General features: G+C 41.3%; 1 protein-coding gene across 2 annotated transcripts; it reads left to right on the forward strand.

Annotated features, from left to right (window-relative positions):
• Nucleotides 1-381: 381 nt before the first annotated feature.
• TBX18 (T-box transcription factor 18) lies at nt 382-25,005 on the forward strand. Of its 2 annotated transcripts, none has more exons than XM_055714904.1 (8): nt 382-823; nt 1,533-1,788; nt 3,350-3,451; nt 6,361-6,532; nt 13,042-13,209; nt 14,399-14,463; nt 18,138-18,232; nt 20,698-25,005. In XM_055714904.1, the coding sequence occupies exons 1-8, from the start codon at nt 550-552 to the stop codon at nt 21,420-21,422; spliced, it is 1,857 nt and encodes a 618-aa protein (XP_055570879.1). In that variant the 5' UTR covers nt 382-549; the 3' UTR covers nt 21,423-25,005. The 2 variants fall into 2 exon arrangements, with proteins under 2 accessions (XP_055570879.1, XP_055570878.1); XM_055714903.1 differs by having other exon boundaries at nt 382-817; nt 1,605-1,788; nt 20,698-25,003.
• The last annotated feature ends 47,084 nt before the right edge of the window (nt 25,006-72,089 follow it).

Consider the following 72,089-nt stretch of genomic DNA (forward strand, 5'->3'; position numbering starts at 1 on the left):
GGCCGGGGCGGCGGGGCCGGAGCGGCTCTGATTGGGCTGCGGGCGGCCGGGCCGTGGCAGCCCCCGCCCCGCGGCTCCGCCCTGCCCCCGCCGCCGCAGTGACACTAATGAGCGAGTTCTTCCCACCGGTCTCCTGCCTGGAAGTGCTGACAGATCAAGGCAACAAATTTCAATTACAAGCCCTAATTTGTGTCCGCAGAGCGTTTGTTACCCATGTCAGTCCTGCCTGGCCCATCAGACGGGGCAGAACGTGGAGGAGGAGGAGGAGGAGGAGGAGGAGGAGGGGGAGAGAAGGAGCGCATCTGCAAAAAGGAATAGATTTTTTTTCTCTTAAAAAAAAAAAAAACAAAACCAACCCCCCCCCCAAAAAAAAAAAAACAACCAAACTTGGCTGATAACTCGGATTTAAAAAGAAAGGGGAGGAAAAGCCCCAGCCCCTTGCCTGCGCGGTCGGGAGGACGGGAGGGCGGCCGGCGCGGCGGGCCGGGCGCGGGTGCCGGTGCCGGCGGCCGCGGCGCGCCTGGATGCGCGGGCTGTAGTGGGGCGGGCATGGCCGACAAGCGGCGGTCCTCGCCCGGCACGACCATGAGTCTCAAGGCTCACGCCTTCTCCGTGGAGGCGCTCATCGGGGCCGAGAAGCAGCAGCAGCAGCAGCCGCCGCCGCGGCAGCTCAAGCGACGGAAGCTGGGCGGCGAGGACGAGGCGGCGGAGGACGAGGGGGGCAGCGGCTGCTGCGCCAAGAGCTCCCCGGTGGCCGGCGCCGCCGGCAGGACCTGCGGCGACATGGAGCTGGGCTGCGCCGCCCGCGCCCCCGCCGGTGAGTGCCGCTCCGCTCCGCGCTCCGCCGCTGCCCGCGGCCGCCTCTCGCCACGACTGCCGGCCGGGAGGCCCGCTCCGCCGGCCGGGCCCCGGCGCCCCGCTCCCCCAGCCGCAGCCGGCGCTCTCTCTGCACGTTGTTCCTTCTGCCTTTCGGCACGGCCCGGGCACCCCGGTGCCTGCTCCTGCCGGCGCTGCCGGTTGGAATCCGCGGCGCGCCCCGGGGCACGGCCGGCGGCCCGGCAGGGAGCGGGGCGCCTGTAGCGGGGCTGGCGGTGCCGCAGCGCGGTGGAGCAACAGCCGGGGGCTGCGAGGAGGGGGAACAGCGCTTGTACAGTGCATGTATGAGTGTAACTGCTACGAGTGTGTGGGCAGCTGTGTGCGCGTAGATAGAGACACACGCAGCAGACGTGTATGCGTGCCCGTAGCGGACCGCACACGGACGGGACCGCGTTTTCACGCCGCGGGGGCAGGAGGCCGCGGCCGGCAGCGGTCACGCTAAACGCGCCCAAACGAAACGCGGCGCCGGCCTCGCACCGCGGACCCGCCGCTCGCTGCTTCGACCCGGCCCGGCGCGGCGCAGCACCGGCGAGGGCTCGCCCCGAGCTCGGCGTCGGGGAGCCGCTCTCGCCGCTCGGGTCGTCCCCCGTCCCGGTGCGCAAGGCCGCGGCCCAGGCCCGGGCCCGGCGCAGTGGCGGGGCCCGGCTGGGGCTGAGGGAGCCCCCCCGCCCGGCAGGTCCACGCTCCCCGGCCCCCCTCGCTTCCCCCGCTCTCCGCTCTCTCCGCAGGCGGCTGCGAGGAGGGCTTCCTGGCGGCCTCCCCGCCCGCCTCCCCCGGCGGCTCCGCCAAGGGCTCGAGGCCCGGCTCGCCGCTGCCCACGCCGCAGGCGCCGCGGGTGGACCTGCAGGGCGCCGAGCTCTGGAAGCGCTTCCACGAAATCGGCACCGAGATGATCATCACCAAGGCGGGCAGGTAACGGGCGCCCGCGGGGCCGCCGCCCGGGAGGTGCGGGGCGGGCGGGCACATCAAAGCGGGCGGCGCGGGGACGCCGGGGTTACGAGGCAGGTGGCGGCGGCGGGCGGGCACGGGGGCGCGCGGCGGGGCGGGCGTCCTGCTCCTCGGGGCGCGCCGCGTCCTCCGAGGGGAAGCGCGTCCCCCTTTCCAGGGGAATGCGGGTGGTAACAACCTGGGGTAGCACCAAAGTATCTGAACTTATTAGAAATCACAAAAACATATTTTATTCGATCCATATGCTACCGTCCGCGTTTTCAGAGGGGCTTTATTAATGATTGAAATGCAGCCCCAGACGGCACAAAGCAACGTTTGTCTGGAGAGGGTCCGGCCGGGGAATTTCTGCTTTATCTCACAGGTGCACTGAAATTACAGCGAAAACTAGTTAACCGCGGCCAGGCTTGCCCTCCTGCTTGTGCAGGAATAACGGAGATGGGGATTTTCTTTCCAGTAGCGACTTTTAATTGATTTATACGTATATACGCACACATACATGTATTCTAGAACGGCAGCAAATGCTGAATAAACTGGAATGGCTTTCAGGTTTATAAAATACAGAAAAGGACCTTTCAGTAGCTTGCAGTCAGCTTGTCCCTCGGACGTTTCTTCCCCGCCCCCCCCCCCCTTTTTTTTTCCTTCAACAATGAAGTTTCTTGATCAAAGGCATGCCGAACGTGAGCTAAAAAGTGCATTTATATGCTAAAACCAGCGCATCGCTTAATTACTCCGATTTCTCCTCAGAAAGATCTAAATCTTGAATGTTTTGTCGGTTTTGGTTTTGGTTTTTTTTGTGTGTGTGCGTGTGTGTTTTTGTTGCTTTTTTTTTTTAAAAAAAAATTACCTCGTAGATTCGTTTCTGCTTTCAATAAAGAAGTTTTACTATACCTTTCAAAGACAGAGTAGCTCTTGCACTTCACCTTTAGTAAGTTGCAGACAGGAAGTCCCGTCTCAATAAAGACCATATTGTTGGGTTACAGCGTGGCACGTTGGCTTGTATAACTGCTTCTTTGCGGTGTTACAATTGTATCACCGTGGATTTAGCTTTCCAAGTTTGCTGCTACACAAATGATAGCACCGTTGGCTGCTGTCAGGTTGAAAGTTCAGTGGCAGTTTGCGTTTCTGTAAGTATTTGGCTTCCTGGGTGGAGGAGGTGTTTGCACATCTCCAGAAATAGATTTCCAGCTAATATCTCAAACGGGCTTTAAATGCGTGTACTGCGAAAGTCGGCTCTCAAACCCGAATGATTTACTGTCTAACAATAAAGTTGAAATGATGTGGTAATAGCTGTACTCCCAAAGCGTATCCCAAAACATACGAAGCATTGTTCGAGTAAATGCACTTTAGAAATCTGTTTTGACATATCGAATGGGCCATTTCATGGCTATGTAACTATAATCGTCCGAAAGGACTCTGTAGGCTAAAAGGAAGAACGAGAAAAATCCCACGAACTGGTTGCCTTTCCTAAACAACCGTCCCCGAGTCTGTTTCATATTAAAAATGACCTCTCTCTTTCCATGTTCAGGCGGATGTTTCCCGCAATGAGAGTGAAGATCTCAGGTTTAGACCCACATCAGCAGTATTATATTGCTATGGATATTGTGCCAGTGGATAACAAAAGATACAGGTATGGTGACTTTAAGGCAATAAATATACGATGCAAGCTTGGCAGTTGGAAAAAAACCATTAACACTATATAAATTAGCAGAAGTTCCTGTTTAACTCTCCTGAAGATTCCTATTTTCGTCCCAGTGTATTTAAAAAAAATAAAATTGTGCTAGGTATGCAAAACCAACTACAATTTCTGTTCAGGCTCTTTTTGCATTTGCTTTATATTGCATATGCACTGTGGGCAGATGCTCAGGTTTTGGCTCTCAGTTCTAAGTGCGGTCAGGAAATATTACCATATTTTATTCCTTATCATGTCATTGGCAATTATTTCAGATCAACAAATAAATATGAAAATGCAGATTTTCTTAGTGATAAACGACATTAACATTAACTAATAACATTAATAGCATGGATGTCTGATTCAATGGCATGTAAGCTTTCTTGATCAAACTTCAAACTGATCATATAAAGTAATTTAAAAGCTGTTTATCACTTAGATATTTGTTCACTTAGATTCACAAAAGGGTAATGTTTCTAATTACTGTTTTCTAAAGAATTAATGTCATTATTGTCTGAAGAATAATGTGAGGAACAAAAGTAGTTGCTCTTCTAACACTTCAAAGTAAGGATTATGTGCTGACACTTAGTGTTTTGAGGGCAGTCGTGTTTTGAGGGAGCTAGTTGAACTCTGCTGAAACCACTGGTTTTGTAGAAATGTTTGCAGGATTGGGCCCGCAGCAGTTATTGTCAGTTGTAGGCGTTTTGTAGGTCTTACTTTACAGATGCGATCCCATGCTCCGTAGTAGCCAGGAGGAGCCTGGCCAAGTAGTATAGTGGAGGCAGGATCAGGTCCTTACCAATTGCTGGTTTGATTGTTTCAACCCTATACTTAGTATAATGTAGGGAAAACCACTGCAGATTTAACTGTAGAACCAGGAATATTTCAGACTAAGACTAAAAGGTTGGTTCTGCAGGAATGCTGCCTGGTTTCCTAAGCAAACACTGCCCTGTGGCTTTTGCATGTCCTTACCTCATTGACTGCAATTTTGTCCTTTTCTCGTGTGGTGTAGAAGACATTTCTTAGGACCATTTTAGATTTTGTGGTTTTCAACCAGGTGCAGGTACCAGTGCTGAGGATGTCCAGTACGTGCAGTTATGAGAGGCTTTTCTGACTGTACCATAGGGAAGAAATGTTTTTTCCTTTGGACCAGTACAGTGCAGCTCAAATGAAAGCCCTTTTTTCTTGCTTTCTGTTGCACGTGTGCATTTACTTCGCGGTCTAAACATACAGTTCCTAGAAGGTCTGAGCAATTCCTTAACTCTTATAAAGTGAGGTAATTATTCCAAATTGAATAAAAACGTTAATACTCACAGTAAAAAACAGTTCTATTGGATATGAGTTCATTAAACATAATTTCATTAAAAAAAAATACGGTCATACTGAGCTGCACTGTCTGCCCAGTGCGATACGTGATGCCCAGATAACTGAAGTCACTTGCAGAAGTTGTACGAAGGGCAGTATTTTCTTCGTTGGCAAATTTAAATTTCTGTAATTCGTGGTTGTAGTACCACGCCTCTTCCTTTCCCATATTAATGTTTTGCATGTTTTACTTGATGCCGCTTTTCATTCTTCACTGTGCAATCCATTTTTTTTTTATTGCTGGCTGTTATTTTAACTTTAGTTGCTCATGTGGCTTCACAGACTGCCTCGAGATCTTTACATTTGAAAGATACAATAGCAGCCACATGGAGCCTAGTCTTTAGCTGTCCTAGAAGATAGCAAAACTAGATGGAAATGAAGAAAACTACGTCTAGGTCTAGGTTTCTAACAAAATTGGACCTTGTTGTAAATACTTGGAAGCTTAAGCTGTTGCTCAATATATTGTTATGTGTATTTGTGACTTTATTTACTTTTGTAGGGAAAGCATGTATTTAGTATAAACCAAGAAATATAACATAAATGAAAAATGGTACAACAGTTGACTGTGGGATCTGGGGTTGATAATTTGTTTCCAGGAGAGAGTTTCACCACTATGCTAGATCTTAGTTGTACAGCTTGATATGAATTGTACAGAGTGATGCATGTATTGGATCATTTTGTTTTAATGTCCCATTTTGTCTTTTGGCTTTTTCTAATAAGGAACTGAATTGTGCAAACATATGATTTGATAAAGTCTGCCTTGTTTTTAGTAAAAAATACAGCTGGATTACCTGAATTTTACTGTACTTGAAAAAAGTACCTTGAAGGTGTTAATTAGTGTGCTTTAAATTGCCCTGTGAAGTGTCTGCTTTCAAAATAAGTTTTCTACCAAAGCAGGCACTATTTTTATTAGAAAATTACATTGTCAGCATTGGCCTATCAAAAGAAATATGGGCTGTGTTTTTTCATTTTTAAGCCTTTCTGCAATGCTATCCAAGACAATTAATATGGTCTTGCAGAAATAGCAAGAGCATAGTTTGACATAGTTTCATTATTTTTCCCAATCATAATGTTCTTTCCCTTCAATAGCTTTATTTATAGACTCTTGTATTAGACTCAACATGTTAAATCTTCCAAATATGGAATCACTACTCGACTTGATAAATGAAGGACCAGATTCTTCCCTGTTTGCTGATGCTTATTCAGAGCAGAGCTGTAGCAATCAATGAACTGACACCAGCTTAAAGCTCAGTGTGGAAGCGTAGTGTTAAGACTGTTCCTGATTTTAAGATGACTAAGGTTAGACCAGAGCATGGTTTTAAACCTTAATTTTGCAGATACCACAGCTATGTTTTCAAACTAAACCCCCCCACGTTTATTGCCCTTTCATGTTTTGTTAATTGGTGGGTTCTTGCTGTATGTATGGGCCCGAATTTATTAATACTGAATGGGTCTGATAAATTATTTCAGGTTTTGTGGTTATGGTATTTGTTTTCTTTTTATAGGTATGTTTATCATAGCTCCAAGTGGATGGTGGCTGGTAATGCTGACTCCCCAGTACCACCTCGTGTTTACATTCACCCTGATTCACCCGCCTCTGGGGAGACGTGGATGAGACAAGTGATCAGCTTTGACAAACTGAAGCTTACCAATAATGAGCTGGATGATCAAGGGCATGTGAGTACTTGCTCTTCTGCAGTATTATATGTAGGCACATTGCTCAGCCTTGAGGGACTGACGTACAGCTTCAGGGTGCCAGAAATAGGCTTGACTTTTCAAAGCTGTTTTGGAACTTTAAGTGTCCAGATCTAAAATCTGCTTACTTTCTACTCCAATAATTAACTGCTTATTAGAGCCTGCTGTTTTACTCCCCCCTCAAAAACAGAACTCCTTCTGCAAAGTAAGAATTTACAAGGCTAAATTGCCTAATACGAAGGGGCAGAATTGCTCTCGTGTTTTCCCACTGAGTGTGTTGCTTGCAACTTCTGCTCCGATCAAAAAGGACGCTGAAATTCACAAGCGGCTAGAAGAAACATTAATAGTGTGTAATAACTTCATGTGAATAAAAATACACTTAACTATTTTCTTAACCTAAACATTTGTGTGAAATCCCATGAGGTGTTAAGAATTGCAGTCAAAAACGAACAACATGGGAGCTGGGTTCGCTCCGATAATGATTTATTACATACCTTATGAAGCAAGACCCTTTCACAGCTGAGGCTCATTACTTCTGAAAAAACTGGCGAAGACGTATGCAGTATGAGTGTTCTGTTTGCAAGTTCTAAATTGTTTAGTTATGACATTATCTAATGTGACAAAATGTGTTATGTTAATATTTCCTTTTCTCTTCAAAACTGTTGAAACATGACAGATGTAAGCCAGTATCTCTCCACCAATGCCTAAAATAGTTTTGCTTGACACCTTAGGAAATAATTAAAAATGAGAATTGTTTTTAGTCAGGGTGAAGTCTTTAATTTTGAAAAATCCTGTAATAAATGGCAAATGTTGGCTTCCTTTCAGAAGGAGCATCGAGTTCCAAGTGGCAGAGTTTTAAGATGTTGGAGGCGAGTTTTGAGACAGGATGTGGATTCCATTGTCCTTAGTGTAGCCCGATGTATTAACCAGGATACTTTCTCCTTCATGGAAGGGAGTGAAAGGAAACGTACCTGGCACAGAGTACAAAGATACTACATGCATCTTTCGGTGTGGTTGTAACTCTGTGACATTAAGTCATATATTTTGTCAATACATACTCCAAGTTTAGGTATGAGATTTTTTTTCCCCCCCATTTGTGTTTGCAAGGGAGATTAACGTGTGCAGGAGCTACAACTGTTTATGTTACGGAGGCAGGAATACGGGAGACTGGCTAGACTGAGCTACCGAATGTGAGAACAAGGGTAAAAAGCCTCTCTTTCATATAATACTGTTCATAATTTAATTGCACTCGTCCTTAAAAAGAACGTGAGGGTATTCACATCTCTTAAGTTAGCAGTGCTTTTCTTTAGGCTTGTAAGGAGGACATTTTTTATCACTTCTTTCCAGAATTAGTTATGGGGTCTCATTCAGCAGCGTCCATTTGAGTGAAGGTTAACACAAGTAGTTCCCTTAGTTTCCCCAACATTTGTGTATTTGTGACTCTTCTTGAGTGGGAGTTGCTTTCTCTGAGTCCTGAGTCTATTGTAAGGGCTTTAAAAAGTTGAAGTGGATGCAAATGGGTAAAATGTCGCTTTTTCAACAGAGAGCAGGCCAGCTGGTTTTTCTACTCCCTCGTTTCAGAGGGGCGATACGTGGGTACTGTGGTCCACCCAAGCACTTGCAGTCGAAAACTGCCCTGTGATAAAATCTCGGCTATGCAGAGAATTATATTACTGTACTTTTCCATCCCAGATCTTAGCTTTGTTTCTATTCTGCACTGAAACCTGTGTAGTGTACACTGCACACCATTATTCATAATGTGGGGGGATATAAATTTTCTGGTCTTTAGTTAAGTGTTTGGATTTGGAAACTAGTGAAGCAAAGCCCTAGTACAGTGATCTGAGACACATTGAACCGATTCAGAGCTACGGCAGCACCCCTCCTCCCCAAAATGGAAATTTAAGTATTAAAATAAAAGGACAAAAGAAGGATGACTGTAAAATAATTTCATATTTCTCAAATCTGGGAAATTGCAAACATGTCATTCATAATTACCAGAAAAGGCAAAAGCAGAAAGCAGAAAAGTGTCTCTTCCAATGGGTACATTTTTTCTTTTAAAGCTATGGTAGTGTGGAATGCTGTATTGAAAAAGCTATGTAGCCTCTGAATGCCTCCAGCAATAATGGAAAACGAATAATCATATTTTTGATGAATATAAAAACCAATTGTTTCTCATAAGCAGGAAGGAACCATTTTTCTCAAGAGGGTACCGGGTGAGGGATGGGGGATTAGGAGATCTAGGGGTCAAGGCTGCACTGTCCCTCAAATATTTGTTTTTACATCAGGTGTTCTGACCCTCCCACCCCTGTATGGGAGATGAGGTGTATTTTAGATTATTAGAAAGTTGTTTTTTTTCTCCTCCTGCTTAGGCAGAGCGGCTCAGAGGAGCCTTAGTGGGGTCTCTACACTCTGCCGTTGTTCCCCCAAGAAGTTCAAGCAGTGTTGGGCTTTGCTGTTGTACTTTGGGTGTGCTTTTCATGCTGTCTAATTGCGGGGCTTTAATCGTTGTTGAAATTGTTCCTTTATTCTGGCCGTGCTCCTCAGAGGTGTAAGCATTTGCAGAGTTTTTGTATTAAAATCCCAGGGCTAGGTTTTGATCTTGCAGGCTTTGAGGTAGGGAGTTTTCATGAGATCAGCCCAGAGCCCATTATCCTATTCCAGGGTATTAACTCTCAGAATCAGTGAGAGAAGTGGCCCATGTCCGTGGAAATGGGGGTGGTATTTGTAAACAGATGCTAAGGTAGTATTCCTGTGCAGTATTTATATTGCGGTAATAGTTCATGGCAGCCAGCTCCCCTTGCGTTGCGTTGGGCTGGAATTAGCTTCTTGTGAAAGGAGATCAGCCATCTCTAAGACAACTTGCTTTGCTGCTCGAACGCTTTCCGGGCGCCTTGCTGCCTGCTGCTATTTTCATCAGTATTTTGAGTGGGAGTTTGTGACAACGTAATTTTATAGCGCTGTTCCGTAGAGAGATTTTGAAGTACATCTGCACGTAGGACACTCTCTGATACATGAGTTCCACTTGCAGGCTGAGGAGATCAAGCAAAATTTGTAAGGAAATGTTTCCCTTGTGCGTTTTTAATCTCAAAAGGGAGTCCCACGGTGAATTCGCTTTGGAAAGATGGTGTGCTTACAGAGGTGTTAAGGTCTGATGGCATCGTGAAGACACATACTGCGGCATTTGTGTCTTTCATCAGAGTTTCGATGCTAAGAAAAAGTAAACCTGCATTTTGCAGTTGACAGAAGCGGGTGGTCTCGGTGCTCTTTTTTAACGGCTCTCATGCATCTCTCATCTGTGTAGTGAGTGCTGCATTGTAAAAGCAGTCTCTCCCTCTAGCTGGTTAGAGCTGGCTGATTTTTCTATTTTGATGCAGTTATTAATCTGAATTTGGGGGGGGGAGGGGAGAGTATTTTTGATGCTATTTTCCATGCTTTTCAACTGAGTATTTTTTGATGCAGAGGAACATCTTTTAACTTTTAGTGAAAATGAGGCTGTTAGCGTGCTAATTGTTCCTTGGTGGCTGATTATTTTTTTTTTTTTTCCTATTTGAAAGTGGGGTGAGGCTGGAAGCAGAGGCGCACTGTTACTCTGCCCAGACTTGGCTCTAAGTAGTGAGCTCTGCTTACAGTCAATGGGTAGTTATATGTTCTTGTCACAACGAAAAGCTGGGAAACATCAGCGTTTGCACTTGCAGTTTTTGTCTTTGTGAAGAGGGAGTCCATGCTCCTCGGCCCCACATACTTCCCTGACTGCAGAAAGCCTGAACGCATGGGCTTTGCGAGGAGGATGAAAGGAGGATTTTTGGCAAACACAGCAGCAAGATGAGGACCATGCCAGTGGTGGGGAGGTGACTGTGCAGTCTGTGCACTGCTGAGCTACTGGAGGATTGGTATCTCCCCTGCGAAAAAGTATTGGCCTCTCGCTTGTTCTGGCTGTGATGGTTGTGCCATGTTGGTGCCCAAGCTCATGGTCAGCTCTGAGACCTCATCACAGCAGCATTTCTCAAAAGCCACATTGCAAAGGTAAACCCAGCTTTGTGTGTCTGCACAGGTGCTTTGGTCACCTTTGCTTTGCCGGGCTGTTGCCTTGCTCTGCTGCCTACCTGTGGTCTCCCTACTGTGGCGCTTCCAACTGATAGCGATGTCTTGACAGTTGCTGTGGTCAAAGTGTAATTTTGCTTTTGGCGGGAAACGTTTACGCCCCCATGAAGTGTTTTGGTCTTCCCCTGTGAGGGGTTTGTAGAGAGAGGCAGACTCTTCAACCGTGAGTTGAAAGTAGTGCCAGTTCATGTTTGGCATTTGGTGGGACTTGTTCTCGTTGGGTTTTTTTATTGTTGGCTTTTAAGGGTACGAAGGGAAAGTTGCTGCTTCTACACTTAAACTGTTAGATCCCATCCGTGCTGTTAAATGTGCAAGCACTGCAAATGAAAAGCTGGAATCTCCTTTTCCTCAGCTTTTTTTTCACAGTAGCTTTAGGTGATGCTTAGAGTAATAGAGCTAAGTGGTTTTTGGAGTGGGTGTTGCATCTGCCCCTCCTTTTATATCCTGTCTTCATAGTGTTGCTCTTTAATTCACCAGGGCTCTGCAGTTATGTATTATTTATTTAGAATTCAGCATCCTGATCATTAACAAAGATCCCATTGTACAAGGCATCTTATGAAATCAAGGAAAAAAATATTTCTTGCTGTGGATTTGCTAATTGTCTAACAGTGTGCCAGCACAGAAAATTTCAGTATAGCACAGAGCCAAGCCATGTTGCTCTTAAGAGACAACAAGGATCAGCTTAGCTGTAATAGCCACCTAGATAAGGAGTAGGAGGTGTTCATCTCCACGCTGGTGTGACTTTACTTGTTCTGATACGTGGGCAGAGCTGTTGGTAGCTGCCTGGCTTATCGTTGCGTATGGTCAAACCGGCCGTATCTGCAGCGGTAGTTTGCACTGCAGAGTTGGTGGGGTAAAGTAATCCAGGTGGGAGCCGAACGTGGCACACTCAGGGGCACCCAGGCAAATGCAAGGCACAGAATAACGGTGGTTTGAACAGTGGAACAGAGCTTTCCTTGAGGATTTTTCTTTTTTCTGTTGCACCAGTATCTCTCCTGGTATTGCTGGGTGTTTGCAGAAAAACAGGGTCAGGAATGTGCGATCCTCCCTGCATTTTCATTTTGTAGGTCTTTGCCCCTGGAGAACCGAAAGAAGTGTTATAAAAGAGGATATACATTTGCATGATAAAAATCTTGCTCTGTTCAAGATTTCAGAAACTGGGAAAAGGCTTCATATGAGAACATCCATAGGGCACTCCTTGAGCAAATTAATTGGAGTCCGTGATGTCATTGTCAAAACCTTACTTACAGGCTAATAAACCCCTTGATTATCCAGAAACTTGGCTTATCCAAGCCCAGGTCATGTCGTCTGGCCAGGACCAAGTGTATTAAACTAGCCAAACTCTAGTTTATCCAAACGAATGTAATGTCCTCTATGTCATTTGGATGAATGAACTTCCACGATGTCTGGCATAGGGGCCTTGTTGAGTGCCTGAGCACATGTACGTTCTGAGGCTACTCAAGGAGCAGGAAATTAAAAAGCTTCCCCTGAATGTTGATTAGTGGTTCCACAGGCCAGTAGCCATAGGGCTATTTATTTATCGGGTTACTAACGTCTTCGGCCTTCCAACAATAATAGTCGAGCTTCCAATTATTTTTTTTCTTGAAATCTTCTATTTTAGTAGTGGTTAGCTGAAATGGAGTAAAATAGAGGAAAAATTCTGTGTTTTAAATCTCCTCTCAAATTTGGGAGCAATAGCAAGAGGTATTTGTATTTAATTTTATGCACTGAGTTCATATACTTCTCGTTTTATCATTTATCCTTAATTGAGCTCTTGTATGCTGGGAGGGGTTTGTGTATTTATTACTCATTGTCTGTATTACAGATCTAGAGTTATTAACACTTCATAAAATTTGGGTTTTGGTATTATATTACTCTGTATTTCTGCTTCTTCAGAGTGTGAGAGTCTCAGCGCATGTTCCAAACAAGATATGTTTCCAGCCTTCGGGATATCAGGAAAAATATTGCTTTGAGCATATCCCGAAGGTTCCAAAAACAAAAGGCAACTGCTGCTGCTGTTAATCCTGTTAGATCAAATCGAGGGTCCAGAGGAAAAAAGTGACAAAACTTGCCGAATTCCAGTGGGCAGTGGGACCAGGACTTCACTCGTGCCTTTTTTTTTTTTGGTTTTTTTTTTTTTGTTTTTGTTTGAGCTAGTCTCTGAATTTGGTGCTCTTGAGTTGTAATTTTTAAATGTTTAGGGTTGGCAATAACATAAATGCACAGGGATTAGACTACTGTAATAAGAACCTTCAGAGGTTAAAGAAAACATTTGATTTCCAGTAAGTGGCACGGTAAACACATACCATAATCTGTTCCAAAAAGCTATTAGTCCTGAAACAGCAGGGTGCCCTTTCTAATGTTATCTTTTTCCTTTCGTGACTGTATAGATTATTCTTCACTCTATGCATAAATATCAGCCTCGTGTCCATGTCATCCGAAAAGATTGTGGAGATGATCTGTCCCCTGTCAAGCCTATCCCTTCAGGAGAAGGGGTGAAAGCCTTCTCCTTTCCAGAGACAGTTTTCACTACTGTCACAGCATACCAAAATCAACAGGTAACTTCGGCTTTCTGCTTAGCACTTTACAGGCTTTTCAGAGTAGACCAGGGAAGTACGAGACAGAAGAAAAGAGGATGCATGCTTTTATTATATCACTTGTTAAAAAGCACTGTGTAAACTTTGTTTATATTTCAAGTAGCTTTCAGTAGTAGTATTGCAGCAGTGCCTGGAGGCTAAAGCTGAGACATCAGGCTACGTGGGCTAGATGCTGCATGTAAAAAGTCATTCTTATTATGGAGATCACACACTCTAATTAGCATAGTTAATAGTGTCTTAATTATAAATACAGCAGTGAAGCATAAGGCAAAGAGCAATCTAATTTCTAAAGGTGTTTTTGTACCTTTAGGTGTAGACACATGTCTGGATAGAATTTTTACAGCACTTTTATTCCTGACTCCAGTGATTTCAAAACTGTCAGGACCTTAACAGAGAGGCTGAGGTCTGAAGAAAGTTGCAGTCATTTCATCAACTACATTCAGCACGTATTAGTAACTGCAATTTATCTGGATCCACACAGATTCGAAGTCAAAAGTAAACAGCATGACTCCAGTGTTTGGCTCTTACTACCATTGGTTAAAGTATTAACATACATAGTGACACTGTAGTTAGTGTTGTGACAATTTTTCTCATTTCCACGTAAGTTATTTGAGCTACATTTGGGGAAATTATGTGTGTCTTGCTGTCTTTACAGAAGAGTAGGAGAGCCGTGTAAATACTGAAACATAATTATTTGGTGCTTATCCCATTTATTTAAATAAATTACAAGTATTGGGGGGTGGAGGTGGGAATGGTTGGGGTTTTTTTGAGGAGGATAATAACCTAGAGATAATCTCTTTTTTTCACATTTACTTCTTAACCTGTACAGAAATAAAATTTAATATACATTTTATTGCAATTAAGCAGTATACTCACTGAGGTGAAGAATGACATTTGCCAGAAGATTTTTCTCAAGAATTCTAACCTGCCATTTGGTAGCATTAAATACCTGCTAGCTTCTCTGGGGATTTGCAAAAATACCGATCAGAAGGCTGGCCCTGATTTTGCTGTGTTTCAGGACAGCCATTTTTAAACCATGCAAATGTGAAGATGTTTCTACTCCACTGTAGGCTTAATTCTGTCAGGAGAGTCATTTTGTGTGTTACTTAGCTGAATTTGCAGGTAATAATTTCTGTAATCATACTCACAGATTACTCGTCTGAAGATTGATAGGAATCCATTCGCCAAAGGGTTTAGAGATTCAGGACGGAACAGGTAGGTGTTGGGGAAGGAGGGGGGTTTGTTACTGCTAACAGAAGTGGTTTGTGAAGGCTGATTGAGGGGAATACCTGTAAATACAGACAGGTTAGCCTGAGGACTCGGACGCCTTGAGGGACCACTTAGGTTTCCCAGTAATATTCTCTGTCGTGGGCTCCCATTCCTACTCTTCTGACCATCTAGGTCAAGAACAGGTTAGCACTTGGCCTGACTCATGTACTCAAGCTTTCTTTTGGTGGAAGCAGCAGCATACCATCAAGGGTGCAAATGGAATTAGTGCATACTCAGGTCTGTGATTTCAGGTTGCTCCTGAAATCTCCTCTTTCTTCTGTCTGGAGACACAAATTGCAGATAGCAGTGTCAAACTGTAAGTCCAGGTTCTCTTGCATGTAAGTGGCATTTAGTATGGATGATTGGGTTGTTGTTTTCTCTTAAAGGGGGAGAAACTAAGTTGTTTCGTGCAGTAACCTAGTGTTTAGTACTCTCACCTAGGAGGTGGGAGACCTGTCTTCAAGTGGCTCTTTAGCCTAAGGAGTTTTAAATCCACTTCCTAGGTGAATGCCTTTCCTACTAGGCTATAGGTGACCTTGAAATGAGCCTGGTTTCCACCTCTTCCATTGCGGTCGGATTGATTAATTGCTTGTTCCCTCTTGATCCATGAATCTTTCAAAATAGCAATAGGGAATCTGAGTAGTGCAAAGTGGAGACTTGAGTCTAGTCCCTGCTGCCAGTAATGATGAGGTATTTTATCCAAAGACTGTCTAATGCAAAATACTTAAGCCTGTTACGAATTGTATGTTAAACCGTTTCAGCTAAAAAAAGCAGCATTTCATTGTGGTGCATATTATACACCAGTTCCAGTGACCACATTGTGTTTGGTGTCTACAGCTGCTATATTTATGATCTAGCCTTGCAGAGAGGGGAGCAGACTGTGTGCTGGTAGGAATGCTCAGAGAGTATTTTTTTGGTAGCTGCTTTATTGAGCTTCTCTTTTAGCGGAGGCTACAGCATTAAAGCCTGTTTTGTGCTTCCACCGGAGTTATTTAAATGCTGAGACTGGGCAGTAGATGAGAGTAGTTTTTAGAAGATGAACAGTTATAGAAGGGGTAGGGTACTTGTAAAAATTTACAGGAATTCACTGTAAGTATCTTCAGTTTGCACTGTGCATTTGCTGCTCTCTAAGATTTTTGTCTTCTAGCAAGAAACAATTGGCCATGCTCTGTCCTGGGGCCTGGAAGAGAAGATCCAGGCACTGGCATAAATAAAGTTTTGTCCTCCTTTGTAGCCTTCTAGTTTGAAAGTAAGTGAGCAGTAACTTCCAGATACATGCAGTGACTGAAAAAGCAAAACATGCTGTGTGTACTTGGCAGAGAAGTGTGACAGCTCTCCGTAGGCAGTGTCTCTGCTATGCATGCTTTTTGGAGAGCTATAAAATAAGTACTAAGGAGCCTCCTAAGAAGGGTGAAACGCTGACTCCTCTGAAACTTCTGAGTTTAAGCGGAGTTAGAATTTCTTCCATAGCGTTATATGAAACAAGAGAAGATGCCCTTGAAAACAGAGAGGAAAGAATCATACAGAAACCAGTTCTGAACTGCGTTTAACATGGTGGGGCAGCCCTGGTATTACCTGAGGACGGTGTGCGGTAAGAGTACTGCATCTGCAGCCATGCAAACCCAGTCGCAGGACTGGGGGTATCCAGAGGGGTATTTTCGTTCGGCTCTAGGAGTGTTTGATTCAGGCATTAGAAAAAATGCAGGGTATTTTAATGGAAAGAAAGTTACAGTTTATGGAAATGGATTAGGAGGTCAGTCCTGTAGGAAGTGCCAGCCTCTGTGAGTTTTGGAACGGGCTTGGGATGAAGTCTAAATGCTTTTACTGTGACAAACACACTTGTTGCAGATGTGACTGCCAACTCTTGTCCATTGCAAATTGATGTTGGGTTACTGAAGTCAGTATTGCTGTTTTCTTTGATAGACTGTGTGGTACCGAATAAGTGTGTTTGGGAATGCAGCTCAGCTTTTTAATTGTCAAGGAAAATTTCTTTTTTAATTTAAATTACTGGTTTACGCAGTTGATTATTAATTTGCTCTGTTGCTGAATATTGAAATGAAATGTTAAGTTTCTGTTATCATCATTGTTCTAGCTGGTGTATTTATCACCAAGGCATTTTAGTCTGCAAGAAAAATGTAAAATAAAAATACTGTGATACCATTATATCCAACTTTTCAATATTGCTTTAATTATTGCAGCTATCTCATTCTGCTGTGCTGCATGCAAAAATTCTGTTTAATTAAAAATATTCCCTTTCAGGTCATTCTCCTTCAGTCCCACAGGCTCTTTTACAGAAATCAGTAGCTTCACCTTTTAAAAGCATTCCCTGTGCATTTGCAAAGTGCAACAGAATTTATGTGCTGAGAATAGTTTCGTTCTTCAGTTAGGCCTTAAGTTTGACCCTATAAAAACTTTTACTCAGGAAAGGACCAGAATTTCTCCCTTTAAATACTTCAGGAAAAAAATAACTGTTTTGTTAAATAAACTTGGCCATTTGATAGCATAAATTAGGGTGGTGATAAAATGTGGAAGTTGTTCAAAGGCATCTTGTATAAATTATCGCCTTGGCTACACTCCTCCAGGAGGTGGCTTTTATCTCTGCTTTAACTAGAAATGAAAATTCACCATAACAGCAGAAAATGAAGCCTATCTTTTTAGGCCAGGTTCAGCTAATAAAATACTTTCTAAATGTTTCCTCACACGCATTTGTGATCGTGTTGGAAATGCAGTGGGGAAGAACAGTATCAGCAGAACATGCTGGTAGCTTCAAATTGGGCTGTTTGCATAATTTGAGTTCACGGAGTGCTGCTGCTCAAAGGCAAGCACTCGTGTGTGCCTGATGCTGACACTTAACAGGCCTTTGGGGCCCAGCAGCCAAAAATAACCGCAAAATTGTACCTCTGAGGTACATTATTCATAAAATTATATCAGAAAGCAAACAAGCCTATACCTTCAGGAAACAGAGATTCTTCCAAATACTGTCTGCCACAATTGTCTATCCAATTATTTTTATTTTGTCACAATAGTGTTGAAAGAAAATGACAAAATTTTTAGTTTCTAAAGGCATTTTGCTCAGCACTTAATAACCAAGGCACAACATTGCTTTATACATTTTAGTAGCAACAGAGAAGTACACCCATGCTTTGCTCATGCTATAATCATGTGATCATCATGTGATTTTCCAACTTGTCAATAATGACTGGTAATCCTATTTTAACAGAAGCTGTTAGTGGATCACCTTTGTTCTAGGCAGAAATAGGAGATCATCCCTCTGGCCGTTAGAGCTGTTGCTCTTAAAGAAATATCATACTAGGAAAACATTCAGTGTCATTTTAGCCAGGTCTCTCCCCTCAAACAACCTTCCCCAAAAGGCCAAAACCATTGAAACAGAGAGCCAGCCTTCTGGAATTCAGAAACTCTTTGTGTGCTTCCAGCCCAGTGGCTGCGTATCACAGTGATCTTATGGATAGGGATGTAAGACTCTTCTAAAAAGCAAAATGAACTTCAGAGTAATCCTGAAATGTTATTAATTTTTATACGTTTCTGAGGTAAAGTACCCAGAGACATGTGACAAGGTACAGCCTTCTTTCATGACATGGTGATGTTTTGGTTCTAAGTAGAATGGGACTGGAAGCTCTGGTAGAGTCTTACGCCTTCTGGAGACCTTCACTGAGGACACTTACATTTGAAGATATACCTGGGATACCCAAACAAGGTAATGGTCTTCTTTGTGTTCTTTCAAAACAAAAATGCATGAAGATAAAGCTTCACCCATCATGCTTTACAAAAGCCTAGGTAAGTGTATCACTTGCAGAGAAAAAGCAACCAGCCAGCCCCAGTGTAGGCCATCACCTCTCATCAGAGTTATTCTGTTAGAAAACTAATGCTAACTTAACCACTGTGTCAATAAAACTGGTAGGTTGTAAAGATAAATCAGATCACATGTGGAGAAGAATGTCAGTTATTTAAGGATGGAACAACCTATTCCTTAGCATTATGTTCTGACTGGATACACAAGGTAGAGATCATTTATAGATTACTTCCTTTGCACACATCCAAACTCCAGTATAGGAGTTACTTGTGTGTTTGAGTGAAAAAAAGAAAATGAGAGAAGAAATGTCCTCTTCAGTAATGAATAAGTAGTAGCAATCTTAATTGGGTATCTTCCTTGGAAAGCCTTCTTAATTCTTAAAGACCTAAAGATTTTCAGTAAAAGTCCCAACAAACTTTATCTGCATCCTAGAGCTTGAAAAAATGGACTTCCTCTCCACTTTGCTTTTTCCTACTCCCCAGTCTGTAACCTCTTGGTTTCCACTTCCCCCATTGTATAGGTAGTGCTGTGAGGGAGCGAGATACTTAACTGGCCTGTTTGGGCAGAGAGGGGTGTCTCTTTACTCTTTTCTGAGTTCCTTTATTTCCACAGTATGCCAATGCATATAGAAAACCTCTCAGCCTTTTCCCAACTAAACCTGATATAATGCTTCTGATTATTCACATTTTCTGCTACAAAAATTTACCAACATCCTACCTGTTTTCTTGATAATGCATTGCAAACTCATTAATTGCCTTTGGACTAAAAATCCAGAAAATATGGAAATACGCAAAAATCACTTTTGTCAACTTCTTAGCCCAATCATGGTTAAAAAGGAGGTTTTGTGCCAAGTCATAGATATGTTTTATGAGGGTTGGCAGAGCGTTGAGTGGAGTATGGGCCTGGGGGACAGTCCTCATAAGAAAGACCTGTAATGAGAAGTCAGCATCAGACCTGAAATACCTTGTGAGACTGTGTAAGACTCAAGGGCAACTCACTGCGGAGTTCATCCATCTAGGAGACAGACCAGCCGTGTTGCCCTGTTTATATGTAGCCGCACTGAGAGCAGGGGAACTGCTGCCATGAACTTTCCGTTTCCTTTTCTACTGCTGCCTGAGGTTAAGGAGCTTGTTGAAGTTACTGTTGATGTTCAGAGGATGGGAGCTGGGATCCTGGCAAAATCTTTAGTCTATACCTTGGACAGTAAGGTGGTTTAGAGGTTTGTTGAAGGTTCCCATTAGAAATTTGTCCTGGTTGTTAATGCTGGAAGTTCCTGTCTTCAGGTAGCAGAGGTGTTGATGCAGACTGGAAGAAAAATAAGTATGCCTTACACCAGGATTTCTGGAATGTGGCATTGTCTCATTGTGCTTTGATCTTGTGGTGTCCTGTCAACAGAGCAAGAAGCAGCAGGCAGAGTTCACTAATAATGTATTTTTCCTTGTACTAGCTCACCTATCGTGAAAACCTGTTAGTTTGACAGTGTGTGTCTCTTTGCAGCATCAAACTGTTTGATTGTTAACGTGATTCATAAACAGGAGAGTCTTCCTTGTTAAGTGCCTTCCACCTGGGAGACTGTGAAAGGCCCAAATTAGTTTTTCTACACTCATTTTTTGGGGAGATAACAATCCCTTAAGAAAAGAAAATGTTTCTTGCAGCTGGGAAACTTTCAGTCCTGAGGAAAGGCCTCACCTGTAGCAAGTAGTGCGTTTTCAGGAGCATTCAGCACTGGTATTTGTCATGTAAAATGTCCTGGTATTGGTAAATGATAGTTTGCAGTCAGTTTGTTGCAAACCTAAACCTCCACTTACCTGTTCAAGAAAGGAAGCAGCTGTGCACAGTACTCAGCCTGTACTCTTTCTGAAGTTGTTTTGTAGTTTTGTTCTCAATTTTTTTTTTTTTTTTGGTTTGAAGTTGGAAGAGTTTTGTTCTGAAATTTTGTTCTGAAGTTGTGAACTTTCCTGAAGCTGTTGAACTGTGGGAGCCTCTATCATCTGAGCTGAGGAGCCAATTCCTTAGCTGGTGCTCTGACAGTGACAGTCAGGCACAGAGTGCGTAAGACACTCCAGTGTGTAGCAAAAGCATAGACAATACAAAATCTGTCATTTGGAAGAAGGCTTCCTGTGATGTGGTACTCACTTGGCTGCTTCTTAGCTGCCACGCAATTTCCTTCCAGTATCAAATAAAGAGTAGTTAACCTTTTGGGCAGGAGCTGTAAGTATTGAGTGGTGGTTGCAAAAGCATTCATTTTTTGAATGAATTTGGGTTGTGTTTCATGTCAAGGGTTATTATGAAAGACGAAGGCCTTGATCTGTCACTTAGGAGGTGAACCTTTCCCAATGTGCTGCTTACACTGTAATATTCTCTTCCAGGAAATGCAGGTTCCTCTACTTTACTCCAGGGATCTGGCAGTGGAGTGCCATCTACCCATCCTCACCTTTTACCGGGTTCCCCTTGCTCATCTCCAGCCTTCCACCTCAGTCCCAACACTAGCCAGCTCTGTAGCCTTGCTCCAGCTGACTACACAGCTTGTGCCCGCTCAGGCTTGACCCTGAACAGATACAGCACTTCTTTGGCTGAAACCTACAACAGGCTCACAAACCAAACCAGTGAGACGTTTGCACCCCCGAGGACTCCCTCCTATGTTGGTGTGTCAAGTAGCACAACTGTGAATATGTCTATGGGTGGCAATGATGGGGATGCATTCAGCTGCCCGCAGACTGGCTTATCTATGCAGATTTCAGGGATGTCTCCACAGCTCCAGTACATCATGCCATCCCCATCCAGCAATGCCTTTACCACTAATCAAACCCACCAAGGCTCCTACAACACGTTTAGACTGCACAGTCCCTGTGCGCTCTATGGATATAACTTTTCCACATCCCCTAAACTGGCTGCCAGTCCTGAGAAAATTGTTTCTTCCCAAGGAAGTTTCTTGGGGTCCTCGCCAAGTGGAACCATGACGGATCGGCAGATGTTGCCCCCCGTGGAAGGAGTGCACTTACTTAGCAGTGGGGGGCAGCAGAATTTCTTTGACTCTAGGACCCTAGGAAGCTTAACACTCTCGTCTTCTCAAGTGTCTGCACATATGGTTTGATGAAGCCTTTAAGTAAAAGTACAGTATGTTTGGTGTCTACAATGTATTTCTTTTGGAATATGAAAGGACACTCGATGTAGCTTGTAAAGTGTGTGTATATATAATATGAGAGGAAGTTTCACTGAATTTTTGACTTGCTTGTGGCCAGATTATTCTTGTATTTTGAGTTACACAGAGTTTGCTGCGGCACAGACTGCTTTAGTTTTCTGGTATAATACACTTAGTTGCATAACACGTTGAGACATATGCAACAAATTAAGTAAGACTTCCTCCCCTTTCCCCCTCCTCTGTTCTAACCCCTTTAAAGAATGAAATGACACTTGGAGTATTAAACAACACAAACAAGCCCGCTTACATTTCCTATAGTACTAGTGAGTTTCTTTAAAACATTCGTAGAATGATAAGCTGATGCACCAAAGGCATTTTACAAGTTTCTTCTCTGTTACAAGGGATATGAAGGGTATTTGGACTTTTAAGTGTTAAGCATCAAGCATCCAGCCTAAAATAGAAGTTTAGCTAATGGATTATTTACAAAGTAAACGGAAAGATTAGTTTGCCTTCTCAGGATATGCTGTTTTTAGTCTATCAACAGCACAGCATTCTCACTAGGATTTTCTTCTTTTTCAGCATGAGTCTAGATTTATGATTAGGTATTTGAAGACAAATAATGCATATTCAATTTGTGGTGATAGGAGTAATTTAAACAAACGGCAGAAGCAGCGGCATTCCTTGGTACAGAATGAACTTCGGGGTGCTTCATTTTTATCAAAGGAAGGGCTTGATGCATTTTTTCCTCCATAAATATTGCCTATAAGACATTTACTGGACAGTAGGATATTCTAATGTATCTTTGTTTTTGTATTTTTACTTTTTTAAAGGAAAATGCAGGTTTGATGTAGGAAAAAAAAGTGAGCAGGATGAGAAATTCCATTGTTGGTTTTATCCATTTGTGTGTGTGTTGTTTTGGGTGTGAGTTTGTTTGTTCGTTTGTTTTTTTTATAAGGGCAAAAAGTCCTCCATCCTCACTATCTCGTAAATATATTGCCTGTATCAATTAGGCAGATGACCCAGTTTGCCCACAAGTGTTTCTGGAAGCAGAACTTTTTTGTAGCTGCCTCCCTGCTGCTCTGTTTCTCAGTCAGTTTTTGCCCTGGAATTGGAGAGGTTCCCTTCCTTCCCAGTTCTGGTTTTAAATGGCACTTGTAAGAATGCAGATCACAACGTGTTCCTGACCAGGCTTCTCCAGAGTGACAAGAACATGGGGAGACACTTGACGTGGCAAAATTTGTGCCCTCGTCTGCACCTGCACAGCCTGGGTGCACATGAGTCCTGCTGTGAAAGCTGCCTCTCAGCTGCCCGCCTGTCAGAGCTGAACCATGGAGGCTGTAGAACAGATTTTAATGCTTGAGAGAACGGGTTGTCTTCAGCAGTATGCTAAGCCTCCTTTATATTGTGCTGATGATGTAAAGGCATTATAAAGTGGGTACAAATGTAGTTGAAAATGCTTCTTCCATCAGCATTGAAGGAGAATAAGGCCTTTCAGATTTTACGTTTTTCTCTGTTAGATTTTTTTGTTGTTGTTGAAGGTGAATTGTTGTGTTTCTTAAGAGTTCCTGTGTCTTTTCTGGCAAACCTCCCACTTTAAGGAAGACTCATTGCAGCTACTATTTCTGCAGTGGGATGTAGATAATACATGCAGAAACAGCCCTTTTGCTATCTCCTCTTACTGTTCGGGAATAGAAGAGAAGCCACAGCAGTCTTCAAGTCTGTGCCTGGAGAAGACTTTATTTCTAATAGTTACATATTTTTTTATGTTAAAGAAGACACGTAGAAAGTTTTTATTGAAAGCTGGAAGGACAAGAGGATGCAGTTGAAGAGATGTGCGTTTGCTTCTTCGCTGTCTCAAACTTCCCAAGTGACCTTGGGCAATTTGCTCAGCCTTTCTATCAATTTTTTTTTTTTTCTTCTGTAAAATGTGATAGTGGCATTTCTCTGCCTCACAGGAAAGGGTGACAGTACATTGAAGATTAAGGTCATCTTTACATCTGCTGTACTGTGGACAGTACATTACAGGTGAATGGCTAGGTAGTGTTCATATATGAGGAGAACAAAGAGCATTCATGTACTTCAGGTCTGTGGCTAGTTTTGGCATTGCAGTGTCCCTTGAGGCAGACCTCCTAGCAAAGACCTGCAATGCTGAAAACACTATTCAAAAACCTAACACTAACGATTTGTGAAATGGTTCTAAGATGTATAGAAGATGGAGAAATTTTCAGTTATGTAAATTGTCCTAGGTCTATTGGTATAAATTAACAAGAAACTTGTGTATAGTAATTCCTGCTCTAGTCAAAACTTTGAAATGTTGCCGTTGGACAAATCTTTAAATGGAAAGGATGGTACAATTAATGTATACTTGAAAAAGGATAAAGATCGTTATCCATGTCATCTTAAGGGCTGTGACTAGGTAGAAATGTGGAAGAGCTAAATCATGCACGTTACTTCAAGGGGAAGAAAAAAGGGTTGTGCGTGGATGTTCGTGGAGGTGCTCCTGGCAAGAGTATGTACTTTTATCGTCTGGGAGTCTTTTAGAACTGGTTTCTTATTTTTCCTCAAATTATTCTTATCATATAACCACACAATATTGTTTGGAACATTTGTTCCTTAAAATTTGAATCATACTGTAAATACTTACTGGTGTGTCATTGTGAAAAGACTAGCTTTTTATCAATATAGTAAATGCTATATATGCATTATATCTATAATTATATATCTGTATTTTACAAAAATGCCACAGAAAATATATTAAAGTGTGTATTCAAACACTTTTTTCTACATTTGGAAAATCTGAGGAACTTGGGCCTTCTTTTTTTCTCTCTACAACTTCAGCGAGACCAAAGGAACTGACTCTAAGGTAAGCTCTGAAATTCAAAGACTTAATACGTCGAGCTGCAGTGATCCAGCTAGTCCACAATTCTTGCATGGTTCAGTTTAACCATCTGCTGTTGAACCTCTCCGGTCATTTGTATGTAAAGGTCACAACAGATGTTGGGTACAAGAAGATGCTGGGACTGACTGCAGAGCTGTGAGGTTTTTATGTGGGAAGAAGGGACCAAGCAGCTTGCTGGGCTCATTAGCTAGTGATGGAGCTTTGCTGGTTCCTCATAGCCCAGCTCATCCCAGCTGCCAAGATCAGCTGCCCCACATCAGCTGGATCTGGGAAGTTAGCCCTTCCATGTGATCAGGAGCTCGGTTCCCTGCATATTTTCTCTTTGTGCTTTTACTTTGGATATTGCATCTTTGTTCTGCTTATTCTAAATGCAAAAATCCATTGATTCCTAAGGCACAATTATACAACCTTGAATCAGCTGGACATACTGTTACCCAGCAATGAGCAAAATTTCTCCCCGCCTGAAATACTGTTATGCGTAGTGGCCTTATTTCCTATTGTGTTGCAATAAATGATTCCATGTGACATAGGGCACAGGGCCTGGAATTCTGATTACTTTAGAGACTAGAGTTTCATAGTCACTTAACACCAGCATTGTTGCAAATGACCAGAATTAGGGCAAGAGAAGTAGGCATGAAATGCTTGATCATAAGTATCAGGCCTCAAGAGAGAATGAAAGCTTCTGTTTTTAATGAAGAGCCTTTTTTGGAATAGATTGATCAGACCCATAAGAGGGCTCATTTCTGCTTCAACAGAGGACAACAGGAGAAACTTTAAAATCACGGACAGTGTTTGGCATTAATGCTAGCCAGTCTATACCATGAGCAGTTCAACAGAAGAAACTTATCAGCAGAAGTGGTTCACAGGTTCTGTGGGTATATTTTTTCTGTAAAGATAATATATCAAATTAGTCTATCAAAGTGTTTAAAAAGGCTGAAGAGTAGCTACTTTTAGAGGTTTATGTACCAGCTTCATATATGAAGCTGCTGTTTTGTTGCACTTTTCAGAATAAGCTGTCAAACTTTAATGACCATGTTTAAGTTTACTTCGAAGTCCAAGTTTTAATATCAACGACTGCAACTTATCATAATGAGGTAATGGTCTGTGGGCTGACTGTGCACTTCAGCTGACAAAGTATCTTGACATGTCAGTTGAGCTTTGCATGAATGTGATCCTCACATTCAATATTTTGCCTTGTATTTAACACCAAGTTGTTGGTATGTCAATTTAATGTATGCAAAACTACAGGGAATTTCATGTACTGCATTATGTTCCACTATATTCCTCAGCTACCCAGTTAATCCAAAGCACTGACGTGCCAAGACAACACACATTTTTAAGAGATGATGACTTGCTTTGTTACAAAATAACTTTTCTAGAGATTTCAACTTGCTTTAGATGCCTTTTGTCAGTGCTGTTATGTTTATGCTCTGAAAAAATGTTTGTTACCCAAAAAAACAGAAGACCTATGTAGCCACAGCTTACTCTTGCAAAGCAGTGTTGCATTGGCCATAAAACTATCTCAGAGAGTTTGGTGCCTGGAGCCCAGATAGCAGTGTCAGCAAATGAGAATCTGAATCTTCTGGACGTACTTGGAGAAAGATAGGGCCTGAATTAGTGATAGTTTTATCTTGTTTATATTCAGTCTGAATCCTCTTCACCTGAAAAGGCTAAAACCAAATCCTCGTACAGGAGTTTTCTAGGTCTCACCTAGCCAAACATAACCTGCTGCAGGCTGGCTGAAAGCCTGTCCCTTCTTGATGTATCATCACTGTTCCCGTTGCTCCCCTCCTTGAGCCTTTCTGTTTGCAAAGGCGCTGGTCAGGTTTGCAGGGGAAGAGGTCAGTGCTTGCTCTACTGTTAGTTATTACCCTACAGTAGGTTTCTACAGCACAGGCTCATTACCCACAGTGAAGTATGTAATCCTACTAAATATCAGCTATGATGTTTGCCTCCATTTTAGAATTCAAAGCCTATAAACTAAACTTAAGAAGCATCAGTAAATCAGGACATCAGTACTACCAGGAAGATAGAGATGCTGTGGGCAAATAGAAACTCTCTCCTGAAATTTAGTTACCTTTCACCTTCTGTTCAGAGGTTTATAACCCTTAAATAGTTAATATCTCACATCTTCCATTCTACCAGAATGAACATTAAACCTCCAGGAGCTGGATACATTACCAAATTTTTCCTTTGTGGCCTTTCTAAACATCGGAGGTAGTGCCTAGGTTTCAAGACAAGCGCTTGGCTCCAGTTCTGTGGCAGGGAGTGGCAGGAAAAGTGGAGACAGCACAAACAGACCCTGCAATCCCACCATACACTTAGGAAATGTCACAGGTGCTGTGACGGCACCCACAAAGTATAGCTCTATCCCAGTGTAGCTCAGTGCACCTCTCTCAGGAGTCTGTGGCCTAAAATAAGAACTTACATCAAAGGCTAGTCAAGAAGGATAAAAGCGTGATGTGAAAATACTTGCGTTACCCGAAAGTCTGGGCTATTGCAGTGAACGTTTGGTGTAGCCCCGGCACAGACTTAACCTACCTCAGCTCTGCAGCCACTTTGACGATACTATACCCTTATGCTGATTTGCACACCGCTGGGTTTTGTTTGGATGCTATAATATAGAGCCAAGGGTAAATTTAGAGTTTCGGAGGAAACCTGTACTCCACTGTGACCGGTGGTAATGTTGCCACTGACTCGAGTTTTATGGATACCACATTTTCAGACCCTAAGCCTTCCCTCTTTCTGTTGCTGAGTGCTTTACCCACGCAGCAGCTGTAGCCATACTGCTTTCAGGGGCGTTCTTCTGGCCCTTTGTGGTGCTTTTTCAGATGGATAACTGGCCTTTTGCGTTTCACATGCTCATACGCTGTTTTTAAATTTGTGCTTCTGCAGTTTTTGAGCCACGGTCTGTCTCACACTGAAAGATAAGGCTGGAGCTTGGTGCTCCCTCCCCCAGAAGCCTTGCCGATGGATGGTGTATTCCCTTCCACTGCAGATAATTGACTATATATTTCCCACAATGTTTTTATTGTATTTTACAGAGAAAAGTAATAAAAATAGAGGCTGTATCACAATCAAAGCAGTGTTTCCATTCCTCAGGCAATATTTTTCACTAACCCAAAGGAAAACACCTCCCCACCCTTTCCTGGTTACTATACTCAGTATATGGTTCTCAGTAAGAAGAAAACCAGATGCCATATTTAAATGTAAGATGGCAGAAACCAGAAAACCAGAAAAACGGGTCCCAATTCAGGGAAATGTTCCCAGATAGTCTTTGTATTCTTTGAAGTGCAATATGGACACTAACATTTCCATTGACATCCGCAAAGACCCTTTGATATATCACCAAGTATATCGCTGTCTGTGTACCATAATTGCCGTGCTGACACAGCGTGCACTGCAGATTACCTGCCCCATACCCAGGCAAGGCATTGTCAGTGCCACACACAGACGTGCGAGCAAATGCCATTTATGTGGTTCTAGTGATCCGACACAGAAGTGTAGCTTCACAAGTGTTAAACAGACCCCAAAGCTATGTTAAAAGACCAGTTCTCAGGGAGGACTAGTTATGTGCCAAGCCCATGCAAGCTATTTAATTACCGTCCTTGTGGTGGTAGTTAAATAGCATCTTACAATGAATATAAAAGCGATTAATCTAAGCAGGCATTTATCTCACTTTGTTATAACTGAAAAGGATTTATTAATTTCCCAAGCATTTTGGGAGGGGACTGAATATTTAGGGGCTGTAGTATTGAATGTTTCAGCCACGTAGGATTTTTTTTTTGTGGGAAGGGGAGCCTTGGAAAACAATTTAAATCAAGAGAAGGCAAATGAAGGCTGGTCTACGGGCAAGGAACCTTTAGACATCAAAATATACCATTGCAAATGTCTAAAAATGGTCTGTCTGGTGTCACATTCTTGCATTCAGCAGAGGACAGAACTGTTACATTAAGGAGTGAAGCGATCCATGATACCTTTAACTCATGAAGTGTGGGTAGAATGAAGGCCTTTGTTTGGTAAGTTAAAGGCTGAACTACTTAAAATAATCCAAGGTTGAATGTCTGCCATTTTAAGTCTTTAACAGTCTGTCCTTTTTTTTTTTTAATTTTATTTTATTTTTTGAAAGATACTGTTAGCAAAGATGAGATGATGCTTAAAAATTTCCAGCCAGATGTGTCTCCAAAGTTTCCCAGAGATGAAGGATATTTAAATGTAGTTTGGATTCAATGCGTTATATAGATAAGTTTGTTTTATAGCTGGCCGCAGCTGTGAAGTTTGGATTCAGATCTGTAACTCCCCTAAACTTTGAAGACTGTAGTCAAATCTGTGGTTTTGCATTTGAATCTCCAGTTGCTTGTTGCATCAGACTGTCATTCACATCTGTTACAACGACAGCTCAGTGCAGAACACTGATACCAGCTTCAGCCTCTGCAAAGCTGAACCTCTGAAAGGCCACTTCTCAAGCACACTGCTACATATGAGCAGCGACAGCAGCATATTGCAGGTCTGTAGGTTAAATACTCTCTATATGTCATCTAATGGCCATTGGTGACCCACCACAGAGCACTGGCTGGTGGGTCACAGGTTGTTGGCTCCCGCCCTGCGAAGTATGCCTTACATACCTCCTTCATATTATGTTTCTGTGTAAGCGAATGCTGTAGCTTCCCACAGGGATATTACATGATCCGGTGTGGAAGGAGAGGGTTGTCGTAATTGCAAATGGGGTGAAAGCTGGTCCTTGCGGTACTCTCTGAGGGCTTATCTATACAGAGTGGTCGCTGAGAAATAAACTAGGAGGTGAATTTACAACACCTCAGCTCCACAGGTGGGCACTGTTAACATGCAATAAGCAAGGGGAAGGTACTCCATGTGGATAATAATAGAGAAAGTACTCCACACAAGCAATGTTCCCTTGAGGATACAGTGCTGTGAGGCTGAGGTTCTGCAGTTTCCCTCTCTTGTTTTCTCTACAGGCAGACCTTAAGCCTTCAGCCACACTGTAAAATATAACAACCCACAAATTTCTGTCTGGGAGGGTGTCACTGGTTGTCACCATGGCATAGACGGCCTCACCAACTGCAGCGACGGAGCCACCCATGGTAAGTGCTGGACAACTCTTCTGACCTGTTAATAGTTGGCAGACTATTTGATGACAGTTGCAAGAATCTGATGCACAGCAGTATCCTTTACAGCAGTTTAATCTTTGTCATCAAATCCCCCAGCAGCCATGATTAATAGCAGCACTTGAGCTTGTTTTGAAAGTTGTATATTTGGCAGCTATGAACTTTGATCTATGGTTTTGCTTTAAAGAATCATTATGACACAAACTTTTCCTGTAATCCTTCCATCTAATTAAACCACACACAAATACTATGTGGGGAAATATGATGCTATTGATATAAGCTGTGTGTTTATTACAGTATTTTAGGCACTTTATTAAAGAGGATAGTTGTTCCCAGCAAGATAGTAGATAAGCTCCCCCAAAACAATAACATCACCCAGAAAGAATATATAAGAAAATTTCTCAAGGCCAAGTTCGATTAGAAACTAACTTTGTTGGTTAATACTTGCCCTTGAACCTGTTAAGGGCTCAGATGTTTTAACCTGAGCTAAAATTACTAGCATTTAATGAATCCAGCCTACTAATGTGTACTTTTCCACAAAAAGTTTGCCTTTGTTCCAGATGGTCAAAGGATTTAAATGTCTAACATGATAGTATCTGTCTTCCCGTAGAGGGCTCTTCAGTATTTGGGTACAGTTTAATGGGGAAGTTTTCCAAGATCCACGAAAATTTATTTTTGTATAAATATTTTAAAGCATGAAGCATCTATCTTTTTGTAGCTGAATCAACCAGGCATTTCTTGCTGGTCACTATCCTGTTGTACACTGTGTAGTGAAATGCCCATCAGGTAGATAAAGCTCATGCTTCACGACTAGAATATGAACCATGGGTCAGAATCTGAACAGCATTTTTTCCAGGGCTGGGGTGCAGGGTTGCATAGTCTTGACTGAATTGACTCGCTTGTGTATTGCACCCTCATGACCCCAGCACTTGGGCAGAAGAGGGTTCCTTCCTCTAGACCCGACTACCCAGGTTGTGGGCAGCAGTTTTATGGATCTACCTGGAATCTCTGGAGTTTCTCCTAATTGGCCCAAAGTTTGGTCTGGGTGCCACAAAACTGAGAGATAACAGAGATGTAAGTCACCATCTTGAGGTTCCTGCTGCTGTCAGGTCCACTGGCGTTTGTATTTGCTAGTCACCATCTTTTCCATATTTCTGGGTAGACTTTCACCCAGCTGGTTTTTGCCTAAAACATGACTCCAGTCAATAATTGTTAAGCCCAGTGACCATGGTTTCTGAGTCAGTTGGAAAGCAGACAAAGTACCAAGTATAATAATTTTCCCAAATTGTCTCACAAGTTTCCAGAGACTTCATATAAATGTAGAACAGCTGAAGCAACATGAGTGATCCCTTAGGGAATTCACTGAGCAACCTCAAGCAGAGGGAATAGCTGCCCATCACCACTCTCTGGACCTGATCAGAAAGGGGTGAAACAGAACTGCTCTAATGGAATTCCATCTCCTCATGCCAGGTTCTCCAGTCTTGGTATTAATCCCCTGTGATGAGCTGTGTCCAAGGCTACCGCAAGACTGAGCAGAATTAGCAGCAACATTTGTCATGTGTCTGTTGTCATGAGGGAGGCTGGATCAGTGGCCAGAAACAGCCTTGACCTATCCTGCTCCTGAATAGCTGGATGCAAGTTACTTGAGCTGTCATCCTCTCCTTAGTGGCTCTTCTCTGAAAAGCAAAACTTGTTTGGGTAACCTGGAATCACTCCTACATCTGCACGACCAGGCCTTTGAGTGACAGTGGCTGGCTGGGCAGAGTGGAGATGTCACATATTCTCAACCAGCCACAAAGTCTTGTGTGTGGAAACAGGGTCAAAATGTATTTCGTATACAACTGGAATAAAGTTTTGTATAAAGAGCTTATAAAACCTCATAAGGACTTTTTACTAGATCAAGGGCTGCCTCTTGTTCTTATTGAACTCAATGGGAATTTTGCTACTGACTTCAAAGGAAGTTGAAAGGAGCCATGAGGGGTTGATTTCTACTACTACATGTGTGCTTCTGCACACCAAATTTGCATCTGGAAGAGCTGTGTTTTAGTCGTTTTTTGTTGCTGTATTTGGGGGTTTTGCTACTCGAGAGTTTGTATAAGATCAAGATCTGCTACATGCAGATTGACTATACACATGAGTGAATAGCCTATTTCTGTTGTGCAAAACTATCCATACACTACACATTGCATACTGCAATGAAAAAAGGATGCACTCAACTACCTCATCCAAGTGGCATCATTCTCCTGGGAGATCAAAATCTCTCCTAAGCACATAATGACTGGGGAAGCAGGTTCTGCACTTATAACTGTCAACTGCATAAAACCAAATCACATATAAATGAATCCTTTGCAGTTTTTTTTTCCCAGGCTGCAAATGGAAAGCTTCAACTTCTATTCTATAAACAGGCATAGAGCAGCCTTAAGACCAGATTCAAGAATCCAAACAGTTGTCAAAATGGTTTGTAACTTATTTTAACTTAAACCCCTTCTGAATGCATACACTTCCATTCCTCCCCTGCAGTGATTTGCAGAGGATGAGACATATCAACTACATGCAACTACACCACGTTAGACAAGAGGGCTTCTTACATAGGAGTATGAGTTAAAACTTCAACGGTTCAGAAACATGCATGAAGTTGTTAGAATGGGGGGAAAATTTACAAAGCAGCAATTCAGTATGAATAGGGGAGTGACCTTGGAAATGCCCAGTAGTTCTGTACCAACCTTGTGTGCACTAGAGGTTTCTGGGGGCTTAAGCAACATCAGATTGAACTAATTTCTATGTCAGTAATAACATACTCTGCTTTACAGTTGATGGAGACCTTGTTGCTGATAGCTTTCTTTTAGGGATGATTTCATAAGCTGTGGATATTAATGTTAGGAAGCACTCCTGCATTGTGTGCTTCAATAATTACCATCCCATTCTTGATAGCTACACATTCTCTTTGAGTCTCAATAATGCTACTATTTCATAGATTTTTATATCCTTCAGACATTAGAAAGCATTATCATAGCCTTCCTCCTCAGTGATCCTGTAGTCAAGCCATATGTATTTAATTCCTTAAACCTTCCCTTCTGAGAAGATGCCAGGAAGACCAGAAGAAAAGTTGAGACAGCATCTGTATCTCTAAGTAAGGATGTAACAGAAAGCAGAGTGGCTGGGCCCTCTCGGCCTCTCAAAAGAAAACTGCTCTGCTTGCTCCTCCCCTCCTGCATGACTTTTTCTGGATTAGTCAAACCACCAGCATGGAGCAGAAGATTGCCGAAGCTTCACAGAAGATGATTCCTGCTAAATTAGAGACAGTTCAGGGACCAATGTGATGTGTGTAGGAGGAGACTGACTGTGTGGAGATGGAGAGCAGCAAAGCTTGGTGAAAGCCCACACAACTTCGGGGTAAAGAATTTGGGTAGTCCCATAAAGCATCAGCACCTGGTTGCTGATGAGAACAAATCCATTTTTCTGAGCTGACTGATGTTTCTTTCCTCTTCATGAAAAATATGTACTTCAGATCTCACACTCTGAAGCTAACCCAGTCAGCTTTTCAGAACAGGTTTAATATATTTCGTTGTATTTGAGGTCAAAGGGCTTTGCTGCAGCTGCAGCTCAGCAAAATAATCTGGACTTGTTGCAGGAGTTACTAGTCAGAGCTCTGATTTGTGTCAGGTGTAGGTTCAAACCAGATGTGACAGGGATACTTTCTGGTGCTGAAAGCTAGGGAAGGTGTCCCACACTTCCTGGGAGCTTAGCCTTGGGCAATACATACCAAAGAAAATAGATTTTAAAAGCAGACAATAAAAAAGTGACATTGGAAACTGAGTTATAATTCATCTAATAAAAAGAAACATCCTATACCATGGTTGTGGTCATTCCTAGTGTTGATTTTTTTATGCTTTTTGTAAGGCTTGCTTTATGTCCAGGATTAGCTTTTCAACATCCAGGAGTGATAAGGGCTTTTGAAGGGATGTAGGTAGCTAGTCATAAGATAAAGGCACGGAGCAGCTACTGGAGTTCTTCTCATTAAAGCAAACATAGCTACCAAACTCGAGAAAGAGTGTCCTGGACACAGGCACTGGCACAGTAACCTGATTTGGAGATCTACATCTTTTAAAAGGTGGAGTTTGGATTAAGAAGCCTTCATGCCTGGGAGGGAATGAGTAGACTGAAGGGATGTGTGTACATATAAGTCATTGATATGCTCAAATTGGAGCTCACGGTATCACAACTGTCAATTCTGGCAGCCCTCAGTGCGGAGTGAACAGGCAAGGCCATAGCGTAGATCCTTGTCACCCATTTTGACCTGATAGGCAGATGTTTCAACCAGAGCATTTCACAACATTTTGTCATAGGGTTTTATGCCCGTATGTCCCGGTAGGACCTCATAGATCCTCACTTTGTGTTGACAACAGCGTTTCAGTGTAAAATAATCAGTGACTGCGAATACTTTGATGGACAGTTTCGTTGCAACAGTTAATGAGAATTTTCTCACGTTGATATGTTAGACTTTTGTTTAAAGCTGTTCAGACCACTTGCTGTTCCTAGGAGTCCAGTACTGCACCCTGTTTCCCTAAATGTCAACAAAAAGGAGGAACTGTGTGAAATACCTTTATCTTATTGCCTGCTCTTTAGAAACCCGAAATATACTCTGCATATGTAAAAGCGTAGCACAGCTCTCTTCAATAAGCAAAACGACAACACATGTATTTAAATATCAGAGCCTGAATGGAGTCTGCTTCTTTCCCCACACCTCTGTAAAATCAAAGTTTGAAACCCTGTAGGAGCTCTTTTAAAATATCCTGGCTTCCTTGCTGCAGACCATATGTTGTTTCAAAAACCAGGACTGCAAACTCGAATAATTGCATGACTTGCATTCTATCACTGTAGACTGTGCTCCACTGGCTTCAACTGGCACGGTTTGGTAGCTGTTACAGATGCCACAATTCATTGCTTTGAAGTCTGCACATTAAAAAAAGGCGGGGGGCAGGGGGGAAGAGGAAAAAAAAAAAGCTTTCAAAAGATTTGCCTGACTTTCTGTTATGAATAAGTTGACATTTCGCAACATCTGTCATAGTCCCTGCCACTTCAGCTTCCTTCCTTTGCTCAGGCTTATGTGTTTTATGTTAATACTGGAGCAGCTGTGGATTCACGCTCCGAGTGAGGTGCAGCAGAGTGGTAAGGGCAGGTAACCACTTTCTCTGAGGATCAGGCCAGGAGGTGTTGCCTTGCTCCTGCTCACATAGGGTAGGGAGCAGAGAGAGAATGGATGTTGCAGTAATACCTGCCTGGGAACAAATCGTCATTACAATGGTCTGCAATAGCCTGTCTTTGCAGAAGGGGCTCAGACCATCCCTGAGAAGCCTATAGGTACCCCAAACCGCCTCCCAGCACCACTCAGGCATTTACTCCTTCTTCTCTACTGCTCTGAACGGGGTGTCATGGACAGCTGTGGCTTGGGTCACCGGGGTGCAGCTAATCTCCTTTTCTTGCTGTTGGGAGGCTCAGGGCACTGAAGCCATGCTCTGCTCGGTCCCCCGTCGTGACTAGTTCAAGTGTTACCATCGGAGGAAATAAGCCTTCCCTGTGCTGTTCCTGTGGTTATTGATTTTCATATTCCTAGATGCAATCTGCATAACTCCATTCAGCTGTTAAATGGCAGAACTCAGAGAGAAAAGTGTGTCCCAGGTGGACTTGCTACCAGCTTGTTTTAATTTAGTTTTTGAAAATAAATATTGCCAGCAAGAGAAAGCAGTGCCATCAGTGATAAGATTAAGCTTTGACTGTTAAAGTACTTGAACACTAAGAAAAAGCACCTTCGCTTTGGCAACATCAGCTGGCTCCCCGGAGGATTTGCTATGCAGTATCATTTTGTGTGCAGTACAATTTCCCCATTAAAAAAGTGACGCCACCCCTCCTTGGCATGTTACTAGCAGGGTTCCTCGCATAGTGCTCATGCCCAGGGAGGTGCCCCGGCTGTCTGCAGAGCCTTGGCTATGCTGAACGTTGGCTCTTTCATTCAGGCTCCACATGGAATAATTCCACCTGGGTTGTTTTCAGGTTTGAATCTGGGGACTGGAATTCATCACCTCGGAGGCTGCTTCCCCCGATTCAGTGGTGTGTTCGATCAGAAGCATCTGTAATCCCTGTAATCCATTTCACCCCGCTCGCCTTTTGCATGGAGTATGGGAAGAGAAATGGTCTGACTCCATAAAAGCACGTAACACTGCCTGTGACCCTGCTTAAAAGCCAGAGGAAGGTGTCCTTGAAGCTATTAAGAGGAACTATGTGACAGCTCTTTACACTATTATTTTAAGTATCAGCTTCAGCTTCCTTATTCATTTCCAGTATATTTTTGTTTTGTTTTGTTTTTATTTGGTAATAATATCCTGAGCACGGCACTCATCTGGTTTAGCTGAGGTGGTGCTACTGAGGTGGGTTCCCCCCACCCCCTCTATACTGTTGGTCTGTTTTATAGAACATGGGAAAAGGGTCAGGGCAAACATAATTAAAATGCCAGCACATGAGCAGATTTTGTCCACATGTTCTTAAGATCTTGTTGTTCTCGGGTTTGCTGTTTCTATGCACCAGGTGTTAAGACCAAGTTATGTTAAAGGGGTTTCATATTAAAAAACTGTATTTGATGTGGTATATTATTAGCTGGCAGTGGTGCTGTCTTATCCTAGCGAGGTAAAACGGAAAATTTTTGCATAGCACTGCACTTTGCGATCTTTTGCAATGTGAAGCATCTAGGTCTTGGGAAAGTGAATGCATTTCAGCAGATACTGCTTTGTCTTTCCCCTGTCAGCCATGATTTGGGAGGGTTTCTAAATCTTTGCCACTTGAAATCCTATTGAGCTGAAACTTGCCCAAAAAACTGTCAGCCTTGTTGCTTTTTTTTCTTTAACATGCTGTTCATTACTTCCATATACCTTCTCCCACAAATAAAAAGTTGCAAAAAAAAGGAAACAAAGGACTTTTAAAAAAAAATACTAAAAGACAGATTTCTAACTGCTGGTGATTTACAATCTTTGCAAACAATTAAGCTTCAGTGAACACAGAGATTTTTTTTATTTTGGTGATTAACATTGTTAAAGAAAAATATTTTGAAGCCCTGAGATATTAATGTTGGAAAAATTAATTAGAACCATGCTGCATTTTTCATAAGGATGTGATTGTCTACCATGATGCCAGCAAAAGTTCAGATTTAAAATTCAAAAGCATTTATCCAGGATCCCATGTTTAACTATGAACCAATATAAGAGGCAAGCATGAATGGAAAAGTAGTTTGAGGTAGAAGGGAACATTTTTCTCATGTAAAATTCTTGAGCAAAACCCACCTTTGCTCCTGCTCCTGCCCTTTTTAGTTAACAAGACGCCTAATCTGGAGATCAAAGTGACATACAAAAGTGGTTCTGTGAACAGCCAAGGTTAAGGCTCAGCTGCACCACTGTCATTATCTTTCCTGCACTTTCTAGGATACCTCCAGGGGCAAAATTCAGGGGTGGGGGGTGGGGGGCGGGGTAGGGGGGTAGGGCGGGAATGAGGATGGAAGATTGTAGAAATAGAGTGAAAGGTGAATATATCATGCATGCATGAGTATATAATGCCTGGGTCATGTAATTTTATATGATGGAAAATCTACCAAGAAGGCAGCCTGGGAACCATGAACTGAGCAGCCACCATTTATCAAAGGCTGGAGTCTGTGCCCATACACAGGCTTTACACGTATTCTTCATAGATATCTACCACACATGAACTGGTTGTCTAGTTACTACTTTATAGCCCATGGCAGAAAATTGGAACTTGTAGGTTTCCATTCCTCTTTTTTCCCCAAAGAAGACATGTAAATCAGGTCAGATAAATTACTTTCTACAAGCACTGGTAGCTATCCCAGAATTACAAAGGTCACCTAGGTAGCTGAGCTCAGACTTAGCGAGATGTATGTAATTAGGTGGGATGAATCTTACCTAAAATCACTGTGCTAATGATTCTGACTTCCCCTGTATCTCCTTGCATATGTGCCAGCATCGTGTTGGGCATGGCAGCCCTTGCACTCTGTAACTGCTTGTCATTTGTCCAAGATTTGGTCCTTCCAGCCCTGTGGTTTCTTTGGAAAAGGAAATGCTTTTCTATCAATGCTTTGGAAGGTGCTATCCATTAGGCAGAGTGACATTTATACCTGTGTCTGGAGCAACACCCTCTAAACTTGGCTGGACTGAACATGAGCCCTTTCTGTTTCTCTTCCTGAAGTGAAACTTGGGAATGTTTTTCTCTCTGTGCTGGAGGTACACAACTGTCTGTTCAGAAATCTAAACCCTTAGCATTCTGAACATCAGCTGAGGGCTAATTCTTCCAGCACTGTAAAATAATGCTGGGAACACAACTTAACTGCCTTTCTTCTTAAAACAGTCCTTGACTCCATGACTTTTTACAGATCTGAGAGCAAAGGAGATCCATAATTTCAGCAAAGTTAAAATCCCTTTCCTTTGTCAAAGACCTCGATGGACCTTAATATAACAAAGAATTAGGTGTGAGCCAGTCTCTCCTTCTCTTTCTTTTTCTTTTTTTTTAAATTAAGCTATGCCCCCTTCCATACTGACACAAAGTTGTGTTGTTATCAATGTCATGGTAGTTAACGGAGTGGATAGTTGTTATTTCATTTGGTGTAACTCATTACCATTAAAACAGGCCTGTATATTTACTTAGCTATGAAGTAGATAGTTGTACAGTTGTTGTGACTGTTTACAGTTAAGACTGAAGTGAGACTTCCATTACAGCTCCACTTCTATATCTAATTATAATGTACTTAATCTTGTACCAACTTTGGCTGAAACATTGTATTTGCACTCATTTAAGAAATGCATTCATGGTTTTATCAGTCATGAGTTATGTAGTCATTTCTATTTCATACCAATATCCACACAATCTTTCCTTCATATTATATATAATGTTTACATATATAACTTGTTCTTATTTTATATGAGTACATACACATATTTACACATACATACACAAACACATAAACTGATAAGGAAACGTATTTCAGCATTTGGCTTTCAAAGAATTATGAAGTTAGAACAGACTGAAAGGTTCACAATGAAACTTAAAACTTTACTGGCTATAAGATTTCATTGCTAACACAAAACTCAGTCCAATACTTTGCTGAGGCCAGGGTCAACTTATTTTTAGCAGGAGGGATGCTCTTGTAGTTAAAATACAAATGAGAGTAAGGTTTGATTTTCAACACAAAAACCTAACATTGTTGAGTAGCTCCTCAAAAAAAAAAAAAAAAAAAGGGAATAAGGTCTGTTTATTGGCAAGAGTGAAACCTTGCTAAATTCAGTGCAACAGCTTTGGATTTGCCTTGATCTGCTGTGTATAAGGGAAGGATCTATATGTTTGCTTTCTCATGTTGTTTCCTCCACTGCATGTCGCTGCTTTATTCTTCTATTGACATCACAAGGGAGAGGTGGGTGTGAGATATCCATGCACTGGCCAGAACTATTTCTTTAGATTCTGCATCTTCTCTCCTTTCTCATGTGAGTGCATTCCTGCCAATGGGGTTTTCAGAGAAGGGATGTTAATGCACACACAATTCCTGAATAATCATCTTGGAAACAACCTTGAAGTTTCAGGAGTCATCTCCTCAGTCAGGATGCAGGAATGCTTCCTATTTCAGTCAGCTGCAGAACCTGAGGTGTGAATGTGGAGAAAAAAGTTCTTGCAATAGCATTCACAATGTGCAGCAAATCTCACAACCAGTGTAGTCTTACACCATCATTTGCTGAAGGGATCAACTCCGAGAAGCAAATTAATTTCTAAACTTTATTTGTAAGTGTGATGTACTTTCTAGATATCTAGAAACATAGAGTGGGTATAAACAAGACAGATATTAGAAAGACAAAAAACAGAAAGAGGAAATGCAGGTGGGTTTTTCCCCTGTTAATTGCTTAACGCTCTTCACTAAATAATTTATTGTTATAGAAAAAGATATCTCAAGCTAATAAAACTCCATAAAAGTTGATGACTTTGCTGATAGATCTTATATGTGAGAACACTTGAGAGGGGAGAATGAGTCAGTATCTCTGTCATGCAATAAGGTTTCAAAACATTCATCATCAGGTCTTTGTACCTCTGAAGCTATTACACGAGTCTGTGATATTTTCCTCATAAGGATTTTGGAAAAATATATACACACATTGAAATTTTACACCTGCCATTGGTTCCCTCCCTTGCGTGCTGGGGAAAACAATACTTCATGAGCAGAGACATTTTAAAGTCCTTTTATGGAAAGACCATTGTGCCCAGTATTGTGCTAATATTTTCTTAATCTAAGCAGATGTTTAAACAAAGTTGTAAGACTGCAGCATCTGCGGCTGTTGGGAATTGCGCTGTTCCAAGGCAGAATCATGGAAAGTTGCCATAAGGAATTATTCCTCTGCGAAAATGAAGCATAGGTTTGGAGGTGACAGACTACCCCTGAGGAGAAACAAGGAATCCCTGGAGAAGTTCTTTTCTTTGGCACTTGGCTTTATATGAGTTAGAAGCCCCCCTGGGTCTTCTGTAATTTTTCCAATGGGTGGGAAACGCAGTTAACATTTAGGAAAAGCAATTTTTGACTGCCAAAACTGCAGTGTCTGACAGTTTTGCATCCAAGCAGAACTGATGAAAATCCAAATATTTGTGGATTTTGCTTCAGATGCAAATATTTTGTATAGCTTCAATCCCAAATTGAAGTCCCAATGGAATTTTGATTAAAACTCCTGATATTCATACTTCAGTGTTTCCCTCATTTCAAATAATATCAAGTTGAATATTTCTTAAAAACTGAGTAGATATACATGTCAAAAATATTTTAGCCTAGTACATGTTTATAATGTGGTATGTGTATTTTCAAAGCCGATTTCAATGAGGATTTTTATGCAGGGTGTGTTTTATGGCCAAAATAGCAAGCAGAAAAGATGATTATTTGCCAGGAGGTATCATTCAAACAACCAAACCACACACTTCTTGGCCTTGGGTCAATCATGCTATCAATTGCCTTATACAAAATCAAACTCTGGAGCAAAAAAAAGTCACAGCTTAAAACAACAGTCAAGCTTGTGATACCATTTGGATTAGCAGAAAGGATATTGCTGAGGCTGACTTAAGTATCAATGTCTTCTGTCAGCTAAGCAGACACAGCAGACACAGCAGAGCTGATTGCTGGAAGAATTACGTGTGAAGTTATCTCAATTTTTAAAAAGTATCTCTGTATTTTGTTCAATATATTCAGTGATTGCAGACACAAGCCCTCATAGTAGTTCTTCGAAGCACACAGATTTGAAAGGTTCAGCTGTTTTGTCGTCCTTGAAAATCCAGAAAGCTTTCAGCAAGGTTTCCTCACCAATGCCTGCTAGAGAAACTAAGCTGCCACGGGATGAGAACCAAAACTCTGACACGACTAAGCAACTGATTAAAGGATAGGAAAGAAAAGGTTAGGAATGAAAGGTGGAGGGAAGTCATGAGTGAAATCCTGCAGGATCTGTGTTCTGGCCTGTGCTGTTCAACATGTTCATAAGTGATATGGAAAAAGGAGTGAATAATGAGGTGACAAGGTACAGTGATGATAGTAAGTTATTTAGGGCAGTAAGGACAAGGGCCTCTTCATGGTCGAAGAAGGACCTGACAAGATTAAGTAACTGAGTAAACGGAAGATATTTGATGTAGGTAAATGTAAAATAATGCATAGAATTTTATAGTTTTATATATATAGCTTTATCTATTCAGTGGTGGGCCCCAAGGTCTGTTGCCGCTGTCTTTCATGAATGAGATCTTTGCATTACAATACACTCCCCCATGGAGACACCATCTCAATGTGCAGAAGCAGTGAAGAAAATAAACCAGATGTTATGCGCTGGTAGGAAACAGGGGACAAAACATACATATGATTATGCCACCATACAGCCTGTGGTGGTGTCTGGAAACGTGTGTGCAGCTCTGGTCACTCTGCCTCTGCAAGGATGTAACAGGGCAGGAAAAATGTCTGGCAAAGAAGAGCCATCAAAGTAGGGCACAGCTTCTGTGAGCAGTGATTGAGGAAAGCAGGAGACACCCCATGAGACATAGTACTGTTCTCTAAAGTCATGCTTCTCCTACAGAAGGCAAATAAATAGGCAGCCACTGTCTCTTCCAACGCAAAGCCAGTCAAAGCAGAGCAATGAGACCTTATATGAAGTTAATGGTGGCAAGTGTGAAAGAAACAAAGGAGATATTTCCTACATAAATCAATGGTAAACTGTGGAATACCTTGCGACTGGATAATTTGGATGCTAACAGTTACCTAGGTTGAAAAACTTAGTGGAAAAAGAATTGAAATAAAACCCTGTTGAATGTATGTAAACACAAAACCAGCAGTTGCGACTAGAATACTCCCTAAACTACAAATAACCAGGGACAAGGTTGTATTTTGGGGTAATATTACCGCAGACGTGCCCTGTTCTTGCTGCCTTCCCTAGACATCTGCTACTGACACTCTTGGAGCCAGGACGCTCAGCTAGACTTGACTAGCTCTGGCTCTGTCAAACCACACTTACAGTCTTGTATTTGCAACTCATGAGCTATGTTAGCTTGGTTACATCTCAGTGGACAAGCGAACCTTTAACAATGAAAGGTAAAAATGCATTCCTACCCCAAACCAACAAAAACTCAGCAAGTGTTTCTGGTATCATTCTTGTGTAAGTTTAGCTGAGTAATGATTTACGGTCAGAAAATAGTTTGATGGTCACAAATGTTTCCTTAAGCATTTGAATTTCACATGAAAAAACAAAGACAACTAGTGTGAATCCTTCCCGCCATGCTTAATAATCCCACCTTCATATTTCTCTTCTGAATCAAATCAGTCCAGTGTTTTTAATCCTGCTCTTGTAAACAACACAGGGATGCTTCTGTGGGTCACTGTAAAAACTTTTGTTTCTTTATGTTTTCTGTTTTTTACTAAAATAAAATCATATGTCAAACTGATTTGAGACACACTGTTTAGTCACATCATAGAAAGCTACACGAAGGCATTAGTTGGGCAATATTCCTTATCCAATTTTTCTAAAAACCTCTCCCCTGTATGAAAAGAACTTGACCTGGCAATCACAGAGCACACAGGAATGACTCAGTCCTGGAGAGTGTACAACAAACAGGAATAGCAGCACTGCCATCAATCCTGACAAAAAATAAGAAATTCAGGGTTGTTGAAATGACAGACATGAACACTGTTCTTGCAGAAGAGATAACAACGCTACCAACCAGAAAGAAGAGCAGCAAGAGCAACTGTTGCTAAACACAAGGGGATTTTTGACAGGCTGTGATGATAAGGAGTTCTCAGCTGGCAGGCAGACAGAACGCATCCCTGCAGAACATCTTTGAGTCAGGGGATGCCTGTTAGTTAAAGTGTATGCAAAGGAATAGTGTGATGCAAAACAAGAGCAAAAGGTAGAACTCATGTGGCAGAAAACATCATCATGGATGGAAATTTTAAAAAGTAACGCAGCCTTGTGCCACTGTGAAGTCTGTACTTGAACTTTTCTTAGCTGAAATTGTCTGCTGCAGCAGAATCTGTTCCCAACATTTCTGATGTTCTGTGTTTATGCTAACTGTGCTGTCAATCACAGAAAATCTCAAAAATTGTTAGGAAATTCTGGGTTCTGAAGGTCCATTCCACCAGTTCTAATTTCACTGTCATCAATGGGAGACATTTGCACTTACTATTTTTTCATCTGCAAATGCCCTTTATTGAAGCTAAACAAAATCCAATATCATTTTACTTGGGTTGTTGCTTGGAGAAAAAAATAGGATATTTTGCTTTTTCTTTCTGTCTTAAAATGAGAAAGTAATTTGAAGATCTTAATATCTTTCAATATAAGAAAGAAAGAGGGAAGGAAAAGAAAGACTACTACCAGGACTACCACCAGGAACTACTTCCTTCTCAGTTCTAACAACAATCATTTAAGATCTAGAAAATGTGTTGACTGTGAGATTTCCCTAGAGCTCTGTCTCTTTAGCTTATCAGAAAGTAAGTACAGGGTCACTTAATCGCAATTTGTGGGAAATAATTCTGTTAAGAGAAAGATACAAATATACAGCATCCTTCAATGACTAGAAGCTCAAGAAAAATGATCTGAAAGACAGAAACCTAACAGACCATTGAAATAACTGATGTGCTAAAGGTAAATCTAACTGACCATTGAAATAACTGATGTGCTAAAAGTTTTCTTCCAGGAAATTTTAAGCCAAGGCTGGGGCGCTTAGCTAGAGCATACATTTGATTCAATGCAAGCTCTTGAGCTTCAAGCAAGAATTCAGTCATGAAAGTCCTGTATCCTTGAGGGACTGAAAAGCAATGTGTTCCTTTTGTAGGCAGAGAAATGTAGGACCCCTAATGTGAGTCACACTTATGATTGAGAATTGGCACCCCGCCTGGCAGAATCAGCTGTTAAATCGGCTTTTTGGGAAAGGGCCACTTTAAGCCAGTGCTCGTAGGTCTCAGGCAGTGCAAACAGCCATATGAAACCCACACTTTCAAAAGCCCAATGGTGGTAGTTTGAGTACTCCTCAGGCCAGAGGTCTGGTTCCAAATAAGGAGCTCCAGCTTGGTGCCAGTTCACTTCTGTTTCAGGGAACAGCTCACTCTGACAGTACCTGATCTCCCCTTTTTCAGACACCAGAAGGGCACCTTCTGTGCACACCCAGACATCAGCTCGATCAAACTAAAATGAACTTCCTGAAGTCACAGGAAACTGGAGCTCTGATCCTCCTTCTTGCAGAAGACAGGGTCTCCTTATGGACAATCAACAAGGTGAGATGGGATTTGTACCAAGTCTGAGCTTGTCCTCCCTGGGGGCTTCTTCTTATTCTACCAATAGCATGTCCTGAAGTGCATTCTTACATCCCAACTATTGGAGTTTTTAGCCAGTTCCTCACTTAGCAGAGAAATGACAATGTCTTATCTGAAAGAATGGATCTGCCTAGATAGCAGGTATTTTTATTTTATTTTATCTCCCCCTCACCCCCAACAGCCTCTGGTTTACTACTTCCAAGAACGTACTTCGGCTTCTGGAAGAGCTCTGTTTTGCCACATAGCAACATCAGGGAATAATATGTAATAGGTTTGCAACAATAATTCTGAATTTTGCATTGCAAGACCAAATGGGGGACAATAGTGACTTATATATGGTCCTAAATTGTGTCTCTTTGGTTTGGTGATCTATGCAAGGTGAACTTGCTGAGGTATGGTCTGTTCTGGTACTGGAAGAATACCTGATTAGAATAAACTGCCACAACTGGTTTTAGGTATCTCTTCTCCTTTCCTCTCTGTAAAGAAATCTTGAAGACAAGGAAAATGAGAATATATTGCAAAATTCTTGCCTTGAAAAACAAAACATTTAAAGCAAATTTATCTGAAAAGGGCACTGGGAGATGCGGCAGAGCTCTTCTCATGTGAGTTCTTTGGATCCACAGATATTAGCTCTTTTTACTTCAGCATTTATCAGTAATTGAATCCTCCATAACTCTTAGGAGTTCACTTTTCCACTTCCCATCCAAAAAATAATTAAAAAAAAAGAAACTGTTCAGACGAAGATTATGACACAGGCTTCCTACCATCACAGCTATGTGCTAGCTTCAGCAGGGCTGCTGCCTGTGGCACTTAAAGCATGCTGACATTTGCTGATGCCTCTGTGAACAACTGGCATGATTTATGATCTGCTTTTTGGCCAGGTGAATGGCAGGCAAATGCGGGCAGTGCACTTAGCTGGTGGGTGACTGTCCTCACAATCCAAACCCCTGGCTGATATGAGAGAGCCAGTGTATTGCCATTTCTGCTCTCTTGGCTGCTGCTACCACCACCTTCTTAGTTATTTATTTTTAGCTGGGACTAAGAAGTAAGTGGCAAAGCAAGTTACCCAGCAGATTCACATATAGTTTGCTACCAGATTGCTTCTTGGAGTTTGTCATGCTCATTATCACCTGCGATTGCTATCTTGCAACATACAAAAGGAAGGGAGGAATGAAGGAAAGGCAAAGGGTATTAGAACCAACACCACCACATACAACTTTTCAGATTCAGGTTCTGATTCTCTGCACTCTTACACTAATGTACACGCAAAATGCATTTACAATTCATTCACAGTCGGTGTATGAAACTGGAGAATGTAGTCATTTGTTTTCAACCAGGTTATTTTGCATGTGGTTGCCATCCTTGGCCAGAACTTCCCATGCGTGGAAATTAAAAAGAAAACCCAAAGAAAGGCAGGAGAAACAGAAAAAGGTGTGAACATGTGCCCTGCCCAGCTTCATCGCTTGTGTTTTCTTCAGCACTCATCAAGATGAAGAGACTTTGAGTCATGTTCCTGCAAATCTGCAAAATGCTGTTGAATTCACTGAATCTGGGACAAATTTTGGGATTCTACGTGTCATGAGATGACTGAATTGGCTCAGTTTCAGAGTCTCAGAGCATGAAATATAGAAGTATGCCTAGTCATAGTAGGAACAAACTTCTAAGGACAAACTGAAAGTACACAACAAGCCGAACCCTTGCTGGGAAGGGAGTCACTGTTTCCTCCTTACTCTTCTGGTGCGAGCCCTGAAATGGCTGAAGTCTCTGGGAGTAGGAAGCTTGCTATTGACATCTATTGATGAAGAGGGAGAAAAGCAGCTCAGACTGGCCTGAGAGCACCACGTATCAGAGGAAGGATAGGGCAGGAAGCCCTTTGTGAGCATCTGCTTGTGAACAATGGGAAACAACTAAACCAGCCCAAACTTGTTTTCATGTTTTTTTGTGGCCTCAGTTGCTAAAAGTGCTTCTGGATAGGGATCTAATCTGAAAATCAGTTTCACTTCATAAGAATTAAACTCAAAGGTCAGACCGTAAAAATCTCCTATTTACAGCTAGGCAGGCGAATATAATGTTTTGTCCTGTGCACCATTCAGTTTTTTATTCTCTTTAGGTCATCAACTCTCATCCCAGAATGTTATACAATACAGTAGCACTACTTTGCCTTTTTCTATCAGAAATTCAAATAATTTAACAACCAGCATTGTGATTTCACAGCACTTAGTGTTGTCATATAATGGCTATGTATATACATAAATCCCAGCTTTCATTGTGTGTACACAGTGCATGACCAGGGGATCATTTTCACATGTAGTTATTTGCTGTAGTTCCCTCATTACTGTCTAAGCGTGGTTTTAGTTCATTTGCCAATTTTTCAGCTTTTCAAGAAGAAATATAGACAGGAATTGCCATCAGGTTCCCATTTCTAGTGATTCAGTTTGCCCTATGTCATAAAACCCTTTGATACACATAAATATGCTTCCACATGCATGTGAACTGTTTTCAGAGTACAGCATGGTCCCACAGACAAAGAAAAGTGCCTGAACATGCTTCCAAACACGGACTGAACACAGTCCTGCTGGGTTTGACTGCAGCTCTTCACAAGTAAATAAAGTTGTATCCATTTACACCAGGTCTGAATTTAGCCCTAGCTTTCTTGGAAAGAAGAAACAAATCACAACAACAACAGCAAAACCAAGCTTAAATGTATTAAACAGCTATTTAAACCATTAAACAGTATGAGCTTTCTTTTGCATCAGCAGGGAGCTAAGCTTTGCCCAGCAATGCTTTGTGATGGATGGTGGTGCATCCATGTCAGCTCAGCTGGCAGGTCCAGCACCTTTAAGTGGGGGTCATGCATCTTTGCCAGTATGTACCAGCTCATACTAGGCTTGGAAAAGTTGGGAGGGAGAAAACAAGCTTCTCAGATCATATGAAGGAAGACTTTGGTTTTTGTCCTTTAATTGGGCAGATCCTGATATAGCAGGGCAGTGCACCATCACCTAAACTCAGGAAGAGCACCAACAAAAGACAAGGTAAGAGATGCAGGGGGTTATGTGCAATTAGCAAGTCCACAGAGCAGCCAGAAGCCCAGATTGTTCTCTGAGTCCTAGGCTTTTTAACTTTTCTGCATCTAAGGAAGTTTCACCAGTTTTCCAATGCTAAATAAAAAGATGTGAGTACCAACAGCACAAAAGAAGCCCTCTCTTGAAACTCTTACAGCAGATTTTGGGAAGACTCTTAAATCTACACAAATCCTAACGTGAAGACAATAGTAAGCCCCACTCATCGTATTCATCCCAGGTTTTTTCCACATGTCAGTCTTCCACCTCACACAGGGCCATGTGGTTGCTTTAGTCAGCAAAGAAAACTGCATGGGTGCTAAAAGCACAAAATAATTTAATCACATTACCTCTTCCGTGAATTACGGTTGGCAAAATAGGGACATTCAAATGCAAATTGTTTTGGTTTTGTATGAACCAAAATATGAATTTGATAAACACAAGCATCAAGTTATATTTTGCCTTACTTTGAAACCTTGAGAACTTGAAGTCATGAGCTCTATCCTCTCTGAGATGTAGATCTATTCCTTCAGAGGTACTTTGAAGAGGTGCCGCATTGCAATGTAGACAGAAGCTGACAAACTCCTTATGTCCCCTGATCGCCTCTGTGAGCACCAGCTGTTTTATGTACAGATAGAAATATACTATTCTGTCTATAAGATGTAATAACTAGACATTGAAAAACGATGAAAGTACTTGGGCCACCTATGCTCTTGGATGCAGTACTGAAATTCAAGTGTCCTGTGTTTAATCTATTAGCAGAAGAAGATAACTGTCTTTTTTATTAAAATTTGGCAATCTGTTTCATATTAGTATAAACACTGGGAAGAAGAGTATAAATTCTTAGTGAGCAGTGCTCCAAATGTACATTTGATTAAAATGATGCCTCTTCAGAGCAGTAGACTGTATTTATATATCTTGGATGGAACACTTATATTTTTTGGCAGGCCCACACATACAATTTGCATGTTAATATGCTAGTGTGGATACGCTCTTTTTAAGTAGCACACATCAGAACTCACATTGTTTTCCTTTGAGTCCCTACCACAATACCACTGACTATAGGAGGTAGATGAGGCTTTTAAGAGAACCTAGGAATACAACACTGTTGAGCTTCACAACTTCTAAAACTCATTAACCATCAGCCTGTGTAAAATTTCTTAACATCTGAAACATTTAACACGCATGCCCATGAGAATAGAAACTAGGAAAGGGTAAGAGAAAATGACTCGGGCATGTCAATCAACTAGATCTATAGATATGAATTCACAATACATTTCATTGTCATTCATGCTACTGGCCAAGCAAAAGACAAAACATACTCAGAGACTAACAGAGTTCACCTAATGGCATGTTTAGGAGGCATCATTTTTTAGTTTTATTAATCCTTCTCCTTAAAATTCTGAAGTTTTATACTTGGAGTTCATTTGCTGTTTCTGAAGAGAAGAGGATTCCAGAAATTTGAAAACCCAAGGTTTAGATCTATATTATACCTTTCTCCAGAATCCACTGCAAGATACTAAGAAAAGCACTGTTTCAATTTTCTTTCTTCTTTGCTCAGTTTTTCAGTAATAATAATAGTAACAACAAAAACACTCCTAGCTCATCACAGGTCATTTCCATTTAGTCTTGGCCAAAAGAGGTTTTTTGATTGTGCTCCTTAAAAAAGTAGCATTTAAAACCCTCAGACTGTTCCCCATGTTCTTCAGACTGAAATGCTGGAAATGGCTAGCCTTGAAAATGATAGAGCAACATTTACTTTGCAGAAGATCTGGCCTTCAAGACAGATCTGAAGAATAGTTAGGTAGATATATTCAGAATTAAGGTATGAAATCGGGTACTTCTTGCAGGTGCCTCAGAACTTTTCTGCTTTTGAACATCGCCCATGCCTATGAAGCTTGTGATCATATGGTTGATACTTTGGCGCACTGCCAGGAGGGTCCTTTATTTTGCACTTCCAGGTACCCAATCTGTTTGAGTGTTACACAGCAAGAGTCAGCACTGGGCATTTCTTGCAGGCACACTATTATCTTCAACTCCAAAGCATTGTTAGGAACAACATCTGAGAGACGTAGTCTAGAAGATACAGTTTGTTAAAAGAAGACAGTAAAACTTTCTGAAAGTAGGACAGGAGAAGGAAAGGAAGTTCTCAGTATATTTGAGGGATAAACAGAAATAAATTTTTTTCTTACATGTGCATGCAATTTCCAATTACTTCAGTCAGACCTGAAAGGCTTCTATTTAAGAGCTAGATACGGTAAAATATTTAGGTGCTTATAAATTAAATGCCAGACGAGAGAATAATCCAGTCCCTGTAGTCATTTCCAGCATAGTTCAGTGGGAGAGAGAGGTGTGCAATGCTCAGTGGTTAGAAGTCCATCCCTTCAGAAAGTAGGTGCCTGGCTGGGGCCTGCAAGGAGTCACCTATGGCTACCCGCATACCTGGCATGCTCTCACACAGACAGTTCCCCAAAGCCAGTATCTGAAAAAACAGGCAGCATCTGCCAGCTCTGCCTGTATTTTGGTAGTATTCGAGTGTTACAGCCCTTGTCCACGAAGTAGAAAATTGAATGGGAGGTTCAGTGCCCTGCTCAGTCTTCATGAGTACAAATTTCCCTCTCCTAGGAAAAGCATCCTAATCAAAAATAGGGAGGTGCTGTATAAACGTGAACAGCTTCTGGGTGAGAGGAGTGGAGATTTTGGACCTTAATCTGCTTGACTCCAGCCACAATTCATAGATTGTTGAAGGAGAAGGGGAGAAATCAACCCAAAGTCCACCATCCAGCAAGGACCTATGCACATCGCTGGCTGTGTCTGGGTGCTGCTTGAGTATCTGGGGACAGACTGGAGCAGGAAGGAGACACAATGCAGCTCTTCAGGGTCATTCCACAAAATTACTTCTGTCCCTGTGAGATGTCAGACTGAATTGCCGCTCGCAGTAGATTGTGCAGCTGTTCGAACTATGATTGTGCTGCCCTCTGGGTGCTTGGAGCTTGGCGCTCTCTCACGTTGAACATGCCTCTGAGCAAGAAATTCCCAGATAATAGTGGTTAGATAACACACCGAAGTAGCTGATACTATTTTTTGAAGGGTTTTATCCCTCTTCCCTCCCTTAATCTAGCAGCTGACATCTTAGATACTGAGCCGCTTGGGGCAGGGCCCATATGGTCTTATTTTTAGAATGTACCCAGCACACTATGGGCCTGATACAAGCCAAATATATTACTGTAAGCCAGTATTGGAAAAAGGTTGTTGTTAAGAGCAACGCAGTTCTGAGCCTGCCAAGCAGGCTGTGTGGACTGCCGGGCGGCACACAGTGGATATACCTCCTCCTATCCAAATGCCTTCTTCCATGTTTCAGAAGCCAGGAAAGTGGCCACTCCAGTGAAGATACTTGCTGCATGACTTCATGCTTGAGAACCTTCATCGGAGTGTTTACCTATTCCCATCTCCTTAAGGCTGGAATAAAAGGAATCACCGGCTTCTTGGTATTTCTTCCTTCTCACCATCCCGGCAACTAGAGATTAATTTTCAGTGTGCCTTTTATGCAGTCCCAGCCTCTGGTTAATGATGCTTGTTGAGGGAAGTTGCTTCGAAAATTGCTTCATGAATTCAGTTCCTTCTGAATTTCCTTAACAATGACCCAAAAGCTTTCCTTTCTCCAACAAACTTATTTTAGACTAATGCAAGCCTTCTCTCAACTAGGTAAATCAATTTATTTATTTATTTATTTAAACAAGCCCTTTTCACTAAGATTCTATCAATTCTATCAATATGTATTGATTTTCTATGTATCAAAAAGCTGCTGAGACACAGCTCTGAGTGTTTGTGATACAGAAGACTATTAATGATGTTTTCCAGGTCTCCCTTGCAATCTTACCATACAATGTTTTCTATTATGTGCTTAGATAAATTGCAGAAAGCATACCTGTGACACTTTGGAAAAGAAGCAAGAACTTCTAACAAGAACACTTGATTTCTGGTCTACATGTTTATGCCAGAAGAGATATACAGAGCTGGAGGCTTTCCAGCCAGCAAGGACTATCTATCTAAAAGAGGAGAAAAAAATCAGAATTACCATTTACACCTCTCAAGGACATCAGACTCTGAAGTCTGTAAGATACAATAATGTACTTCCAATTTTCCTTCCTATTCCAAGTCCCATCTAGAAATCAAAGGAGAAAAAAAATCCAGCAAGTAATAATCATTTATATCTATAACCCTCTGACATAGGCACTTCTTTTCTGAAATTTCATTTGTGATATTTACCCCTATGTCTTTATTTGCTGTGTTTCTTTTCATACTTCAGAAGAAGATATGCAAAGCTTCATTTGAATGAGTAACTAGGGTTGGTGATTTAAATGCATTGGTCTCAGGACTGTGTTCATTTTTATTTCTATCTGATTTAATATCCTTTACACTAGTATTCTAAAATATGTAAGCCTGTATGTATATATCGCATTTTGTTCTGCTTGGTTTTGTTCTATTAAGTTTTCTCTGGCAGTTGCAGGTGTCCAATCTAGTTTTACCATGTAGATCTGGAATACATTACATCTTTAAGACTATTGTGTGAGGAGAAAAAACAGTGAAAGGCACTCAAATTAGTTTTAATTTCTCTGTTGTTATTTGTGTAGTCCATCAATAATTGCCACTTCTTAAGTAAAAGACAAGGAACTGATTATAAAGCTGCATAAGTATATTGCTATAAAGTGTTGAAACAGTACCTTAAATTCACTTTTGAAAAACAGGGGAATGAGATTTTAAAAACATTTACTTCCGAGAAATACAGAGTAGTCCATAGAATTATGCACGTATTTATATTACACCTGCTCCACACTTCTGTTGGGTATGATGGCCACAGCCACTAGAATATGTAAAAGCTTCTCAAGGAATGCTGTATGAACCTAGTCTATTTCTGTGGTAGGAGCTTTTTAACTTTCTTTGAAACCTTTTAAATAAATAGAAAAAAAAAAAGTAGATGATATCCCAAGGCAAAGTCAGTGTTGCACTGTGTATACTGGAATAGATCACAGTGTAAATAGAAGAAAAATGAAAATAAAATTCCAGCTGAAATACTTGTCCAGGAATAGTCTACCCAGATTTAAAGGTTACAAAAAGCCAAAACCAAAGAAGTCTTTTCAACACTAATCTTATTTTCAAATTATTAATGTCTTTCCAATAATAACATTGGTTTAAAAATAATAATAATATTTACCATCCCCTAAGTGCCAGGAATCAAACTCTTTGGGATATTCATTTTTAGTTCCTAAGTGACACATGGCAAGATAATATTACCTTCCAAAATTTTCTGTGCCTGGGCTGGGGCTCAAATGGGTCTGCATTCTCTAGACCTTTGAGAGCTGTCTCTGGGATGGGCCAGAAGTTTGTTATTCATTACTGTTTCTATTAGATATTGCTGCTTATTGCCACTGCTCAACTAGGTCATTAGCACATAACAGAAGTACAGTAGGAGGAAAGGGCAGGCCAGATGTGGGGTCAGGAATAAATACACACCTTGGAGAACATCCATCATGTTGGGTTTTTTTTGTCTTGTAAATACAACTAAAAGTTATATAGTTTCATTGTAAATATGTCTGGGCTTTGCTGCCCAGATTCACTGTGAAACAGGAAACTCTGAGAGTTGGTAATTTTGGGAACATGGATGTTCACTGCCAGGAACCAGGAGTGAATACGAGTATGTGGGTTCTTGAAAAGCCATGCGTGACCTCCACATGTATGGACATGACCTTACAAGAAATCCTTGAAATCTGCCTTGCTTGTGCATACTTTTCCTGGGTAGCAAAAGAAGGAAATAAATGCATTACCCCTGTCAAAGATGAGAAATCTAACAAGGAAATCCTTGTGGAGTGAAGACTTGGAAAAATCCTTCCTGTGGATTTCACAACACAACTTCTCATTACTAGTGACTGATTCCAAAGGTACTGAAGCAGCTTTTCCTGGCTTCCATCAAAACAATCCAAATTTCACCAGGAATTAATTTTGTTTATGGTATTTTTGGGAATGGCAGCTACGTGGAGAGGGAACTAACATACATCCTCGTGAAACAATACCCAGGGTGGAAATCATAAAGAAATAAAGTTAGAGAAAATGCTGAGTCTTTCTACAGTAAGCACTATTACTTGTGGAGTTTTTGTTTTCAAATATCATGGTCATACTAATGATTCCAGAGTGAATGATGACTACTATTCTCAAGATCAAAAAATAAATGAGTAATCGGACATCTTCACAGAAAGTATTAGTAATTTTAGCAGCAAGAGCCTGATTTTTGAAGGACTGTTGAATTTCTGGTTTTAAGCTCCGTATGTTCAACTATAAAGCTTTAAAGTGCTGCTGAACAGAATTGAAGTTTCATGTATTTTCTTGCATTTTATCTTTACACAAAAATCTTAAACGACCTTGTTTTCTCTGGGTGCTGGTACTTCCAGAAGGTATGGAAATAAGCTGCTCTCTGCCACCCAGGCAGACAGTTGCTGTACTGACCTGCCAGTCAGACTCAATGGGCTGCTCTGAAAGCTGAGGAAATTCATTACAATTTGGATACTTGTGCAGTGTCAAGTGATCTCAGTTCCTGAGTCTGGAGATGATGTGAGGAGTGATTAGCACGGCACTTGTCCAAGACACAGCAAGGGTTATGGCCGTCCTTATGGTCAGCAACTGCACAAATATGAAATGGGCTGAGCTTGTGGAAGTAGGTTTCCACAAATTATTTGAAGTGTGGGGCTACCTCCTATCTCTATTTATTGTTCCAGTTCTTGGTGTAGCACTGATGAAAAACTCTGTTTATTTTAAGCTGTTCCCATCACTGGGACAGCATTATAGGCATTTTTCCCCAGTGCTACTTCTGCAGTAAAGCGCTAGCAAATGTGACATTATGACAACCTTGTTTAAAAATATTCAGCTTAAGATGAGGAGCTGTGTTTGTTCTGTAAATGTCTCGGTGTTTTAAAAAACAAACTTGCACGTCTGTCACCTTCTGGGCCTAAACACTCCCGCCATAGGATCTGGGCAAATAAATGTTTGTCCATTGTGTGTTGGGGGCTGGGGGAGGTGTGGAGCAGAGGGGGGTGGGGGGGTGGAAGGTAGGGCCAGGCGCCCTGGCCTGCTGCGGCCTCTCTCGATGTGGCTATGGGGTTCGGGAGAGCAGCTCCCCAGCACCTCGGGTGACAGCCCCTGCCTGGGATCCGCTTTGTGAGAGCTCACGGACAGGCCTGGTGTGCTCAGGCCACTGCTTTAATTTCAATCAATACTGTTGGCAGATGAATACATACAAAGAAATGCATTTAGACAGGCTTTGTTACTCTCTGGTTGTCTGGCGTACCCTCCTCCCCATGATTCCCATAGGCTTGGCAGCCAGAAAAAAAGGAGGTTCAGAGAGATTTTACTGGTTTGTTGTCACTGTCAATAAGTAATAGCTCTGTTTTTAATAGCCAGCCTCTGGGTAGCGCAGCCTCCGCCTGCCACCCGGCAGACATCTGAGTAAGCGCTTTTCGCGGAGGCGGCAGATGGATGACTATATATTACATAACCCGCCGCTGCCAAGTCCTGCGCAGTTCCATGTGTGACGCTTCAAGCGAAGTTTCAAATAAGCCCATGAAATGTGCACGCTTGCAGATTTGGGTCTGGCTGTAAATTTTGCCAGATGATGGCTGTGTCCTACCCTGAGCAGTGCCGCTGCCCATGGCACCGAGCTGTGCCCAGCATGGCTGCAGAGGCACGCTGGGCCTCGCAGCGGGCATGGCCGTGTCCGGCCTCCTGGGGAGATGGCCGCATGTGGGCCTTGCTGGGGAGACAGGCGTGTCTGGGCCTCTCCAGAGATACGGCTGCACGCAAGCCTCTCTGAGGAAATGCCCATGGGTGGGCTCATTGAGGAGGTGGCTGTGTTTAGGCCTTTTCCCAGAACTGGCTGGTTTGTGGAGAAGTGGAGGAGAAGCCATGCATGGCTGAGAGACCTCTTGGTGAGGGAATGGCCCCTCGGGGCAAGCGGAGGGAGGAGAGGGTGGCAGTGCAGGGGTGGGGATTTGTATGAGGGACACTCCTTGTCTGCTCAGAAGGGGACACGCAGCTTTCTAGGAAAGGACAGAACAGGAGTATGGCTCCAGATGTTGCCTGATCCCTTGTTTGCCTGGAAAACCCATCACAGCAGCTTGCATAATGGGAGCTATCTATCTGCTGGGGACTACCAGCTCCCTGACCAGCAGGAGTTGTGTGAGGGCTTCAGCAAAGACAGGAGCCTCGGCATAAGTGCTGCAGATGTGGCAGGGCTGAATATCTCTTGATTAAAATAATTAATAAGTCAGATCTCAGAAAGAAAAATTTTAGTTTAGACTATATGTGTAGGTGTATGTTAGTGCTGCAGCATACGCAACAATAACACCTAGGTCTTACAGTCTTTAGATAGCAGAATAGTTTATGGAAGGAGGGCAGAGTGAAGCTGGCAGGAGAAGACTTTTCAGAGAAGCCCTGGCAACCCTGTTACTGCAGTAGGATGACTACTCCTCAGAAGTAACAGCTGTGGTCTCAGAAATAACTACACTCTTGGTTTGATGGCAGAGCTCCCTACTGAATCAGAAACTCCGAGAGGGAAGGTGATCTAGAGCTGTTCTCTGAGTTGTGGCTGCCCCATCCCTGGGAGTGCTCAGGGCCAGGCTGGACGGGGCTTTGGGCAACCTGGTCTGGTGGAAGGTGTCCCTGCCCATGGCAGGGGGGTTGGAACTGGGTGATCTTTAAGGTCCCTTCCAACCCAAACCATTCTATGATTCTATGATTACAGGCAGGTGCTATAACTTGTCTTGGATGTACATGCAGTACTTGGATACCATTCTGGTATCCAAGGATGGTGATAAAGGAACATGAACAAGCAAATTCAGCTAAAGTACAGGACAGAGGCTTGTATAACAAGTCATGTTGGATCATGACTACAGCATCATACCACAGAATTCTGCATGTGTGTGCTTTAGTGGGGATACAAATGAGCAATTCACCCAGTGTTCTATATTTTAAGTCCCCAGATCATGAACACGGCATAGCTCAGTTTCCAGCTAGGAAACACTTCATTCAGCAGTTAAGTGAGTTGTTATCTGGCAGTCATTATATCTGTGATTTACAAGGAACATACAGATCTGCATTACCAGTGTCAAAGACCACCAATATAAAATACAGCAAATGGGATTTTTATCTTTCAGCACACAGCAAGAGTGGATGCATAAGCCACACTTTTCAGGCTGTATGTAATCAATCTAACGTAAGACATTATCTCCAAAACAGAAGACTAAACTTAGGACTGCTTAACATGACTTCTTACCTTTAAATATATTTGACAATCTGCTCCCCCTGTATCTTACAAGTTCTCTGTGGCCACTACAAGGTGTTCATCACCAGCATGAAATGGTTACTGATGCAAAGTAAAGCTATTATGTCAGAGGAGTCTGCTGACAGGCTAAGGAGCAAACACTTAACAAAAATCAAAGTCCATTTCTATTTTGTGTTTTAAATCAGCTTCAAAAATCTCCCAAGATGAGAAAAACGTGCACAGACTAGAAAAGCAGGCAAGGAGTGAATGAATACCTCACAACAGAGACAGGGAAACTGTAAAAAAATTGAAAGTTAAAAAACAAACCGAGAATTTAGCAGTGACTGTATATCTTTCATATTTTGCAGAGTTATCTTGTAACAGGAAAGAATCTGAGAGCGGGAAAAGAAAACAGAATGTCTTAAACTTTGCATCTGGAGCAGATATGGGTATCCTTACAGCAAATAATTTCTAGTGCTGGTTTTCAGAAAGTACAAAGCTTCTTAACTGTACTCAGGAAACCATCATTAGTGTAAAATTTGGGCCAACACTACTCTCCCTCAGTTTCAGAGCATATGAACAACCAAGAGACTGTCAGACCTGCTGGGCACCCTCAGTGGGAAGTGAGAACTCAAGACCTAATGACACTTGGATCATTTCATTCACTTAGGTGGGCTCCAGTGTGGCAAGCACTTAGGATGTAATGATTAGGGCTGTGTAAACAAATGGAAAATTATAGCTTTGATATTATTTAATAATTTTTCCTCAAAAGGAAGCTGAAAAAATGCATGCTGAATAAAACATTTAGTCTAAACCAAACAAAATCTCAGGTACATACAATTAAGCTATAGGAAGCAAGCAAACTATAGGAAACAAATTGGGTAAAAGTCAGAATAATTACTATCTCTTTCTTTTCTATAAAATCAAGCCAGGAAAAATATTTTCAGAGACAAAACTATTCAACAATCCCCACCCAAATTTGCAAATAGACTTGGGATGACCAAAACCACATGTTCTGGGGTTCCCTGAAGGTTTTTTTCCCCCAGTTCTTGTGCCTAACTTTGCATATACAGTTTACTTGAATGCAGTAGGGCTATTCCTACCTAAAAAAATGTCAACTATTTGCAGTATGCAGCCTTTACGTACATGTTACAACCTATATTGAGAATTTAGAGTCCATTTTGTTGTGAGCAATCATACGAATATTAAGAGAATTTTACATGAACATTGCCTTCTGGTTTTACTGTGTTAATTGATAATAAATGTTATGTGTTTGTCAACATATTAGGACAAACTCAGAAGCAAATGGATTTAAACTGGGGATGAATTTTGGTTTATATGTTTATGTTTCACCCAGATTTTTAAAAATGTGTAGTGTCAGAGCAGGAAATTAATGTGTCCTATGATCTCAGTGTTGTGTATTTATAACTTGGGTTAAAGGTGACATCATAAACCTTCAGAAAGTTCTTGTATACAGAAAAAACAATGAGGGGGAGAAGACTGCTGACCTCTTATTCACATCAAGAACACTCAACCATAAAATCAAAGGTTGGTGTCACTAATTTTTGTAAGTCAAAAGTTTCCCTGTGTGGTGAATCTCTGATGAGAAATGCATTGTTCCTGTCTTGGAGATAAGGAGTTTGACTGTTAAAATACATGTCAAATGTGGGTATTTAGGATTTGATGCTATTATAAATACTTTTTTCTGTGAAGACTAGGGAAGGAGAAAGGGAAGAAGAAAATAGAGTTTCTTCCCAAATTGTCCCATACAGGTAAGAAGTAGGCAATTTCTTCCCTGCCTTTCAAAGACGCAGGTCGTGGGACTTGCTGTAGCCCAGGAATAGTGAGAAGTCAAAGTCCTTTGCTCCTTACACATTTACTCCATCGTTTCAGTAGCAGTGGCAAAAAAAGTATGTTATCTTTCTCTGGGAAATTCAAAAAGGTTATGTGTATGTGTGGGCCCCCTTCTACTACTCCGCAGGAGTGACCTGCCCCACTCCTTCCCCATACACTCTTCTCTTTCTCCCATTTTTCCCAAAGTTAACAAGTCTGGAAATAATTAAGAAATCCAGTCAGCTCTCCAGCACTATATAATTCAATTTACTACTCAGTGTGTGAAAATTTGAGCTCAAGGCAGTGTTTATCTGTTATAAAAATGCTTTCTTGTAGGGGAAAAAACATTCCTCCTATTGCTTGTGGCTCATGACTAGTTACTTAAATCATTAAAACCACTGCTCTAATGATTACAAGTAACATTTTTTTGCTGTTGCTCTTTTAGAGTAGATGATGCTTTACTTCCTTAAGCACAGAACACAAAAATAGAAAAGCACTTTTGCAGTTTCTTCACCATTATCCAGTCCTGGTTTAAGAACAGCAACATGATAATAGTCCCACTGTGTCAGCACGAATCAGGATGGCAGATTCTTGACTGGATTTGAAGAATAATATTAATAAGGTGGGGGGGTTAAGAAGCACTGCTACCTTATGGTCTTCTTAGTAAACCACACAAATGCTTGAAATTGTATATGAAGCAATGAAAGTATTTGCTTTTAAAAGAAATACGCTGTGTCATGATATTCCCAATTTCAAAGAATTTTGCATACTTGCTGGTTGTCTGGGATTAGAACTGGAAGCACAGGAGTGGCAGAACTTGCTAACACACAGCAGCATATAGGGAAGTAAAGGGTTTATGTAGATGGGGTTATACATAGGCATCTTCCTGGGTTTCTTGGTTAGAAAAATACTTGTTTTTTAGAGTAATACATGCTGCCCCACCCATCTGTGGTCATGGTGGGCCTTGTGTCAAGACTGCCCTCACTGACTATCTATCTACACTAGCTACTTAAATACACCTGGGACCATTCCCTGGCTGTGAGGCCAGCTGGCACAGAGCACCCACAACCAAATTACTAACATCTTGCTGCAAATGATCTCTGGCTTATGCTGACTCCCACTGCTACAGAGCACAGTCTGACACCATGCCTGGGGCCATTCTAAGCATTTGAAATACAGACTATTGAATCTATTGCATTTAGTTTAACAGTTGATAAACTGATATTTAATTTATGAATGTCGATACAGAGATTGTGTTGAGCACACAGAAGAAAAATGACATCTCTTTTGTATGCATCTCCATAATCTTTTAGAGGTGCAGGACAGGTAAGTCAAGTGAGTGGTTAATGGAGAGTAACTGGAACAGTCACAGCTGAAAGTAGGTGGAACAGAGTTTTCTTGCTTAGAACCCACAGGGCTTACAGAGCTGTGTATAGTATGACCTTCCACTGATGGCCACTTGGCATTTGTAGGTAATGTGAAGTAATTCGACTTACAAATATTTACTGGAGACAGTTTTCTTAAAGCTGTGGATATTAAATTTCCAAAGAAAACATGACTAACCAAAGAAAGAACATCCTTCCACTCTTTCTGCTTGGCTCGTCAACCTTTTTATTTATGACTTGTAAAGCTGTTAAGACATATCTGAGATGATAAAGAAATAATTTTGTGTGCAACTGTTACTCATAAAACTTTTCTATATGACTTAAGATATATTGGTCTGTCTCCAGAGGTGGCACAATAATTGACTATATAATTTCAGGTAGTTTGGTTACAGAATATAAAAGTAGGTTCTGAAGAATCCATACTTTTCACAGTTTCATTCAGTAACACTGTGGCCTCATTAGGGTTGTTGCAATATGAACAATAATATACCTGTCTGACCACAGACTTTCTTCCTAACAGTTGGTCAAGATAAACATCTTTGCTGTGAAGTGGTGACAAGGAGAAGATGATAATCCCACCTACTGGGATTGTTCAGTGCCTGATTTATTATTACTGAGCCAAGCCTTTTAAGGGAGCCTTAAGTCTTGGCAAAAATTAGCTGGTGATATCAAAGTCCTGATAGGAACCATAAGCAGTCCAGGGTCTTACAAGCTATGCAGCTGATGTCTGTGAAGGGAGAGACAGGCTTTCTTCTGAGAACCTTCTGTGTGCCTTACTGCTCTTTCCTATGTTCTCAAATATAAAGCTTTCAGAACATAGTGCAAGCTTGACACCAACACCTCCAGACATCAAACCCACCCTTCTATCACCACTGCAGTTTTTCTGGGGTGCTGAGTAATAGCCAGCATTCTAGGAAGGGTCATTAATGGTGAGACAGTCTGAGTTTCAATCACCTGCCTATCAATCAAATTCCTGAAGGCCAGAGTTCAATTAATTGATGACACCCTTGAGGCAACCTAAGCAGTTAACAAGTCAGTGAGACTTGGTAGAAAAACAAGCAGTAAGTTTAAAAAAAAACCCACCAACAAAACCTCCCATAACTCTCATTTGCCATTTTACCTCCCTCTGATTTGTCTTTCCATTGGTACCCCGCACTTACAAAGACCATGCATACTTTTCATGCAAAAAGCATGGACTAGACACAGAAAAACAAGACATATTTCAAACCCAGATGTCCTCCATGCTATAGATAGATTCATGATCTTAAAAATGCCAAAGGAAAATGACCAGAGTTCGTTGCAGTCCTAAAAGATAACTTCACTGTTTTCTTTTTTTCTTAACTGCTTTAAACTATTTCACCGCACTTGCAAAGTTTCAGTGAAGTGTGCTTCAAGTCCCCCTTTTGTAGGGTTTTATTTTGTATTGCTTTGTTTCAATACATTTGTTTTGTGACTTTTGATAAACCCTGATGTAGAAGTTTACGTCACTTATATGACACTTCCAAAAAACTCTGAACTATGTAAGGACCTCTCCCAAATACAGAATCACCTTATTTTGTGGTAATAAATCAGAAAATCAGACAAACATAGTTTTAACAGCAAACAAATCTAAGCCAGTGAAATCAACTTGTTTTAATCAAGACAGTTTGTGTTGTCCTTACCAAAGTGAACATGCATGTTGATACAGTCTAGGTATGTGTAGAACTTAGTGTTTTTAGTATGTAGATGTGTTTAAGCATTTAATTTGGTTTAATTAAAACCAGTTTGCTCCAGGCTTTTCTTTTAGCTGAAAAGTAAGGTTTCTTTGGTGTAAGAGTTTGATATTGCCTTATGTTAAAATTACTCAAACCCACTTGTTTCTTCAGTTATCTGTAACTATACTGGATGACTTTGCCTGCAAAGTTTCAAACATAACTAGATCTTCTGACAGACTTGGTCTGGACTGGAAATTTGCGATGAGAAATGAACCTGGCAAGTTTTCCACAGCTGGGTTTTTGTTCATGTTTTGAGTGCCTACAGTCTGTGCAGCAAACAAAATATACTGGCAGTGTACCTTAGCTAAGGCTTTGCTTCTCACCATCAATGGTTTGTTTGAGGCTTTAGGTTGTTGCGGGGCATGAGGCAGTGTCTATTTTCCACATGAAGTGAACTATTTGATGCAGAGGGAATGCAGGTTTCTAGCATCTCTTGCTGAGTGAGAACTGAAGCAGATCTGCTACCCAGACTGATCAGAATACACAAAATCTGTTTGGGGTAGTTGGCATCATGGGTTTTATTTACAACAAAATGAAGCAATATATAAGGGGTGGGTTGATCTGGGACAGGCCAGAAGTTTTGCCAATTCACTCACCAGCCAATCCCATGGAGCATCCCTGATTTCAGCTGTTTATTTGAGCTGTGTGGAGGGACCAGGTTCTTCAGCTGAGAGAGCTACTAAATATCACAAAATCTGGCTATGTGAGTCTAAGCTATTTATCTATAGAACTGAATATAAATATATGGTCTGGGTATATATGTTTATTACTACAGCATTATCACTTCGCATTTACATTGATAAATGGGATGGGCTACCTATTTGCTCATAAGTCGATTTGCAAATCTGTCTTCAGCAGCATGAATTTTGAAGAGTACATATATAAGTCATTCAGAGTCATTGATATGTCTTGGGTCCCCTTGTCAGCAGCTTAAAAGCAAGAGGTAAGACAGTTGCCACTCTTCTGGTCCCTTATATACATTACATGCCTTAAAAGCTCTCTTTCCAAGAAGTGAGAGGGAGAAGCCCTAAACATCACCAGAAGCCAACTGTCTAAAGATCCCTTCACAAATAATGGTGTTAGAAGATGATAATGATGGGTGAAGTGGAGTTGGGATGGAGATACTGTGTGCTATTTGGAGTAGCCCCTAGCTCACAAGACAGCTTCAGTGCTCTGCTTTGTCTTAGCTTTCCATAGCTGTCTATAGGATGCTGAGGTTTCAGAGGAAACCATAATTTAGAAAGCACAAACTTGCCTAGTAAGCCACTTCCCTCCTCCAGGTTCCTTGTTTTCAATCTCATTTCTTAGGGGAGGTCTTGCCTTCTAACTGCTGCTGATTGCATCAAGTTTCCTTTCAATTAATTAACACCCATTAAAATATGCCAGAGAGACTCTTCAGATTGTGCCAGCAGTGCTAATACAAGTTTACAAGACATTCTCAATACAAAATGTTGAAACCCATTTCTTCACTGTTCTTATTCATACTATCTGGATGAAAACTGCAGCAAACTAGATGCTGGATTGTGAACAGGTGGGTTTTTTTCAGTGCAGTGCAATAATTTTTTGTGGTGATAACTTACTCCCATCTGTGGGCTAATTTCAGGTAGACGGCAAGGTACCAGTTTGACTAGAGTCAAAATTTATGATATTTGGAAGACACAATAAACAATGTTGTGGCAGTCAATCTAGTATATTTAAGAAAGTGGCTTTTTGACATTTCAAAACATGCTGTCAGAAACCTGAAATCCAACTCCAATCCTTGAGCTCCTGAATAAAGCAGAAATTAATAAAAAAGCAAGCAAACCAAAGAGTCAAATCAAGCCCCTCTTCCAAGCTCATGATACCTGGAAGTGTTCCAAAGAGCATTGTACTTTTTGGACACTACAGAACTTTCCTGAAAAAGGAAAAAGCAGGAACCCAAGGATCAATGGAAATTATAACTAAAACTTGGAAGGGAAAGGAAAAAGCAAATATAACCTATATGGGAAGCATGGTTGGAGATAAGGAAAGGAAGAAATGGAAGAGAAAATCTTCTGAGCATATGAATCAGCTGGGTTGGAGTCCACCATTCTGTATGGATGAGGCATGCAAGAGCAAACACCAGTTGTCAGCCGGACAGAAAGCTCGAGATCTGGACCCAAGGCAACTACTGGAGAAGTAGTCAAGTACACAAATAAACTTATCATAGGCTTTTGGAGCTTTGCAAAGCCTTTCATGAAAGAAGGCTGGTATCCTCAGAGGACCTGGAGACGGTCTGCAACCCAAACTCAGTGAAAGGGACTGGGATTTTCTGAACTAACAATAGGTGTCCAGAGTAAAAAGACCAGTGCCTTTCAAAAGCTTATTTAATGAGAGTGAAAATGATTCAGAGGCTTTAAAAAAATAATAATCCATTGCTCTAATACAGTTTGCTAGTCCTTCATGACAACTTATGAAGGCTGTAATAATGGAGAGAAGATTCAGTAAGGGCAAAGCTCTCTATCAGTCAGACCTGGTGCAAGCAAATGAAGGAGGCAAGGTCAAGTATTTGTATGACACATGCAATGACTGTCACAGCTTCTTGGAGGACTGCTGTTAGGTGACTACATGATAACCATGGTGAAAAAAATTTCTTTCTGAATGCAGTGCATGCATATACGTGTATTAGTGACTGTAAGCAAGGACAAGGACATTTCTGGACTGTTTCAAAAGCTTTGTGAAAACTTTAATAATGTGTATTGCTTTGTGCCAGATAACCTTTGAAAAATTCTGTTAATAGCAGACATAGTACATGGCTTAGAAGTGATAATGTTTCTGCAATACATTTCCCTTCTCCTTTCTCACTTTCAGGAATACACAGTGAAATAAAACTCCTGCATCTTCAAATTAAAGAAAAAAATATCCTGGACTGAAATACAGGGAGATTTTTTTTTCCTGGGTTTCTTGGGGTCACACATTTTTATGAGGCAGAAGATGTTATAAGCTTGCTAGTGCACCAGATGTGGGAGTTTGCTTCTGATTCAGAACAAAATCATTGATTAGAATCCAGATCCAAAGTTGGGAAATGGCAGGGTTTGCTTTCTCTGTCAGTTTTCAGTGTTTTTAATATGCTACCTCTATTTGTAAGGAGGCTGGCTTAGGCACTGATGTCTCTGACAGCACAGAATGGAAAACAATGAACTAATACTTTCCCACTTTTTTGGGGTTTTTTTTTGGTTTTTTTTTTTGTTTTTTTGGGTTTTTTTTGTTTTCTTTTGTAATTATGAGGTCATCTGCTCTTACCAGTCAGCTAGTTTGCTTCACACCAAATGAAATTATCAGATCCATTCTCAGGCATTTATTCCCACAGGACTGGCATCTCTAACTCTCAAACTATTCCGGCTTTCATATTGTAACAGGGCAGCGTTGCTACCAGGGAAGACAACAGTGAAGAATTTACTTCTTGGTTTCCAGGGGTTGATTGTTATGTCTTGTACATTTGTTTTATTCAGGTAGCTTCTGCGTGTACCATAGAGACCTGGGATCTCCAGTCATTCTCTTGTCCCTGTTACTAGAAATGGCATTTCTTTGGCAAACATTTCCAGATATTTTTTAAGGGCTATTTAATTTGGCCTGTATCATCTTTCCATTAATTACTTATATGTGAGTCCTAGGTTCCATTGTTTCAGCTCAGTATAGGCCAATTATAAAATGCATCTGAACATGGGTACTGGCAGAACAGCTGTTCCCACCCAAACAGGTTGTGACATGTTTAGTAGATAAGGCTGAGAAATAACATTAGAACAGGCAAATTATTTCTTAAGTTTTCTTGGCAAAACTCGGCACTATGCAGAAAACACAAGCATAAGAGCAATTTGTACAAAATAAGCGGTAAGAAGATAAAAAAGAAATGTTTCTTCATTTAGCTTACAAGAACAGTACAGAGTAAGACACAACACCCTTTCTAAGTATACTCCTTGTGAACATGAGTGAAACTGTATCCCAAACTCACCATCCCATTAAGTTCCCATAGAGCAGCAGTCTGGACCATGAAAAGCAAAACAAAATCCATCCTGATATTCTCTTGCAGAGTTTCATTTTAAAAACACCTGCACTGAATAATTGTGCTCCATTTTAGTTTGTATGGTGCAGGTATTGCACATTGCATTCACTTTCTCAGTAGTGACAGCCAAAAATACTTTTCTGTTCATTATCATGGAAAAAATGTTACTACCATGGATATTAATCATGTCTCTGAGCATTACATTTTGAATTGTTTTGTCCTCTCTTACACAATTGCAGAAGAGATTATTTGTCTAACTGTCCATTTATCATTCCCATTTTCCATTTTCTTTAACTAGGACACATACTAACTTATGCTGAGTATGTTGTTTGTTTTACAGTTCCACTCATATTGTCAAAACTTTATCTGCTTTTGTAGAGTTCAAAGGTAGGTTTTCTTGGCGCTGTGGAAAATTGAACCTAAAAAGTAACAAAGGCTTTTTCTCTCAGCGTCTTGGTTCCCCCAAGCAATATGTATTTCTGCCTTCAACCAAAACAAAACTACAACAGAAGGGAACTTCTTGTGGATAAACCAAGGCACAAGTAATCTTCTTGCCACAGCAAGTAAGACAACTGAAGCAGCACTTGTTTATGGGGCAGAACCTGTTTCAGCTACACCTTAGAGCTCTGGCAGTCTGAGAGTTACACAGAGCAACTTGTGTATCTCTGCAGCAATCTATGGTCATTTTGAAGCAAAGCCAAGTTGTTTCTGCAAATGGGCAGAAGTCCTGAGAAGAGCAAGGTGTAGCACACAGAAAATAGAGATTCTTAGGTTTGTGAAGCATGTCAAGTCGGTCTAATGTTTTTCCTATGTAAATTTTTTGTAAGAAAACTAATCCCATCTGTTTCATTAAAAATGTCTTTCCTTGGCTTTGGAAACAAAAAAATTTAAGAATGCTTGCTTTTAAATGAATCTTTAATTTTGGTTTTGAAACATGCTTAATTGTCTGAAAGTCTTGTCTTTGTTTCTACTTAATTTTCCTCCTCTTTTTCCACATTTATGATGGGGTTTAATTTTTAGAGGAAATTCTTCCTTTCTTTTGCATCTCACTTTTGTTAATTTACATTTTTATTTACTTTTAGTATTTTAGTTTCCTTTTTAAAATTTATTTTAATATAAATGTGTTTGGGAAAGGCATCCAACAGAAGAGGGGAAAAGAAGTTTGTTTCTTTTTAAATATAGGGAGTATTTTTTTCCCTAAAATTAGTTTTAACTTTTCTTACATTTATCAGCAGTAAAAAAGAGCAAAAGTAAGGGCTTAAAATATAAAGATATCTGAACTCCAGAGTATTCTGATATTTCATAAAACCAATTCTAAATGAATATTCCATTGTCATTAATGTCTCATTAAAAAAAGATGCAAAATATTATATATCATGCAGCTCTTATTGTACAGCTAAACCAGTGTTCATATATTTAAACTAAAGCATTAGCCAAAGTATTAAAAAATGTTCTGTACCTTTTCAGATATTGCTTAAAGCCTATTCTGAGACTACTTAAAGACTGCTCTGAGACTAATAAAAAAATTGGTTCTCCCCCATTTCTGCTTGAGAAAATTAATAAATGTCTTTGCCATGCAATGAAGTAAAAAAGCAGATGCTACTCTTTTATCTTGTGCCCTATTTGCTGACCACCAGAAACAGTGCTAGAAGGGGAATGCTCTCTGTACTTTAATGCGCTCATGATAGCGAGGTGTTATCTCAAAGGCTGCCTCTCAACCTCTACCCTGTCACATTAGCCAAGATCAGCTACATAGCGCTCACTGTCAGTTCTTGAGGTTAAACACTCTACAACTGGTGAAAGGGCTTTCTCAGTTAGGGGCCACAAACTGTGAACTTTCTCATGAGCGGAGAGACTTTTAGGACCAACCTGCCCTTTCTATCGGGACCGAAGCTTTCTGTAACCTGGCTGGTGCTGGGAAAACCCACCCAACGCAGCTGACGACAGCCGTCAGCAAAACCAATCTGCCTTCTCAGAGCCTTTCATTGTCTTACAGTAGATTTATGCCAGGCTGTATTGTAACATTTTTAATAAGCACTTCAGGCCAGATTCATGGAAAGATTTAAGTGCCAACTGGACAGGAACTTAGGGAAGGCATTTCAGTTCAAGCAAAAACACTTCAGCCCCCCCCCCCCCAGCCCAACCTGCTTACAGGAAAAACAAAGTTTTAAATGTCCTGGCTCTTTGGTTTCCAAAGGTAACGTGTTTCATTCAGGGACCTAATTCTCCTGCATTCAGTAAAAATTGTGTGTAAGTGCCCAGGTCCTCCCTGTGAATTCTACACCTTGTACCAGATCCCATAGTGAATGAACCTGTGGTTTCTCTCTGCCCCTCTCAGGATAAAATTGTCTGTTCTCCAATGTGCTTGGTAGTTCGTAGGCTTAGGAAAATTACAGGGTACTCAGATTCAAACTAGGATTTGCTCAGACATCAAATTGTTGTCCTGCACAGGAATGATAGGAGAGGTGGTGTTGCTGAGTGGGGAGTAGCTAGATGTAGCAATGCTTTAGCTAGCATCCCTCCTTACGAGAAATGTTCATCTGGATTTGGGTAGCTTCAGACTCCATGTTTTTCTCTCTCAGGAGAAACAGTAGTATAAGCATTTAAGGCAGACATCTGACACCAAAGCAGGAAAAAGTAAGGGCTGGAAGCTTTTCCTTGGATGTTTTGGACAATGTCTCAAATAAATACCATTCATGTTTTCATGGATTGAATGTTAAGCTTTAATTTTTGGTAGTTTTTAATGTCTGAGAACTTGATTTCTCTAGCCAAAAGGGAGATGAAAATACACTCCATTAAAGGTGGCAGAGCAGCAGTTTGATGGCTGTGCTTTCATAAAGCTGGGCCATAGGATAGAAAAGCACTTGTCTTTCGCACTCCTTGTACTATTTTCTCCCCTCCCTTAACACAAACACACAAGCAGCCAAACACTGAAAATTCTCCTCTGTAAGACAGAAAGGTTGTTTCTTCCAGTAGCAAACACTCTGTTGACCAAATGATGTTGTCAGTGATATTTGCAGAACCATTTTACTTGAATTGCATCAGTTTGATGCATGATATTGCTCTCTTCATTTTGCCAGCAGTACAGCACTGAAAGAAAGAAAAAGCAGTAAATATGTGCCCTCTGGGGGGGAAAAATGAACAAGAAGGTGCCACTTTTATAAAGTCACCTTTGCAGGCAAAATTATACTTTGGTGTTGCTTTAAAGCCAGTTATATTTCCCTGAAGGCCAGAAAGAAATGTGCATGATAGTTAAATATTGCAAGATGGAGGATTTTTCAGCTAGTGAAACAGAAAAAGCTCTACTAGTAGGCTACAGCTCAGCTCAACCCATCTCCCATAAATTTCTCTTCCTAATAAAAATATTTTAATCTTACCAAGCTGTAGCTGTTTAGACCTTTTCCATAAGCCAGAGAGTTTGAGATGCCTTATTATTGCTGGCAATTTTAGCACTTCCTTCCTTCTGCCGTAATAGCAGAGTCTGTGAGGTTCCTCATTAAGAGACGAGTGCCAGATACTGACAGAGTGCAGAACTCAGCCCCGGGCTTCCCAGGCTTGTCCCCTCATTACTGAAGCAGAATGGAAGTTGTGAATTCACAAAGATTTACTTGAATAGTGCTAATGCATTTTAAGTGATAAACTTTCCAAAGTGGAATGATTCTTACTCAACGCACTGGAAATAAAAAAGCATAGTGCAGTGCTAATATGTCCTGCTTCCCTCTTAAAGCAGTTGCCATCAGATTATTTTCTCCTTACAAACAGGAAAGAAAAGGTTCCTTCTCTTATGCCACCTCACATATCACGCTTGATGCTGTAAACTACTTCCCCTTCTGCCTGTTGGGGCTTAGTCTTAAATGGGTTGATTAATATGAAGTCAAATGTAACAGAAATGTCCCTCCCTTCACATTAAAGGCTCACCTTGATTCTCTTTGCTTTATAGTGTTAAAGAGGGAGGTTGTAGCTGACTATAATGGCTTGTCTTTATAGATCTACATTTTGGTTGTCCACCGAACAAGTGAATTTGAGAACAAAAGTAATTCATCTATGTCTTTATGAAACATATATGGCTCTCCACTTAAAGGATAGATTCTATGTCTGCCCGTAATTTATTCCCACTCACAATTTTAAATGTACCTCATCACACACTCATATCATGTGTTAGTGCTGCAACTGATTTAGAGCAACTGCATTACCTGGATGCACTCCATTCTCCAAATTCCCACAGAAAAAGCCTTCAAGCAATGAGGTAACTTGCTTCACAGATGATGGTATACTAGAAATATTCATTTACCTACCATTTTTGTGTAAGGTTTTCAGGCAGACCTACCACCCTAGGTGGTGAAGAAGGGTGGTGTGAAAAACTGTGAATCCAACAGAATCTATATCCTGGTTTGAAAGGGAAACCTCTCAGAATAAAAGAACAGCAAATAATAGATGAGTATACATCATATATTCACAGGTATTTTATAAATATACAATGTGTATCAATAGTTTGCCCACAATATATATTACTGGTAAATAAATGACCACTTCCCTGGTAACTAATTCTTTTTGTTTAAGTGACTTACACTGTCTACAACGCTCTTACTTTTAGTTTGCATGCCTACCACGTGCCTTTCCTCAGAATGGTGGTATGAAGGAAAGCTGAGAGACCAAAATCTGTAAAGCCATAAGCAAGAGGCTCCACGGGCAGGTACATTCCTTTAACCAGAAGGGTTAAGTAACATTTTTGGTGGTGAAGGATACTGACTGATGGATAGTAGAGTGTGATGGTTTAATTAAGTTCTCGTGGGACCCATCAGACATAATTCTATTTTTGCCAGCTGTGAAATATATAATTGGTTTAGCTGAGAGGTTTTCTTTTGGAAACCACTCCTCATTCATCTCCTGATCTGGATAATGAAGTTGACCTGCTTGTAGTAACAGCATGAAAAGAACATTTATTTACTATCTACTGTAAAAGGCTTTGATTATTTTTCCTCAGATGAGCAAGTTTTTGGAGAGGCTGTAATTCATCATCTGACTCAAGAGGGGTTCCTTTACATGTCATGAGCAGCTTGATCAGACCCTCACAGTCTGTGACTTAATATGAAAAATGTTCTGCATTCATTCTACCAGACCACCAGCAGTGTTATGTTTAGAACAGACAGAAGAAAATGCATGATGCCTTCCCGAGCAACATCTCCCTTCTTCCCTGTGGAAGCAGGACAGTTAAAGACTTCTAATGACTCAAATCATATTGGGAACAGTGTTTCTAAATTTCAGCTTTTTGGGATTTTATAATCTAGACTTGATCCATACTTTAAAATGGACAGTAAATAAAAGTCAGCAAGATCATGGCAGGCTCCTTCACTGTAGATGATGTATCCCTACATTCTACTTAATGGTAGTGAGGGGCAAGGTGATATATGAAGTAGTCACTGACTCTTATTTTCTGTTTTCAATTTAGAAGGTTTTCCTGCAGATCTGAATCTAGTCCCCTGCTCAGACTGACTAGATCAGAAAAGAAAAACTAATTGCCACTGCCAGACTTGTGACTTGATTTGTAATACTTTAAAAAGAGCAATCCATTATAGACCAGAGTCATCAGAAGGAGCTGAAAGAATTATCTGCTGGTTGAGGGTTTCCTTTTTTTCTTTTCTTTTTTTTTTTTTTCTTTTTTCATGCAGAGTGTTTAGTACAAGATTGTTAAGCATTTTTAGATGAGCACTGGACAGTGGAATCTGAGTGACTCAGGCTGCCACTGTTCTTCATCCATCTCCTCATTTACACCAGCAAATACTGCTGCCCTCCTGTCTCACAGAATAAAAGGGAAGCATGCAGATTCCAGTGCTATTTACACAGAGCAGTCAGAGGTGTGACAAGACCTTGGAACTGGCGTCTCGCCAGGGGAATGCTCTTCCCGATGACCTAGAAGGAATGGCTCCACAGTACCCTTATCTCTCTCACTTCAAAAATAAAAGGGCCAAATTAAAGGGTGACAAAGTAGCCCTGCAACTTGTAGGGTGGTGTAAGTGGCAGTAGCAAGTAGCGCGTACTGGCTTGGTTTTCAGTAGCTATGGGATACTTACCTTTTCTAATATTTTATACTAATGGAAGTCAATGTAGTCTAGGCAAAACTCAGCTTTCCTCCAGCAGAAGAAATCTGCTTCTACCTGTACTGAATTTGGACCCACCAGTTGCATAAAAGTAAGTTTTAAGCAGCGTTAGGCCTCCTTTAGTGCCCTTCTCCAGGTTCCCTTATATTACTTTATGCTCCCTTATATTCCCGAAATAATAATTTTGGAGATTTTTTCATTCCTTTTCTAGTTCCTTCTTCCCATCTCTGCAGAATGGGTAGATTTGCTGTGACATTTCAGGATGATACATTCA

The sequence above is a fragment of the Falco cherrug genome, chromosome 6, assembly GCF_023634085.1.
Source record: "Falco cherrug isolate bFalChe1 chromosome 6, bFalChe1.pri, whole genome shotgun sequence".
Classification (NCBI taxonomy): Eukaryota; Metazoa; Chordata; class Aves; order Falconiformes; family Falconidae; genus Falco; species Falco cherrug.

Excerpts from the sequence above, each read along its gene's own strand:
- TBX18 (XM_055714904.1), top strand. The coding sequence starts at position 550 with ATGGCCGACAAGCGGCGGTCCTCGCCCGGCACGACCATGAGTCTCAAG. Across the intron at positions 824-1,532 it reads CCGCGCCCCCGCCGGTGAGT|GGAGCCCCCCCGCCCGGCAG; the intron begins GCCGCTCCGCTC and ends GCTGGGGCTGAG. Across the intron at positions 3,452-6,360 it reads GTGGATAACAAAAGATACAG|GTATGTTTATCATAGCTCCA; the intron begins GTATGGTGACTT and ends TTCTTTTTATAG.